This window comes from Panicum virgatum, chromosome 8N (genome assembly GCF_016808335.1).
Source record: "Panicum virgatum strain AP13 chromosome 8N, P.virgatum_v5, whole genome shotgun sequence".
In the NCBI taxonomy this organism is placed as follows: domain Eukaryota; kingdom Viridiplantae; phylum Streptophyta; class Magnoliopsida; order Poales; family Poaceae; genus Panicum; species Panicum virgatum.
In genome coordinates, this window is record NC_053152.1 from 46,137,952 (window position 1) to 46,204,378 (window position 66,427).

General features: G+C 45.5%; 2 protein-coding genes, 1 long non-coding RNA gene, 1 other non-coding gene and 2 pseudogenes across 4 annotated transcripts; 3 read left to right on the forward strand and 3 right to left on the reverse strand.

Moving 5' to 3' along the window:
* Positions 1–16,630: 16,630 nt before the first annotated feature.
* Positions 16,631–21,748, forward strand: LOC120686390. Its single transcript, XR_005680157.1, has 4 exons — positions 16,631–16,960; positions 18,301–18,351; positions 19,471–19,506; positions 21,437–21,748. It is a non-coding gene; the product is annotated as an uncharacterized LOC120686390 (long non-coding RNA).
* Positions 21,749–24,588: 2,840 nt separating this feature from the next.
* Positions 24,589–26,099, reverse strand: LOC120686903 (annotated as a pseudogene).
* A 942-nt stretch (positions 26,100–27,041) lies between these two features.
* On the reverse strand, positions 27,042–27,923 carry LOC120685143 (uncharacterized mitochondrial protein AtMg00810-like). The gene has a single exon (XM_039966975.1). It carries the CDS (start codon positions 27,921–27,923, stop codon positions 27,042–27,044), a length of 882 nt encoding a protein of 293 aa, XP_039822909.1.
* A 10,243-nt stretch (positions 27,924–38,166) lies between these two features.
* On the forward strand, positions 38,167–40,656 carry LOC120686671 (polyol transporter 5-like). Its single transcript, XM_039968887.1, has 2 exons — positions 38,167–38,873; positions 38,949–40,656. The coding sequence occupies exons 1-2, from the start codon at positions 38,711–38,713 to the stop codon at positions 40,244–40,246; spliced, it is 1,461 nt and encodes a 486-aa protein (XP_039824821.1). The 5' UTR covers positions 38,167–38,710; the 3' UTR covers positions 40,247–40,656.
* An 8,907-nt stretch (positions 40,657–49,563) lies between these two features.
* Positions 49,564–60,262, reverse strand: LOC120686493 (annotated as a pseudogene).
* On the forward strand, positions 51,665–51,803 carry LOC120687106. Its single transcript, XR_005680602.1, has one exon. It is a non-coding gene; the product is annotated as a small nucleolar RNA Z247 (small nucleolar RNA).
* Positions 60,263–66,427: the final 6,165 nt, after the last annotated feature.

Below are 66,427 nucleotides of genomic sequence, written 5' to 3' on the forward strand. Positions count from 1 at the left end.
AGATGTCAAAAGGTTCTTCGAACAAAATGTAGAAATAAATGCAAAAATGAAGCTTCCATTGCAGAGGCATACATTCTTTAGGAGGTGTCAAACTTCACAACACAATACTATGCTGAGAATCTTCCGAGCGTGCATAATCCACCCCCTCGTTACAAAGCTGGTGAAGATCAATCGAACCTTAACATTTTTCGAGGGCAACTCGGAAGTGCAAGTGATGCGACCATCAAGACCTTAAAGCACCAAGAGTGGCACAGTATAATGCTATATGTGCGGACTAACCTTTCCGAAGTGGATCCGTACGTGTGGTAAGTTCTTACCAAACTTGTTCTCGATTACTCACTCTTCGACATCCAACCTGCTTGTTCCTCGTTGGTACAGGTAATTTCTTCTTCACTTTTGGACTCCAGCAAGGGAACCTACCCCGCTGGAAGCTGATACCCTTCATAGGCAGAGTGCGGGAAATGGAATGCTCGATTTCATTTCTTGTTTCAAACAAAAGGTACTATCCAATTTTACTCGTATTGAGTATGACATTCGACAAGTTGCTCATACGTGCCAATAATATAACGAGCTATCCTTCTTGAAATTGCAGGGGCAATCCGATGCGTCTATGAGTGCCGAGTTGAGACAGGTTGCTAATGGCTTTGCCTATAGGGTCAGGTCATTTGGAGCTTATGATGTGAATGAATATCACTTTCACACAACAAGACACGAGTAGAGTCGGCCCAATCGAAGAATCACAAATAGTAGAGTTTTTACACAAGGCCTTGATGGACTCGAATATTATGGAAGAATTGAAGAAATATACGAACTCAACTTTTATGGTTTGAATCCTGTCATACTCAAATGCCATTGGTTTGATCCTCAAGTAGTGAGACGGACCCCTGATCTTGGGCTAGTCGAAATTCAACAAGCCACACAAGTTTATTATCTCTCGTACCCGTGCCAAACCAACGACAATCTAAAGGGTTGGGATGTTATGTACAAGCTATCACCACATGGTAAAGTACCTATCCCAAGCAATGAAGATTACAACATAGAGCCAAACACATATGATGGAGAGTTTTTCAAGAAGATGGGCTAGAAGGGAGTTTTGAGATAGACTTAACCAGAGCGATCGAAATTGAATAAGACAATGAAAGGGTTGCTCAAGAGGACGCCGGAGATGAGGTTCATAATGCAAAGGACTTAGAATTACTTGAGTGATTACATTTAGACAATGACAGTGATGACAACATTCCTCCATCAGAGCATGAGCATGATTATATGGACACGCGTGATAGTGATGATGAGACTTAGGACCCAGCTAATCCCTATTTCTAATACATGTATGATCCGTACTGATTGTTTTCCTAGTTGTACTATTTGATTTCTTATACAATTATGATTCATACTATTTTTTACTAGTTGTACTATTTAATTTCTAATACATTGACTCATTGGTTTACTCTTTTTAATTGTAGGTGATTGAGTGAATATGGCGGGCCATGGTGTGATGAGGTCCGTGTCGGCGCTTTACGGCACAGGGGTCGGCGGAAGGCTGTTGCGAGGTCACGTTCACCTGCAGTTGAGGGCTCCTATAGGACTCGAGGGAAAGGTAGAGGTCGAGGGAAGGGTACTGCAAGGTTACCGTCGCCTGTAGCTTCATCGTCCTCTGAGGAGGAGGACATACCTTCCGCTCACGACTGTGGTGAGGAGGAGACGGCACAGGCCGAGCGAGACCAGGAGGAGGTGGGGGAGGAGGAGGCGGAGGAGGAGGGGGAGTAGAAGGAGGAGGAGGCAGGGGGTTCTGCTTCCTCCGGCTCGAGGACTGCCTAGTTACGAGGCCCCTCGACTCTCCCTCAGCGACTGATACCTTTGGAGAGACGCCCGATGATTTGGCCCATAGGGAAAAGGTAAGTAACTTTACATGTAATCACTACTTTTTCATTAACAAAGTTGAAACTAATAATTGATTACTAACTTTACATGGAAATGGGTTGCTCCAGGTACTCACAAACGCCTTCCCAATGGCATCCTGGGTCTTTTGTGCAGGCAACTCTTCCCAGGTATGGTGTCGTTTGGCGGATCCATTGAGCCGGCGTACACATGGGAGCACTATGTTGCCTGTCCCGATCAACTAGATCGGGATGGTAGGATATTCGACAACAAGGCATAGCGGGTTGTGGGTGAATTTTGGGTAAGTAATCTTCACACTACAATGCTATGTACATCGCTTTCAAAAGGTATTCATGCATTAATGACAAGATATGTCGTGTTATATATATGCAGGATTTCTACAGATGCAAGTCGGGATATGAGAGCAAGGCGGCCACTTTGGCTCACACAGCCTGTGCTAAACTCGTGAAGGATATGCATTACGAGGAGCACGTCCAGTCCATCATTGTCTACAATGCTGACGTCCATAGTGTGAAAGTGTCAAAACTTGACGCAAGAAACATAAGGCTGAGCCGGGAAGAATACATGCAGGTTCATATCGAACATTAGTACTGATTTTTTTTTCTAATACTAAGTACACTTAATTTGATCTTATATGTAATTTACATTATGTCGTGTAGGTGCCTGAATGGTGGGTCGCTGGAAATCTCTAGTGCTGGGCCCACATGGTGGACAAATGGTGTGCGGAGAGTTGGGTGGAGATGCACAATGATTGCCGGGAGCGACGTTTGATGATGTCAGGCCTAGCACATCATCAAGGGAATCTTACCCTCGACGCCTACAGGTCTAGATGTGTACGAGAATTCATTTCTTTGTTCTAATGCTCAATTCTGCATAATTTGTAATCATCTTGTTGTTTCTTTCCTAGTCGTCGTCACATGGTGGCCAGCCTTGCTCCCAGTTCAAGGCATTTGTTTTGGCCCACAAGGGCAAGGAGACGTCCGAGGTCAACTACAACCCAAAGAACCCGGCCTCGGCATATAGCAATGTGAGTGTCCACAGCCACATCTCCCAGTACACAGAGGTGGCAAGGGAGGTCCACGGGCCAGACTATGATCCAAGCACCTAGCCCATTGATGGAGAAGTGGTCATGAGGGCGGGAGGGGGCAAGAAGCATGGAGGTACATGATTGGCGATGACACGCTTGACACGGCAACTACTCCAACTCTTTCACATATTTGAGCGAGGAGCACGAGGTCAAGCCCAGCCATACGCCCATGGCTAAACACTACACAGTCTCAGAAGGAGGCTCTACAGGTTATTTCAGCTTTATTCGTCGTTCATTGATTTTTACATATGTTTTCCTTGCATTGTAACATTTGGGTGACATATTGTAGGCCCAGCTGGTAGAAGAAAGGAGGCTACGGAAGGAGATGGAATAGAGGATGGTGGCTGAGCGACTGAGGATAGAAGCCAAGATAGAAGCCGAGCGGCAGAGGATGGAGCAGATGTTTCAGTGGATGCAAGGTCTTGGCGAGAGGGTGGGTGCACCTCCTCTATCTATTTTTAGTGATCCGTCGAAGTACATTGTCTAGTGTTCTGTTTTGTTTGAGGGGGCAGGGATTTGGTTTTCCCTCCCCTCAGCCATGAAATCGACTAGTGCTTGCGTCTTGATGGCTGTTTTTTGCTTGAAGTCGAGGTGGAGAGCTCCAATTCCGTTGCCCATTTAGTGATTATTCCGGTAGCCTCTGGAATATGAAGTATATCCGCCAGAGGGTACTCGGTGATCACTATCACATGATATGCCTCAAAATAGTGGCATAGCTTTCGAGAAGTCATTAGAATTGCATATAGTAATTTCGGGACAGCCGGGTACCTAGCCTTAGAGTCAGAGAATACTTCGCTGACATAGTCTACTGGCCTCTGCATGGGATATGCATGGCGTTCCTGAGGGGCGCTCGATGACTATTGATGTGCTGACCACGTGCGTTGTGGCAGCGACGTAGAGTAGCAGGTTTTCTCCTTCTGTTGTGGCTGTGAGGATTGGTGGAGCTTGCCAATGTTGCTTGAGGGCTTCAAGGGCAGTGTTAGCTTCTTCTGCCCACTTGAACTTCGCTTGCCCCTTGAGGAGTTTAAAAAATGGCAGGCCACATTCGCCAAGCCTTGATATGAATCTGTTCAGTGCTTCTATACAGCCTGTGGGTTTCTGAACGTCCTTTACGCTGACTGGAGCCCCCATCTGGGTGATGGCGCTCTCTTTTTTAGGGTTAGCTTCGATACCTCAATTGCTAATGATGAATCCAAGTAGTTTTCCTGAAGGTACGTCAAAAACGCATTTCGTTGGGTTTAGCTTGCACCGAAATTTTCTTAGGCTATTGAAGGTCTCTTCTAAATCTTTGATGAAGTCTTTGGGATTGCGTGTCTTGATGACTATGTCATCCACGTATGCTTCGACATTTCAATGGAGCTAGTTAGTGAAGCATAGCTGTATGGCCCTTTGATAGTTTGCTCATGCATTCTTCAGTCCAAAGGACATTGTCTTGTAGCAGTAGGCACCATAGGGCGTAATGAACGCCATCTTTATCTGATCTTATTCTTTGAGGGCTATCTAGTGGTAGCCTGAGTAGAAGTCGAGGAAGGATAGCAAGGTGCATCTACCTGTGGAATCGATAACTTGATCTATTTCGGGAGGCCGAATGGATCTTTGGGGCAATGTTTTGTTGAGATCTGTGTAGTCGACACATTCTCCAGTCGTCGTTGCTGTTCTTCTTTTTGACTAGCACTAGATTAGCTAGCCATTCAAGATGATAGACTTCTTTAATGAAGCCTGCCGCATGTAGTTTCGCTAGTTCCTTCTTGATTGCTTCTGTCTTATCCTGGGAGAATCGCCTCAGGCGTTGCCTTTTGGGAGTAGCTTTGGAATTGACTTTAGGGCATGTCTGCTGGTTTCCAAGCAAGAATGTCCCAGTTTTCCCTAAGGAAGCTAACGAGCACGCTTTCCTATTGGGGATCTAGCCCTGTTCCTATGAGGGCGGTTTTGGAGGAGTCTCCCTCTTGTAGTTGGATGGGTTTTTTGCCGACTTCGGCATGCGGTTTAATATGGCCGAATTTCTTTGTTGGGCAGCGGCGAGTACTTCTCCTGCCGTGTCAGGCACTCGGCTGTTGTTGCGCATTGTATGGCTTTCTGATCACAGTCGAAAGATTTTCTTAGGTCACCGCGCAGGGAGAGAACGCCTGCTGGTCCTGGCATTTTTAGTACTTGGTACACGTAATGTGGTACTGCAATGAATTTGGCCATTGCTGGATGGCCTAGTATGGCATGGTAAGATGTGTCAAAGTCTGCGACCTCGAAATTGATGTACTCTGTACGATAATTTTGTGGAGTTCCAAAGGTAACCGACAGAGAGATGGTTCCGAGTGGAATTGCCACATTTCCTAGAACGATTTCGTAGAATGGTGCCTTTGTCGGCTTTATTTTACCAAATTCTAGTCCCATTTGGGGTAGGGTACTTGCAAATAAGATATTGGACCACTTCCGCCATCTATGAGGACTTTTGTAAGTCTCACGCCTGCCACAACCGGATCCAGAACTAGGGGTAATTTCCGTGGCTCGGAGAAGCTGGTCCATTGATCTTAAAGGAGGTTGGGACCTTGCTCATTTTCAAATACCCAGGGGTGGCGAGTTGTACTGATAATATTTCTCAAAGGGTTAGTTTTGCCATTCGTTTCGAGAGGCAGTCATCGTCCCCGAAAATGACATTTCCTTTCCTGCTTGGATCTTGATAACCCATAGCTTTGTCTTGGCCTTCTTTTTCATCGTCTTCTTCTTTGCCCTTTTTCTTTTTGTTATCATTTTCTGGGACAAAGCTACTGACAGCTTGTTGTAGATTGCGGCAATCTTTTGCTGAGTGCTTCCCCTTAGGATGAAATGGGCACCTTTTGTTTAGGAGTTTCTCGAACTTTTCCTGGGTGGATGGTTTGTTTCCACCCTAAGGGCGATCGACTGCCGCGACATGGTCGTCTGGCCTGCGTTTCCTATTTTGATCAGGCTAATCTCTTGGACCCTTGCCTCGGTTGTCGTTGGATCTTTTGTTGTTGGTGTCCTCTGCGTGCTTTGGGAAGCGGTTGTTTTTTTGTTCTTCGTTTTTGGCCCATTTGGCCATCATGTGTCACGGAGTTCCGTGATAGACCTGGGTTGTTGGCGACCGAAGTCTCTGAAGATGTAACGGTCGGAGAGGCCTTGATGGTAGCAGTCGATGATGTCTGCTTTGGTGATGCTGGCGAAAGTTGCGTGTTTCTCGAAGAACCGCGTCATGTAGTCTCTTAAGGACTCATTTTTATTTTGTTTGCACTGGGATAGGTCATGCTGTGTGCGAGCAAGAGTCATGACTCCTTGGAAGTTGGCGATTAAGAGCCGGCGTAGAGTGGGCCACGAGTCGGCAATGTTGTCTGGAAGGGAGTCCAGCCAGAGCAGTTGTGTGGGCTATAAAGCGAGCGGGAAGTAGGCGGCCTTTGTAGTGTTGATTGCTTGAGAGTAGATCTGGAGCCACTGATGTGGTGGAGTTTTGCCGTCGTACTTGTTGAAGCTGACTGGTTTGAAACCGTTCGGGTAGACGTAGAGGCTGAGTTCTTGCCTGAACGCCGGGAAGCGGTCCGCGTCGGATGGAGCATTCAGTCCTTCCTGGAGAGTGCGCGCCTCGTACCGGGCGTTGATGATCTGCCTCAAATCGTACCCTGCAGCTGCAAAATTGCAAAGTTCTGTGGTGGGAGCATCTTGTAGGCGTAAATAGTTGCCTCTTGGTGGTGGATGTGGTCGATTGTTCCTTCCTCCTCCAGTTGTAGAGTGGGCCGGAGGTGGTGGTGGTGCGTCTTGATTAGGAGCGGCGGGTTGCTGCTCCTGGTTGTTCTGGGCTCCTCCTTCTTGCCTCCATCGTCTTCCTCCTGGAGTTCTGCTGGACCCTGCGCAGCCATGGCTTAGGGATGGCGTTTTCTCACTGTCGTTTAGTTGTAGCGCTGCATGCTGTAGTAGATTGATGCTTTGGAGGACAGCTGGATCATTTACATGATCCAGGAGTCTTGCAGCGTGCATGATATTAGCAATTGGGGAATGAAATCATTATTCAGCGGCACGCTCGGACTCCTCTTGCAAATTGTGTTGAGGTTGGCGATGCTGGCGTTGGCTCGCATCTTCTCTTCTTTGCTCATGTGCATGGTTCCTTTTGCGTCTTGCATCACACTCGGTATCATTTTCATTACCCACGTTTGCTGCGAGTTCGTCAGCTGAGACGTTTTCTGGAGCAGTATCGGCCATGTAAATGTGGCGGACTGTGTAGGATTCATCTGAGTAGCCTGTGACTAGTGGATCCAGATTCCCCCACACGAATGGGGGAGAGTTGATGTCCCTCCTGGTATGGATGGTGGATGGTCTGGGATGTATGCGACAAGGCGTGCATCTGATCCGAGTAGTTCTAGGGGTTCTAGACCCTTCCAGTAGACAAACCGACCCTGAGGGGTTGATGCGATCGTAAGGCATAGGTGATTGCCTAGGGGGATATCAATTCGTCATCAGAGATCTCATCGTCTAACGGGGCCTTTCCTTTAGTGGAGATGAAGTCTTGAGAATTTTTTGGATCTTGTTTTAGATTGAAAAATCTTCAGACTGGATTTTCTCCTGATCGAGGGATAAATTCGTTATATGATCAGAAATTTCCTTAATGTTGCCTGTGACGCTGGGTTGTTTGATCTCTGGATGATCAGAGTCACTAAGGTGGCTATCAAAGCCTCCTTGGGTGTTAGCTACACGGATCATGAGCCGAAGACAAAAGTTGTACCTTCTTCGGGCATGGTGATGTGGAACTTGAAGATGGCCATCGAGTTCGCCAAAGGATCATCGGAGACCTGCCCCACGGTGGGCGCCAGCTGCCGGTGTTTCACCATCGGGTCTACCTAGGGATACCCTCAGGTAGGGAGATGATTGCAGGGATTCACCGAGATCACGAACACGATGGTAAAAGCAACACAAGAGTTTAGATAGGTTTGGGTTGCAGACGTTGCGTAATACCCTACATCTTGTGTGGTTTGTGTTGCTTGAGACGCGTAGAGAGGAAGTCTCTATGCGTTGAAGGTTTCAGCTAATACCTAGATCTCTATATGAATGGGAGGGGTCCCTACCCGCCCTAATGTTGGCTTGGGGAGCAGGGTTACACGGAAGGCCTAGGTCGTTGAAGACCTACGAGTCTATCTAGATACTACTCGGTGCTTCTTATGTACCCCGACTAGTTCTAAAGCTACCACTACTAGTTACAAGTCATATGAAGACAAGTCATGATACATCTTATACATGGTCTTGATCTGTGCCACGCTAGGTACCCTGTGGCCCCGGATCGACGACAACGATGCGGTGGATGGAGGCGACGGCGGCGGTGGGAGGGTCGCTGATGCGGGTGGGTCACCGTAGCCCGCTTGCGCCTGTCGGGTGGAGCCGGAGATATGCTCGGACGAAGAAAGGGTGAGGGAGAAGGGAGTAACTGCTTGTGGTTCCTTCGTGAAGCGGTACCGAGCCGCACCCGAGAGATAACGGGTGCGGCAGGATCTACTAGTCCATCTCCAGACTTCACGGATTTTCATTCATTGCAGGTCGAATACCTTTGCAACTTCAGTCTTGATCCTATTTGATGGTTACATATATATCTGAAATAGAAAAATACAAAATACTATTGAGTGGAAATGTATCGCCACTGAATTAAGAGGGGCAAAGTTCCCCTGCCGGCCTGTTCGCTTTTTTCTAAAGGCAATTGCATCCAAAGTCCCAAACGAATATAAAAGGCTGAAGGTTTAAGACTTAGAGAGTACCATACCTGCAAACATTCAAATCGAATGGTTGAACATTTCAAAAAAAAATCTAGTGGTTAAGAGAGTATTTCTATCGAAGTGAAACTGTTCTTGTTCCTGAAACAACGGATCATGGATCTGACGATGCTGGATACTTTATCAACTAGGTCGTGTGGTAAAAATATGAGGAAAGGTGGGGGCGACAATTAAAAACAACTAGTCTAAGCACGGGCTAATTAGAATTAGTATAAAAATAATGTCAATAATTATAACTATTTATTTCATGCCTTTTTTTCATCTATTAAATATTCTATCACATACTCTAATATATATATTTATTATTATCTAGTTATAATAGTTATCATTTTGCATCACACCTCCATATGTAATTGATATATATTTAGTTGAACTATTTGTTTGTCAATTGGTACTCTTATCTCTTCCATCATACATGAATACATGGTGACATATATCGTGAAGGATACTGCACAGTGACCTTCTAGAAGCAACTTATTAATCTAGGTACATTATATTGGCCGCATTTCTCTTGGGCACGAAGTACCCATCATCGTCCATATGCATGGGATCAAGAGCTAGCTAGGTCAAAGGCTTGGAGGCTGTGACGAGTAAAAAAATGTGAGATGACGTGTCTACGGCACTTTTAAATTTTCTTTGGATAGTATTTTTTATTTGGGACTACGACTCTATAGTTTTCAGCAAGGTGCCCGTTTTTTAATCCCAATAGTTGAAGATTACTAATTCGCAGCAAGATTCCCAAATAAACTAAGTTTTTCTCCTGCCGACCCGCAACCCCACCCAAGGGCCTGATTTCCCAGCACTTCACCTCACGATCCCTCGTGCCCACCTCTCCTTCCTCGTCACATTGCGACACCTCTCTCTCTTTCCCCCTCCCCAAGAGCTTGAAACAGTAGGAGCGTGCGGCGTGGCGGCGAGTCGGCGAGGAATGGCGATGGACCCAGTCTCGCTGGCCGAGGCCTTTGTGAAGGACTACTACCAAACGTTCGACAACGACCGCGCCGCGGTGGGGAGGCTGTACGATGAGAAAGCCATTCTCACCTCTTCGAGGGCCTGAAGGTGGAGGGCCGGGCCAACATCGTCGACAAGCTCGTATCCTTTCCCTCCCAGGAGTGCAAGCACGACATCAACACCATTGACGGTCAGCCGTTGGTACCTGAAAGTGATTGGGTGCTCTAGCCTAAGAGGGGAAGGGGGTGAATTAGGCACTAATAAAAACTTAGACCTATGGCTCCAACTAGTTTGCACAAAACTTAAACTAAAACATGCTATCTAGATGTGCAACTAGGTTGTTCTAGTGTGAAACCCCTATCCCAAAAGAGTTTGGCAACTTATAGCTTTTCCTATCAAGAAACTACTCTATGAAAGTAAAGGCATACAAATTGCTAGTATGAAATACGGAAGCTTAAAGAGCGGGATAGGAGATAGCAAACTCTTGACGCGGGTGTTTATCCCGTGGTTCGGTTAGCCACAAAGGCACACCTACATCCACGTTGTTGTAGCACTCACTAAGAGTATTGCTACTCGGCCACCAAGTCTCTTCCGCGAACACAGTCACGGTCACCTTGGCCCCGGGTTCCACTAAGGAGCTTCTCCACAAAGGATGGGGGTCTCCACGTCCCCCGCACAAAGATGTCGTCGCCGCTCCACACCAAATCGGAGGGTCGATGACGTTGCCGGCGAGCTTCACGCTCCAAGGTGCCGGCGCACCAAGCTCTTGTTTTGGTTCACTAGAGAACCACAGCACAAAGGCTTAGCCTTGCAATCTCACTCACTAAGAGCTAATCCTATACACAACACTCTCAAAGTGTGCTAAAGGCTAAGGATATGATCTTGATGCTTTTGTATGGCTTGGAGATGTTCTTGGGTGTGTGTGGGATGTCCAGCAACTCCAGCAAACTTCAAATGGCCGGGGTGAGGCGTATATATAGACCACCAAGTCTTGTAGCCGTTGCTCCAACGGTTAGTTGAAAATCTGCGTACCACCGGTTGAACCGATGCCTCTGACAGGGGTAGCGTCGGTTCATCCGGTCACTCACAATCCGAAGTAGTCGTTGAACTTCTGACAGCTGACAAAGTGACCACCGGTTGAACCGATGCTATGCACCGATGCTTCATCGGTTCAACCGGTGCTGAAGGATCTTCTCCTGGGCACTTGACATCGTCTCTGGAACAAAGGACGTCCAATGCACCGATGCCCTTTCTTGGACCGTCGGTTCAACCGGTGCCTATAGGCTGACTTGGCTTCGTTTCCCTTCTGCACCAAAGTACCATGGCGTCGGTTCTTCCGACTACCATCGGATGCTCCGATGCCCATGGCGTCGGTTCTTCCGGTGCTCCTGATCCGTAGGGGCGGCCCTTTGGGCCTTGCTATGCCTATCTTCTCTCTCTTTTTGTCATCACTTGAACCTAAAAGACTGAGAATGATCATCTTAACAATCATATTAGTCCAAGTGTTGTGTTGTCATTCGATCACCAAAATCACTTGAAATGGCATAAATGGTGCCATATTCGTTACAGTACCCCAGGGAGGCATGTTCGTCTTTGGGGCTGTTTAGTTCCTAAAATGAAAATTTTTGGATGTCAAATCGACTGTTTGACCAGATGTCGGGAGGGTTTTTCAGATACTAATTAAAAAACTAATTTCAGAACTCACCTGGAAACCATGAGACGAATCTTTTGAGGCCTTTGACCGCATCATTAGCACATGTGGGTTACTGTAGCACTTATGGCTAATTATGCACTAATTAGTTTCAAAAGATTCGTCTCGTCGTGTACATTCAAACTGTGCAATTAGTTTTATTTTTTAACTATATTTAATACTACATACATGTGTTCAAATGGGAAGCAGGTAAAAATTTTTGGGTGAAATTTTTTTTTAACTAAACGGGCTCTTTGTCAAGTGCAGCCTTCTCCTCAATGGCGAGCAGGACCCCCTCAAGGTCTCCCAGGTCTGCACACCTACGCCATCTCGATCCGGTTCCTCCCCACCTCTATACCTCGCACTTGCTCGCTTGGGAGTAAGGCTTATCTTGATTCCGTGTAGTCCACGTTCACCTTTTTACCGTTGGTCCCTTGCATTGAAGCTGAGCCTGTTTGGTTTGCGTCATGGTCTGACTCTGATGCGGAATCATCCGATCCAGAGGCTGAGCATAACTGGCATGCTTGGATAGCGTCACGGAATGATTCGGTCCGGCAACATCGTCCTTGTGTATCACCAGCGTAGATTCAGTGATTCACCTGCTCAGGTCATCCGGCAGGAAAGTGGCGGACGGCATCATCCCGGACAAAGTGATTCTCCAAACCAAACAGGCTGTTAGGAGATTAGTCGCTGAGTGCTGGTCCTGTAGCATAACAATGCATATGGTGTTTATTTAGATCTACATGTATCTTTTTGTCCTAGTTTGATCGTTTCAGTTGTGCTTTCATTTGATCTTGAGCTATGCTGGTGTCCAGATTTCTACATGATCTGTTCAACCTTTAGAGAGATGCATGTTTTACTTGGTTCCAATAATCGAACATATACTAGCGTAGAATGCAGTTTTGGGTTGGTTATGCTCCTCTTTATTGTGCAGTAGCCTTATGTTGTTTTTATATGGTCAGGTCTTTTCACTTTCATTATTTTTTTAATATCGTAGCCTTTAGTGTGCTTTAAGGTAGTGTTTTAAAGGCAGTAAGGCGAGGCAAGACGAGTGACTCCCTTCTGGACCCCTAGGCGGGTAAGCCGTGGCAAATCCCTAGCCTTTTTTTAGATAAAAGAACATTTCAATATTCCGACCTCTACATCACATATATGGAGAAAAAATAATGAATTTAGTAAACAACTTATTATAAACAAAGCTCATTACTAAATCGCCACCCATTTTTTGCGAAGATCTCCATAGCAATAGACTCTGACAGTGGACAAGTCTCTGATATAGTATTCCTGTCCTCCTCTTTCCTGTAAAAAAGCTAACCTTGTCAATGGTATTAGTATACCGGCATGCAGCTTTAGTATATTTTGATCTTAAATATTGATTTATAGGTGTTTGTTTGAAACTGCAGTGTGGTGATTCCGTTGAGACTTGAGCTCTGCTCATTGGGTTAAATGATATTTGGTGGTCCTGTTCATACATCCTTACAAAAGAATTAAAGAATGAAGCATTAAAAATTTGATTGAATAATTCTATAGCGCCCCCTCTTAACCAATTAACAGTATGCAAAAATATAAGATGTGCATAGTGCATCTAATTTGCTTGATGGCTTTTATCAGTTTATGTCCCCTTTTTCAGTAGGTAAAGTTGACATTGCCATGTATTGATTCTTTCTGTAGGCGTTCTATTTGCAGCAGGCTGGAGGAACCTTCTACGTCCAGAATGACATCTTCCGCCTGAACTATTCTTAAGACAGCTGAAAATTGCATTGGGAAGCGAAGTGGTCAAAGATTTTCATGTTGAATTGATGAATATGAATAATGCTGCTAGTCCTATCTGTCTGTAGTCTGCTGCTGTTTATTGCAAGAAAATTGCTAGACTTTGATACGCTTGTTGGATCGTTTCTCTTATTTCGGATCATGTACTCTGGTTGCGTGGGCACCATTTCTTTGTGGAATGTGAATGAAAACTGTCCAAATTTATTCATGTGAGGGGTCTATATGCATTATGTAACACCCAGGAAAACCACGGACAGTCCGCTAGGGATCGGCGAATGGTCCGCCAGAGTAACGTCCAGATATTTATCCTGGTTGTGGGACCCGCCTGTCATATCTTCTCTTCTCCTCCTCACGACGACCAGAGGCGAGCTCCGCTCGAGCGCTCACGCCGTCGTCGCCCCCTTCCGTCGATCTCTCTCCTCCGGCCACCATACTTCGATTCCTCGCGGGAGAACTTCCCCGGCACCTCCTCTACCTTCCCCAACCCCCAGCCCGGCTTCTCCCCGGCCGGAATCGCCCAACCACCGCCGGTCACCATTGGAGGCGCTTGAACCTTTGCTCCACCGTCGATCCGCTTCTCCGGTCGTCCTCCGCCCGAACTGACCACGGGAATGGATTCGTGGTGAGTCACTTGTGCCCCCTGGCCTCTTTCCCCCTCCCGTTGTGCGCCGCCAGCGCCGGTGAACCACCATCGCCGCCGCCGCCGCCGTGCTTACTGCCGCCTATCGGGTGGTCTGCAAAAGTGAATCGCGGACGGTCCGCCTAGGCGGGCCTGACAATCCGCAGGTCAAGTTATAAGTTGTCCAGCTATGATGTTGTCTCTGGTGTTTTCGTAGGATTGAACTGCGGACGGTCCGCTATTGGAGAGCGGACAGTCCGCCGTAGAGATCAAAATTTGTCCAGAGACGATATTGTCTCTGGTGGGGTTTGCAGGGTTGAACGACGGTCCGCTATTGGAGAGTGGACAGTCCGCCGTATAGTCTAGAATTTTGTACAAAGACTTTATCGTCTCTGGTGGAATTGGCAGAGTGAACTGCGGACGGTCCGCCAAGGAGGGCCGGACGGTCCGCAGTAGAGATTAAAATTTTGTCCAGAGGCGTCGTTGCCTCTGGTAGTATTGCAGAGTTAAACTGCAGACAGTCCGCTATGTTGGAGCGGACGGTCCGCCGTATAGATTGAAATTTGTCCAGAGAGGTAGTTGGTTCTGGTGGGTCGGCAGAGTTGTACTGCGGACGGTCCGCCACTTGGGCGCGGACAGTCCGCAGGGCATTCCAGTTGAAGTCTAATAGTTGCATCCTTGAGCTGCACTCAATTATTTCATATGCATTCTTGTAGCATCCGCCGTTGAGGACGTCGTGTTCGAAGTGATTGCGGCACCGCAGGAGCAGCCGGAGCAAGCCCAGGAGGAGAGGCATGAGAACCTGGCCCAAGGCCCGTCTAACCCTAGCTCTGAGCAGCAGCCCGAAGGCAAGCTCCGGTGCACGTCCTATTAATTTAAATTATGGCACCTATATATGTATTTATTACTTGTGCACTACGTTTAGGAGTTGTTTGAAACCCTAGTTGCATGAACCCTAGGTTTCCTTGAGTTATACTAGTATGTATAGAACGATAGAGATGTTATGCTAGATAGGGCTCGGTAGAAGTCGAGTAACTTTTGGTTACTCGCGAGATATAGGATAGTTTTATGTTTCCAGATATGAGTTACACATCTTGGGATGAAAGTTTTGGAAAGAAAGAAAGAATAGAATCTGAGACCGGGCGTGAGAGGTGTAGTTCCGCCTGTGTTGGTTAAGGACCGTACCATTGTCGGCCCTGCTGATCATGTTTGAACTATACTAACCGCATGCCGGGAGTAGGAGGTAGTCGAAACCGGTAAGCCTAGTACTGCCTTGTTTCTAAAGTACAGGACTCCATCTCACCTCCTGGGGTAGTCGAGTAGTCGCAGAGAAATGGGGATGCATGTATTACTTTTGGTGGTCTCATGTTGAGCTCGGCTAACCATATGATGGTGGGGCGGTCCTGTAGTTTGAGGCGGGGAGGGGAAGGGTTGGTGCGTGTGGTCCGACGGGGCTTTTGCGTGCCGTGTTGGTTAGGTCCACCTTGCAAGGTTAAATCGAATCGATTCGCTATCAGTCGCTCTCGGACATGGGCACCTTGATCACCGAGTCACATCGTAGCAATATGAGTTGGAACATGGAGTCTATTATATATGTTGGTTCTATTTTGAATTGTAATTAATATTCTACCATGTTTGTTCTAGATGGCCATGCAAAAATTAGATTATGAATAATTTATATAGAATCTGGAGCTAAAATATGGAAATGAAGGATTTACTTTAATTGCTGTTTTTCTGCAAATTAACCACCAGCCAAAGGCCTTGCATGTCTAGATATGTGGGCTAGGTTATACCCACTGGTCGGGTAAGTCTTGCTGAGTATTAGTTGCTCAGGGCTTTTGTTGAAATATTATTTTAGGGCACTCAGACGTAGACTTCTGTCCCTGCTGCTTTAAGTTCATCCGCCGGGACGCAGAGGGATGGAAGGTTGTGGACCCAGATACTTAGTTAGGGACCTCCCTAGGGTACAATTGTGGTAGTTGTAGGCAAAGTTTGTAAATTATGTATTTATTCAAACTTGGTTTGAAAATTTTATAGTAGAATCTTGTGTATATTGTTGTATTTTCAAACATGTGTCGTGCTTGTACCATCTGTTCTCACCTTCGAGTGAGACTATCGGTGTTGTTTCGATCGGGACGTGTGCTAAGAAAGGGCTGTCAAATTAAATAATTAAGCTAATGCGCCCGATGTGTTCAGATGACGGCCATTACGCTTAATTGAGAGTTTTAATTTGGCGGTTCCGTCACACATTACACCAAAATGGAATTGCCTTGGTGGCCAAAACCCGCTAAGGAATATACCAAAACTATCAAGGAAAAGATCCTTGGCGGCAGGCCACCAAGCAAAATCTGCCAAGTTATGATTCAGATCTTGGCAGTTTGGCCGTCAAGTAAAATAGATCTGCGTCAAAATTGCAAATACGCTAAGAAAATGTTACAACTGCCAAAGATATAATTTTTCCAGGTGGCCATCGGTAGCTAAGGATGTAACTTTCCTTGGCGACCGTCGACAGCCAAGGAAAGCTATTTACTTGGGCATCAACCGCCAAGTAAATGCATACTGCCAACAAAAAAAATATAATTGACATTAATGCTCACTCCGGCACATAATCCATGAAGATATATGATCCAAATATTAATATAATCAGATTTACTCCTTCTAAGGTGACTTAAATGTTGTATTTGTGTAAGTCGACGCCGTGAGCCGTCTGATCGGCAAGCGGCAACCAACGCACGTAATTCTTTTTTTCATTTGAGTCGGTTTTTCTGTTATGTGCCCCAGCCCTATTTATTAACGGTTCAAGTCAGCGAGTAAAATCCGTTATTGTTATCAGACCTGGTGCCTTCGGCCCTTCGTTTTCAACCCCCAGTCCCTTTTCCACCATTGGCTCCTCTCGTGGCCTTGTGTGTGTCGCTCCCCATCTTTGTGTGGCGCAGGCCGGAGTGAGCCAGGGAGACGGAGGGATCCCGGCCAGCTCCTCATCAGCGGCCATCAGAGATTCGCCGCTCCCTATCAGCCCCAGCTCTGGGCGCCGTACTTGCAGGCAGCAGCGGAGGACAAGGATCTCAGGGGCCTCCTCTTTGGCGCGCCCTCTGTTGGGCCGAGAGGGGAGGAGAAGGAGGGATTCGAGGGGGCTGCTCGTCGGCGGTCGGCGCTTCACCGGCAACATCGAGGAAGGTATCCAGGTTGGTCTCCGGTGTTCCCTTCCTTCTCTATTGCTCTTTTGGGTTGGGACTTGGATGTTTGGTCTTCGGAATTAGAGACCTACGACTGTTTAGGGTTCTAAATTGAAGCATATGTGGTTTGGATTTTGGGATCAGTGATTAGTTAGGACCTACTGATGCATGGAGTCTCGAATTTTATCAATTTCTTGTTGGGTTCCTTTGAGCATGCACCGCTACACTGACGTTTGGGTAGGGAGGTGTTGTCCTGTAATCTACTTGAATTAGTAGGCTATAGTCTAGCATGCTGCAATACTGCACTTTCAGGTGACGTCCTGGATTCCAAAGGATCACTTGCTGATCATAAGTTATCAGAGGAAATCACTTAGTTTCTGCTGCAACTATACTAGATTTTGCAAATACTGAATCTCAGCAGCAGCAATTTCACATAGAAAGTTTATGGTGGAGTTCATTTTAGTGTTTTGTAAGATGCCCAAAGATATCTATAATTAGTGAATTGTGTTTGTTTGTGATTCGAGAAAAAACCAGTGCTCTATGTGATTCCTGAGCAGTATATGTGCCATTTTAAACAATTGATTATAAAAGTTTCCTGTGTCAGTGAATCTGTCTGTCCAGTTGCAAGTTACTAATATTTTACTGAAAAGATCCAATGCATAGTTATTGACTGACAATTTTATTTTTTGTTTTTTTTTGTGCCTGTGAAACCCTCTTTGTGTGCACATCCCATTGATCTGTATGTAAGTGTTGTCTTAGTATATTATGGTATAGTTTCTTGTGGTACATCTACTATGTATGACTTCCTACTAGCATTCAAGTTAATGTAAAATTGGCTTTAATCTCATGTTTCCTAACACTGTGAATATGTAAATATGCATGAATTGACCATGTCTTTCCGAATTTACTATGATTTATTAAATTTTACTAAAAAACATAAGTAACTTATATTTGAATTTTTTTCCTTTTGTCATGTAGTCCTATCTCAAATCTCAATCCATTCTCAGTCTTGAGTCGCTAGACTTGATGTATCCCCTCATCTTTCCTTTTTTCATTAGTGTTTTGTTAAGTCATTATCATCCAATGGTGTACTGTGTTGAATCTGTTTGGCTCTATTGGCAAGGCATCATTGTTCTTCTTAGAAATAAATCATCATTTCAGTAGCTATTATTCATGGTGCAAGTAAAGGAGCTAGTGTATACACATGAATGGTCTTTGATATTGTTGGTTATTGGTCTGGTTGTGTGTGATTTTGTGGATTTTGTCATTTGTGTATGACATGTACATGACATTGATCATTGATGCTTGGATCCAGTCTGGCCTCATGTCCTTGCTCTAATTTTCTGCAGATCTGCGAGGCAGCGCAAGTGAAGTCTCTGCTCACCATCCGGAGTGGTCAGGTAACCACACCATAGCACCATTTTATGGTTCTTATGTATCATATTACTAAAAGTTCAGAACATAATTACTACTCTTAGTTCAGATTAGTAAAAATCTAGAACATGATGACTACTCTTAGTTCATATTAGAGGGAAGTTCAAATTAGTTCACGTCTAGATTGTTCACTAACCATGAATTATACCCCTTTTTTATGTGTATCATGGACAATCATATTGCACTAAAAATATACATTACGGCTGGGCAATCTGTATTTTTATTTGTGCTGTTATGACTTGCATTTTCTTGTTGTGGCCTGATGTAAAAATAAAGTAGTTCAATTTTTATGCCTTTTATGAAGTGTTTTGTTCTTGTTGACGCCTGACATCAATTAATCTTGTGGCTTCATTTTTCCTCATAACGCAAATATAGGATGTATTGAGTATCATCATGACATCTTGATGAAGTTATAACTTTAAAATTTGAAGTCATATTGTACTTATGCTGTGTAACTTTAGTCTTGTAGCTCTGTAATTTTTGAAGTTAGTGTACAACTATAAATTTTGTGAAGCTATCAAATAACCATGAACTGTCTAGTTTCATTTTCTTTTTATTAAAACTTTAATATGCAGTCCTGATATGCTTCATCTAGCAATCGAGTAAATATAAAAATTTGGCCTGAAATTTTAGAATTCTTATGCTAGAATTACACCCTCATTTAGTATTGTAAATTCTAGTTTGTTAGTGTAAAACAAAAAATGGAACACTATTTCACTAGAATTTTCTATGTCAATTTTACCCAAGTATTTCAGCTACCTGCTAGTTGTGGTTGCCATAGAAGCAATGTGATGCTAGCAGACTTAACTAGTTCTAATGGTCACTTTTATTTCTTCATTAGCGGTGTGGTGTAGTTTGTGAAGCTATTGAGTAATCATGCAACTGCCCAGTTTCATTTTCTTTTTATTGAAACTTTAATCTGAAGAGAATTTGTATACTATAATTACACCCTTATTTAATATTATAAATTTCTGGTTTGTTACTGTAAAACAAAAGGTGGAATAGTACTTCACTAGGATTTTCTATGCCAATTTTACCAGAGTATTTCAGTTTCTCCCTGACTTGTTACTTTTCTAGTATTGTAGGAGCGGAGTTGAGGAGTTGAGGGATGGAGAACTGAGGTAGAAGAACTTCTCTCCTGCTGTAAAGATTAGAATTAGCATTTTAGTGTGTGTTTAAAGTCCCCTGAACATACTTTGGTTTTTAGAGTTTTTCATGGTCTACATAGAGTATTTTGTTATTTCTGTGGCTGCTTATTGGTACTTGGCAGAAGTCTACATAACGCCCCCAACTATCGGTAGTGGACTACTTAACCACCCAACCTATAAAACCGGACAAATAACCCCCCAACCTTTCCAAAACCGGACAAATAACCCCCCAAGCGGTTTCGGAGAGTGGTTTTGTATTTTTCTTTTTTATTTATTTTGGTTGAATCTTTGAAAAATCATAATAATTCATAGAAAAATCATAAAATAGAAAGTCTAATTTTGTGGACTCCACGTGAGCAGAACTATACAGTGAACATATAATATGGTATGCTTTAGTACAAATTTGTTTCTATAGATTTTGATCTATTCTTTTCTATAATTAATTGGAATAATTTGTAACTGTAGTTTCCATGGTCCGATTGCGGTGAAATTTTTATGGTGGCCTAAATATTGTATGCTTAAATTTTAGTAAAAACTTCATACTCATTGGATCATGCATTACACAGTTATAAATTTATTTAGTGTTTATGCTTGTTAAATCTATAACTAAGTTATATCTGATCCAATGAGTATGAAATTTTTATTACTGTTCAATCAAACAATAGTTAGGCCACCATAAAAATTTCACCGCAATCGGACCATTAAAACTGCAGTTACGAATTATTCCAATTAATTATAGAAAAGAATAGATCAAAATCTACAAAAAAAATTGTACAAAAGTATATCATATTATATGTTCACTGTGTAGTTCTGCTCATGTAGAGTCCAACAAAATTAGACTTTCTATTTTATGATTTTTTTTCTATGAATTACTATATTCAAAGATTTAGCTAACATAAATAAAAAAAGAAAAATACAAAACCACCCTCCAAAACCACTTGGGGTGGTTATTTGTCCAGTTTTGGAAAGGTTGGGGGGTTATTTGTCCGGTTTTATAGGTTGGGGGGTTAAGTAGTTCACTGCCGATAGGTGGGGGGTTATGTAGACTTTTGCCTTGTTTCTTTGTTAATTATCACTTTCTGGATCAATGGCAACAAAACTATAAGCGACTTATACTAGAATTACATCTTCGTTTAGTATTGTAATTTCCTAGTTTTTTACTATAAAATAGTACATAATGTATGCTAGACAAGTGAGGAGGCATAATGTTAAGCTTTTCTAGAAGGATTTACATATTACTCCTCTAATTTTTCTCTGTATAGTAGATTACTTTGAATTATTTGGTTCGTTTAATTTGTATTGGTTCTATTAGCACTTCTAGATTACTTTGTTCATTTCAGTTGTTAGGGAGGGAGGTGTTGTTAAGTAAACTAATTGAATTGATGGGTTACAGCCTAGAAGGATGCACTTGCAACGTTCTGTTTAGCAATCCAATATCTGGTTATGAGTATGGTATAGTTTTGTATGATTGTTAGTTGTTAGCTAATGTGATTCTATAACTAGGACTGTCTACAAGTTGTGATTGCTAAAAAAATAGCACTTCTCTAAGCTGGGCTGAATGTAGGTGGTGACTGAATGTAAGCGTTGACTGAATGTAGGTGTTGATTGTTCCTAGTGTCAGTACTTTATTATGTGAATTTGGCTACTAGAAGTAGGTGCATAGCGGTAGTGGTTGTTGGTCGGTGTTTTTTTTTTGGTTAATTAGCATTTGTGATTGGTGTCTATCAAATTACAAATAATTTATATTAGAATTACACCATAATTCGGTATTGTAATTTTCTATTTTTATCACTGTAAAATGTTTAGAGCAGCTTGTACTTTGGTTACTGTAAGCTTGTATTCTTATTCATATTAAACAACATGTCACTGATATCTGAATGCACTTCTTTCATTATGTTTGTAGCAAGCAACTTGTCACTCCTATCTGAATTGACTTGTCACATCCTGTTGTCTACAGCAAACACCTGCTCAATGCCATTTGAATTCACTTGGTGCCTTAGGCAATGTGCACCAGCCAACAACTCACTGGTATCTGACCCGCTTCCGCTGCCATTCATGTGAATTTCAGTTGATTGTGTCATTTCGATGACATCTTGATATTCGGATGTATAAGTTGTATGTCCTTCAAGGCAGCTTGTTATTACATGCACAGAATGCTATATTTCACAAGGTTATATCAATAAGTTAGTATTTCACAGCTACATTTATACATTCATTCATTTCTGTCAATTTTGGTAGATAGCAGGGTAAACGATTTCTACCTCAAATGTGCTCTCATCGTAATCATACAGTTCTTCTGGAGCATTTAACATGGTGAAATAATTCATTAGTGCCTTCATGGAAAAAAAGAACTTCACAAGACTACTATATTTCTGTCATTGGAGTATGCCTTTATTCATCGATTGATATGTGAATATTATTCTAATTAAGTATACCTCGTATGCTCCTCTGGCATCTGTTATTTTGCTATTGATTTCGCCTTGTGAAACCACCAGCATATCATAAAAAGCGCAACATACACAGGCCCAATTGCAGACAGTCGAAACAATAAGAAGCCCAACATACACATGTCCAATTGCAGCTAACAGATCCACAGACCCACTCAATAGATCCAAACATCACAACATCAGCGGACCTGTTAGGAATAACGGGAATATTTACTGTAAAATGGACCCGGCGACTGACAAATTATATTTGAGCGCTTTAATTGATATATCCAAGGGTCAGTTTGGGTGACTTGCGTGTTTATAAAAACTCAGTCACTTAACAAGGAGATAAGTTACTGAAAAAATACAGTGATTTATGCCTAACAAAAAATCAGTTACTTTACACCGAGACAGACCCTATAATTGACATTAATGCTTGAGGGAATCTGACATTAGCTACTGGAGATACAGATTCTAAATTTGCACCTATAGTTAGTGTCAACGACACTGGCACGGGGGTGTCCCTAAGCCTAGACAAAATGAGTCTAGCAGGCCCAAAAGGAACGGTCCGACCGAACAAGAACGGGCGGACTAACAATGCGAACCCTGGCTGAGGGTCAGGCATGCCGTAGGGAAGGAACTCCCTTCGGGGCGAAGGAACTCAGGCCTTCCGCCTCATAAACCATATAAACGCAAAAAAAACCGTAACATCGACTTTCGACACATGTATGGAGTACTAAATGAAATCTATTTACAAAATTTTTTGTATAGATGGGCTGTAAATTACGAGACGAATCTAATGAGCCTATTTAATCCATGTTTGGAATAGTGATGCTACAGTAACCATCCGCTAATTATTAATTAATTATGGATTAATTAACATCATTAGTTTCGTCTCGCGATTTACAACACATCTGTAAAAAAAATTATAAATAGATTTCTTTTAGTACTTCAAATAAATAAGATTCCAACATAAAAAAATTTTGCGTTCCATCTAAACAAACCCAGCTGATAAGGCTTTTTACTGTGCCGCCAGCGCAACAGGGGCGGCCATTTACCGCACTGCACCTCTGCTATGGCAGGCCCAAGGCCGGTTCACCCTCGCTTGTAAGAGTAAGGCCAATAATAGCGCCAAGCTCTTGTCTATAAGCCAAGACATCTCAGCATCAAGTAAGATTACAGACAAGCCATATAACAAGTAGTCTTTTAATTTGTCTCTTCAAAACTTTCATCAATATATTTTATTAACTTGAACCCACCCATCAATGTTATATAAATTCTACCACCGCACGCTGTTAAATGCTGTTGTTCTTGGCTTCCATGTTCAGCTGGTCGCTAGATCTAGCGCCAAGCTGAGCTACTTTTCATTTCCTCTCTCCTCCACGCCAGCGTGCTGGATGAGCTGGCGGTCAATTCGCCCATTGCTGTACCTGCTCTAAGGACATCGTCATTACTAGAGAGACATGCTTACAGGCAAAGTACTAGAGGACTCGAGGGGCTCCCTTCCCAGGGCTTGTGCATCATCTGGACCCTGTTTGGTTTTGGGTATTTCAAATAGCACATGATTCTCGAGAAAAAAAATTTGTATGTATAGAGTACTAAACGAAATTTATTTGCAAAATCTTTTCACGGATGTGTGTAATTTTTCGAGACGAATCTAATGACGGTAATTAATTGATTATTGGCTACAGTGATACTACAATAACCAACCTCTAATCGTACGGTCAAAGACCTCATTAGATTCGTCTCGCGAAGTAGCGCAGGGTTGTGGAGTTAGTTTTGTAAATTGCCTTCATTTAATACCTCTAATTATTGGTCAAAATTTTTGTGCTACTTGTCCTACCCAAAACCAAACAGAACCCGGGCTACGGCGGTGGCACTGGGACCCACAGTTTTTACCGTGCAGTTACTCGAGTAACATCCCGGGATGACACCGCAGCCCCCGGGATGAGCTGTGGAGGAGGCCCCAACATCCTAGGATGACGTCAGAAGGCCCCCGGATGACATCGTAGGATCATCCCAGGGAAGGACAGGGCCTAGCCCGCGGGTCTGGCTTCCGCTCAGTCGTGGGGCCCACCAACTTGGTCAGTGCACCCCATCTCGCACCGCATTCACATGGGCGATGGTGAAAACCTCCTCAAGGGAAAGTAGAAATCCCCTTCTTGGGAAACGTATATATAGGAGAAGATCCCAACATGTAAGGGGATCGAGTCCGATCACCACAAATGAGGCACTAGGAGCTGAGTAATAGGATGAGACCAGCAATAATCCATCTCACATAGGACATAAGGTGTTACACCCCAGTCAGCGAAAACCTGTCTAAACCTCTGTATCATTCATCCTTCACACAAGCGTAATCCTATTGCATGTTACACCCCTGGCCGAATCTCTAAATTGGGGTTTTCATGAATCCCTGCCAGCGGTACTCACCCACCGTCAGTTACTCTTATATGCAAGTCCATAGATCATAAAAATCCTACAAGTTGTGCCCAAAAGGTTAGCATCAACTATGTTACTACCGCCACCGGTCCACAGATGTACCCAAAAGAGTCTACATGTGATGGACCAGTAACCTGCAAAAGGAGAACACATACATGAACACATAGAGATTGTCTCATTAGCCAGAATCGAAGTAATCTGATTTAGCTTCTCTCGTTTCCCCACTCTTTTAGCTGTTGCTCAAATGAGTAAAGATATGGAATTATAACAAATGCTGAGTACGGCCAGCACCGACGCCAGGCACGCCGCCGCCGGCGGCTAGGCGGAGCGTCAGGGCGAGGGAGGCTGTGGTCACCGCGACGCCGGCGGTGCTGGCGAGGAGGAGCAGGCGCCGGCCAACGCGGTCGGTGAGGAACATGCCCACCAGGATGAAGCACGTCTTGACCGCCCCGATGGCCACAGTGGCGCCGATGGCGGCGCTGTCCGACGCCACGCCGACCGCCTTGAACACCAGCGGGTTGTAGAGGAGGATGGCGTCGACGCCGGACGCCTGCACGAAGAACTGCAGCCCGATGGCGCACGTGAGGATCCGCCGCACGCTCGGCGACGGCCGGAGGAGCTCCGTCCAGACGCCGCCGCCGCCGCCGCCGCCGTGGCTGGCAGCCTGCTGCTGCTGAGCCGCGGCAGCGTCGGCGACGGCTTGCTTGATCTCCGCGAGCCGGAGGTCCGCCTCGGCCGGGGTGTCCGAGGTGCGCACGAGCACCGCGCGCGCGTCGCCGTGGCGCCCCCGCATCGCCAGCCACCGCGGCGACTCCGGCATGAAGAACACGCCGGCGGCGATGAACACCGGCGGGATCACGCCCATCGCGAACATGACGCGCCACCCGAGGTGCGCCGGCAGGCCGGCGAAGGCGTAGTTCGACACGTAGCTGAGCAGCATGCCGACGTTGATAAAAATCTGCACCGACGAAGATCATCCACCGAGAAGCTAGAGGCGAAGACAAGCACATACGTCGACTAGCGACGACAGGACGCCGCGCGAGGACGCCGGCGAGATCTCGGCGTTGTAGAACGGCGCGACGACGCGGGCGAAGCCGGCGCCGAGGCTGGTGACGAAGCGCGCCGCCATGAGCGCGGGGTAGGTGCTGCCCAGCGACATGGCGAGCGCGCCGGCCATGAGGAAGGCGTTGGCGAGCACGAGGGTGCGCCGGCGGCCCAGCCGGTCGGCGACCCACCCGGCGGCGAGGATGGACGTGAGCATGAACACGTTCATGGACCCCGCCAGCACCTCAACCTCGCCGTCGCTGAGGCCCACGTCCTCCCGCATGAACAGCTGCGCGCCGCTCATCAGCGTCTGATCTGCATCCATGGCCGCCTCAAGGTTTAAATAAACCTCCACGTCGGATGGCATGGCGCATGGCGGCCGGAGCACGGGACGCGAGAACTAGCTAGGATAACGTACTGTAGCCATGGAGCATGGTGGTCATGGAGGCCAGCGTGGCGCAGAGGAAGGCGAACCTGTTCCGGCGCGGCACAGCGCCACCTGCTGATGGCGCCTTCGTCTCCGCCGCCGGCGAGGTAAGCCATGACGACGGTCGACAGCCTCGGCTCTTTTGGTTTATTCTTGCTGCCGGCAAGAACGACATGTGTAGCGTTGGATTGTTGGATGCTTATCGCTCCATGATCGGCGATCTGAAGTCGCTGTCTGCCATTATTACGGTTCGAAAGCGGTTCGAAAGCGACCTTGAGAAAATATCCGTGACGTTTAGATCTGAAGTCGACGAGGTCGAGACAAGCAGGTACAGCTCGGTGTCGAGCATCAAGCGCATACGGACGATCTGCAACAGTCCAGATGTCAGGTTTCTGGAGATGAAATAGCTCCACACACAGTGTCTTGTCGACTTTTTCCTCTACTAACATCTCTTTGGATGCAGCATCCACGCCAAGTGGATCTATAGCCACTCTCCATACCGTAAGAGTTGCCACGTCACTATATCATATTGATGCTGAGATGGAGCCATGGAGGAGAGTGGAGAGATAAGAGAAATTTGCTGCAAAGTTACAACCAAATGAGACACAAGCTCTAAAATATTTTATGAGTATGAAGTACACGATCAGTCCCAAAAAACAAGTTACTTTAGGATTCAAAGTTTGTCCAAAAACAAATTTTCTTACTATATAGAGAGTGCATCTCCATGCAAAAATCAATTAAGTACCAAATATGGATCATAAATAAGGTCAAACATGACCATTATATTTTACCTTCTTGGTAATTTATCCTAGAATTTCTAGGATAATTTGTTTTTTTATAAAAGGAGTAAACCGTATGTTAATAATGTAAGTAGGTATATATCGTCAGCAAACTATTATATGAATAAGTTGTTAGGTGGGCTATAAATGATATTGCACTAACATTAATTAATTAGGCCTGCAACAGGCTAATTATTAGTGAAAGAGTATGTGAGATGCAACGCACTTTGTATTGATCATCTCTGGTGTTTAAATACAGGAGATGGCTCAACGCATGCCGCCTTAGGCGGGCATCGCGGCCACGACGCGCGCATGGCGCACTGGCAAGCGCGGCGGACTCGGTCCCCTAACAACCTAGGCAACGGCCTCTAGAGGATAAGTAATCAGCCACTTTTACACCCCCCCAGTTCGTGCGTCGTCGACGATGCACAAACTGGAGCGAAAATCTTCAAACAACGTAGTTGGCAGCCCCTTCGTCATGATGTTTGCGAGCTGATGACGAGCCGGAACGTGTGCGACACGAATGTCCCCAACAGCAACTTTCTCGCGAACAAAATGAATGTCCAACTCAACGTGCTTGGTTCTTCCGTGATGCACAGGATTCTGGGTCATGTAGATGGCCGAGACGTTGTCGCAGTACACGATTGACGCCTTGGACAACGGTTGCAGAAGCTCGCCAAGAAGATGGCGAAGCCAACAGCATTCTGCCGCGCCGTTGGCCACACCTCTGTACTCAGCCTCCGCGCTCGACCTGGAGACGACGGGCTGGCGTTTGGACGACCATGACACCAACGAGTCGCCCAGGAACACGCAGAACCCGGACGTTGAACGTCGCGTGTCAGGGCAGCCCGCCCAGTTGGCGTCGGAATAGCCCGTGAGTGCTAGCGTAGAGGAGCGATGAAGTTGGAGACCCTTGCCCGCTGTGCCGCGCACATAGCGCAAGATCCTCTTGACGAACATCCAATGCACGTCTTTGGGATCATGCATGTGCAGGCACGCTTGCTGGACCGCATAGGTGAGGTCGGGCCGCGTCAAGGTCTGGTACTGGAGTGCGCCAACAATGCTGCGGTAGAAGGTTGGGTCGGCGACAGGTTCTCCTGCGTCGCTTGGAAGCTTCGCCTTCGTGTCCACCGGCGTGATCGCAGGCTTGCAGTCACTCATGCCCGCGCGATCAAGGATGTCGTCGGCGTGCTGTTCTTGCGAGAGGAAGAAGCCGGCCGTCGAGCGCTTAACTTGGATGTCGAGGAAGAAGTGGACGGGGCCAAGATCCTTCATCGCGAACTCGTTGCGTAGCCGAGTGACGATGTGTTGCAGAACAGCCGGTGATGATGCCGTAAGCACGATATCGTCGACGTATAGAAGAAGATACGCGACATCGTTGCCTCGACGGATGACAAAGAGCGACGAGTCTGCTTTGTTGGGGACGAAGCCGAGGTGGACGAGGTGCGTGGCGAAGCGCTGGAACCAAGCGCACGGTGCCTACTTGAGGCCGTAGAGTGATTTCCGGAGCAGGACGCAGATATGCTGTTACAGGAAAAGACGGGACAATAAGATCACTACAGGTGAGGTAGATATGGAAATAAATTTTGTCTCTCGTGAATTTATTGTGGGAAACGGGAATGGACCTGTATGGAAAGGACCAAATACGCAAACGTAGGACGGAGCTATTGAAGAATTAACAGAGTAGGGCGCGGCACTTCATAGCATATTTATGAGAGTCAAGGAAATATGATGAAAATTTAGAGGTGGTTAGTGTTTATAGATTTTGAGTAAAATGCATGAATATCCATTATATTTGTTAGTGTGTTTCAATTTGACCGTCATATTTTGAAAAGTGCGAACCGCTGCCACTAAAGTCATTTGACTCTATCAATACTGTCAGTTACGTGGAGTTCTTTTTTGCAAATTGCTTCCTCTCAATTGAGTTATTTGAGGCACATAAGCTGAACTATAAAGCGTTAAAATGTCAACTTAAGAATAGACCTTGCTATCTAAATTAAGTACAGGTTTGACTTGTGCTACCGTCATTACCGCCGCAATGCACAAACTCGATTCGAGAGCACTTTAATAATTTGTGCATGCACAAACTTGATTTGTGCAGGTACGAGCTTATTATTTTCTAAAGCTTGGAAGCTTATTATTTCCATAAATCTCAATTCAAATTGTAGCTCAAAGATGAATTGCTTCACTCTTCGTTGTGTGAATTTGATGTTTCTTAGCTTGTGACGTGCAGGCACAGAATGTGACTAGACGGTCAATGGATGCGGTGAAGGCCAATCGAATGGTTCGTGCCCATGGACCAAGGGTGGTAAAGAATGAACGCGACTAGCCTTGGACTGAGAGACCCGAGAAGTTCGAGCGGAGTCAGGAGCGATCCACGTGGTGCGCTGAAGAGGTAGAGTATATGGACGGATGAAGACGGCATTGGTCGAGCCAAGCGGGATGGAGGTGTCAGAGGCTTGGCGGAGACAGGATACGCATCGACATCGAGAAGGTCACGCTGTGGCCAAGCGGAGACAGACGGTTTGGGTGGTTTGGGCCTCAAAAACACCATGCAGGCATATTTCCTAGTTTGGGCATCAAAACCGGCCGCGCGTTTGGTGCGGACAAATTGCGGAGACGTAGGGCACGTGGCGCCATCGCGAAGCTTGTGTCGAGGCGAAAGAAAGTCGTGAAGACAGCATGTCAATCAGATGCTTCTAGAAAAAGTTGGATCATTTTGCCCCTACATGAGCATGTATCGTAGCTTTTAGCATAGTAGTATTTTCGTCTTTCATCGAGAACCTTATATAGATGTAGATAGGGCATGACAAGTTGGATTGTATCTCTCTAACCCTAGCTTCATTTCCTCCCCTTTTATTTTCCTAATTTTCGGATTAGATTTTGTATAGATTTTTTTGAAAATGGAGGCACTAGCCTTCTCGTGTTCTCCGGGCTTTAAGATTCATGTTCTTGCTATGTGATTTATCATTTCGGAGTGTTTTTCTTTTTTTCTATTATCAGACGAATTTCGAGGGACTTTTCGTTATTCGTGTCTGAGGTGTTTTCCGCGGAAATTTCTTGGAGGTCTCAAATCTCGCCTTGATCCGTTGCGTGAAGAGGGAGATCAATTCGATCCAAGTTTGAACTTTATGTTCTTGTCTTCGAGCGGCGAGCCGCGTTCGGGCGGCGGTTTTTTCTTTTTTATATTTAAAAAAATAGAATTTCAAAAATATATGTTCGTTTTGGAAAATTTTAAAAATATACCCCGGTCGCCCTCCCATAGGGCGACAGGCCCAAAGTGTAATTTTTTTTCTTCAAATTTGCAACGAAGTCCCTGGAGAAAAAAAAGGGGGGCATGTCGCCCCCCCAATGGGCGACAGGGGCCTGTCGCCCACCCCTGGGGCGACAGGGGCCTGTCGCCCGTTGGGGGGGCGACAGGGGCCCCTCCCCCACCGTATGCCACCATTCCCTTTGTGATTTGAGCCTAAAAATTTAGAAAAAAAACCTGCCCTAGCCGCCATTATGAAAAAAAACTAGAGTGGTTGACGTGTTTTCACATCTTTTTGAAATGGTGGAAGTGCACTGCTATTGGGTCACATATGTCTGGGCAAAGAATGCGATATTTGGGAATTCCGTGATCGCCGTGCTGAGCAGTGGCAACTTGTGATCTCGTACTCGCAGCTAGATACACTATAGTTCCTATTTTGAGCTATTCGAACGTGTAGTCGTCCTCATCGTCGGCGGGATCTCGGCCGCTAACTCCTACCGCACCTAACTTGTCCTTCATTAAATCACGGAAAAAAATCGTAAGAACTTCCCTTTTTTAACGAGCATTATGGAACCCCCAAACATAACAAGTTCACATCAATAGTATCTATAGAAACAAATGACAAGTAAACTAGCACAATCATAAACATCGGATACAAATAAGAGGTCCACAACTATCTCATTACAAATAAATATCAGATATATCTAACCACCCCTAAGGCGTCGGACCCTCTTAGCCCTCTGCTGGGCACGGACATGGCCCTCGGAGTAGGTGAGAACATCCGGAGACCTCACCTGTCGCTCAGGACGCGCAAGGGGCTGCGGTGTCTGCTGCTGAGAGATCCCAAGTGGTGCTCCTCCTAGCTGTGAATACCCCAAGACATCGGGGTCACCTTGCTCGGCAAGCTCTTCTGGAGACAAGCTGTCGAAGTCGTCTAAGGTGAAGGTCTCGTTATCTGGTCGAAAGGAGGAAGAAGAAGGTCCGGCGCCCGCATCGGGGTAGAATCCTACGCAAAAAATGTGGATGTTAGCGTACGCTCGTATATTTTGTCATGACATGTAGAAACCGAAATACGAAACATAAACTAACCTGTGTAGGCCGGTATCTGTGGCCCCGGTACCATCCCTGGATACGGTCCGCCAACTGGTGCTGTCCCTCTAAACATTCCAGTATGGCCGAACGTAGTAGCTGGATCGTATCCTGTATGTGATATTAGTAAATATGTAGGAACACTTGATGTAATTTTAAAGAGATATGTACGTTACCTGCACTTGGGAAGAACTACGACGTCGGCCCGTGCACGGTCGACGGACACGGGAACGACGACGAAGCCTGAGACGACCCGTGGCTGTCTTCGTACTGCACACGGGTTCCGAAGTTGTGCGCTACCAGACGCAACTGATCACGCTGCCTCGACCATGCCTCTGTCTGCTCAAACTGGGTCATTGGGGATCCGGCACATACCCTCGTCAAGTAAGTCGAGCAGTCCGTCTCCACCATGTTGCAAAGGCGAAGCTGCATCAATTCAGTAAAGGTACAGTTAGAAACACATGAATTATCTTATGAATATGATTATATATATATATGCAAATATGATCAAGAGACTCACCGCGCCAGTTAGTGCCTCCACGTGGTGCCGGGCATAGTCATCCTGAGGCCTCGCCTGGTGTGGCTGCGGGTGAGAGTCAACAAAAACCAGACGAGCCCGAGTCCGGGGTAAGTACCAGGTGAGGTAAGCCCTAAAGGAGCTATCTGTGTGTGGTCCTGTTGGATGGACCAAGTGCTCGTCTGCCTGTTCCCATTGGTCCACCCACAGCTGGATCTTGGTGAGCCAATCATCAGAGCACGGCAAGCCACTCCTTGACAACCTACAAAGTGGACCACGAAGAATCGTTAGATTCGACACGAATGTATGAGCCAAGTTCATTCATAATTACCTGTGGTCCTGGCGACTAACACGCTCCAACGCGGTGGGCACCGAAAACTCCTGGCGCTGCCCAAACTGTCTCCTGACTCTCCAGGGGCAATATGCCTCAACCGCGATGTCATAAACCAGGACGGCGGAAGTAAGCCACAGGCTCGCATTCGCGGAGCAGTGCGAAGACAGTCCTGCTGGTGCACGGGTAGCCACAGCCTCTGGGCTGTAAGGCTCCCAGACAACGTCCTCGGGCGTCAGCATGTCGAGCTCCGAAACAAACTCAGGATATGCGCGTCTAACCCGCGCATGTGCCCAGGACCTCTGCATTCCGAATAAGTAAAATTAAAAGTGCGCTAATACATCATGTAACAATGAATAACAAAATTAGGTTTGTTGCGAACATACCTGACGCCAGATCCAGATAGTTCCCATAGTGGGACTCTCGTCCTCCTCGTCGCCGTACATGCCCCCCTGGTAAGGCTCGTGGCTGACCAAGGGGCGACCAACGGCTAGCCTCTCGTACGACCAAATCTGTAGCAGTAGTGGGCACCCTGATAGGATAGCGTTCCCATGTGTCTTCATGCACCCATCGCAGAGTCCACGGTAAGTGGCTGCAAGTACCGCCTCACCCCAGCTGTAGGGCGGTACGTCCTCGTCCCCATCCGCAATCTCCCGTGCATACGGAAGGAGAATCCTATCGACCGAGTTGCCATGAGTGTTGTTGAACATGATGTAACCAAACAACCAAAGTAGGTACGCCTCCAGCGATCTGGTCACACTGTACTCGTCGGCATCCGCAGCCAACAAGGCAGGCTGCATAAACAATTAAGATTAATGGTTTCAATTGGCAATGGAACATGTGAATTGTAATAATTAAATTTATATATGCAATGAATACGTACTGTAAACTGTAGGAACCAAGTCTTCGAAGGACCTGATGCTCGCGGGTGCGGGTTGATCGGACCTGCTTCGTCCACGCGGTCAACCAGGCCAAAACGGGCCTCCAGCTCATCCTTCCACGAGGCCGCCACCACACACGGACCTACAGCCTCCCCGACGATAGGGAGGCCGAGGAGGTAGGCCACGTCCTGCAGCGTAGGAGTCATCTCCCCACACGGGAGGTGGAACGTGTGTGTCTCCGGCCTCCATCTGTCAACGAGCGCCGTCAGAAGGGATCGGTCGAGCTGAATAGGCCCAACCTCGACAAGACGGCTCAGAGTCAGTAGGCCGGCCTCACGTAACCTGCAAAAAAACAAAAAATGTCGAAACAAAGGAATACCGACGAATACAAAAGTGATAAACAATAATATTTCATTACATACCGGTCACACCAATCGTGGTGTATAGAGATCGCCTCGCCGGGTGGACGAGGACGTAGCACCTCTAGGGCTCGATGCTCAACAGCTGCCAAGTAAGACCTGTGGCTCGAGTCGATCACTGGGTCTAGCAAGGAGTCCATCTCCATACCTGCATTTAAAAATATATGAGAACACATAGGTAAATATATATTTCATACAAACTGGACACATAAATACAATAATACTTCATTACATACCTGCCATATTTCATTACTACATATTACAAATAATGAAATACAATTGTGGATCATGACACCGAATGCCTTCCACGAGCAATTCTCGCCGATGCTCGTCTGAACGTAGGAGGTGCTCCATCTCTGGGATTTCCGGAAGGACCGACGTCAGCAGTATCGTGAAGTGCATTCTGAGGACACTTCTTGTAGTTGTGACTCAATGCTCCACATTGGCTGCAACGCTTTTGTGCCTTGCTTGCTTCCGACTCGTCCATACCATTCCGAATACGACGTGTCTGACGGCGGCCTTTGCCTTTCTTAGTGGCTGGATCAGGAATAAACATCTTATTCTCATTATCCTGAGTGAAAGGCCCACAATTCCAATCCCGTATACCTCATGTCCCCATGTGGATACAGCTACTTCCTTGCTAAAGTACGGTGAAACAAATAGTCCTGGCTGTAACGCAGACTCTGCACATGCCGCAATGAGATGGGAGCATGGCATATGCAATAACTTAGGCTTCATGCAGGAGCAGAAGGCTTTGCCATCAACTGTAATCAAACTCTCCTGTACCACCCTATCTCTACGGATACCACGACCACTTCTATCCTTGCATAGAACCTCAAATCTATGCTCCATTGTACCTGTGGATATGACGCGGTGCAGTTTGGCCTTTTCAATCTTCTCTTGCATATATCGTGTCACTCTTTTGCAAAACTGAATTTGGGGGTTGTTGATGTTTATGCTTGCAGCCGTGTAACGCTCTCTGAAATACTTCATGCACCCATACATGATGAACTCAACAATTCCCACAAGTGGAAAGGCACGACAAGAACGCATAACCATATTGAAACACTTTGCAAGGTTCGTTATCTGAATACCATACCGTATTCCGTTGGTATCATAAAGGAATGACCATTTCTCCTTAGGTGCACCTCGAATCCAGTGTGAAAATGGCTTCTCAATTGAATCCCTAGCCTCTGCAGCCTGACTCGTGCCTGCTCCTGATGCTCTTACCTTCACTAGCTCTGCAGTCAACTGATCAAGCATCTGCCATAATGCATTAAATTTTCTCTGTTGATTTTGGGTGCACAACCTCTTAAACAGGTTCTTAAGATCCTTGTTCTTGAAGTGTTCATAGAAGTTTGCACCCATATGCCTAATGCACCACCTGTTTTGGACATCAGGCCATAATGGAGGCGTTGTCGCAGTTCCACGTTGCAATTTCAGTATTGATTGCAGGATACCTGCATGCCTATCACTAATAAGGCACACATCTGGACGTGCAGCAACAACATGAATCTTCACTCGTTCAAGGAACCAATACCAACTGTCTATGTTCTCATTCTCAACAAATGCAAATGCGAACGGAACAATTTGGTTGTTGCAATCTACACCGATTGCGGTGAGTATCTGACCTTTATACCTTCCAGTCAAAAATGTGCCATCAATGCAGATCACCGGAAGACAAAACTGAAATGCTCTAACACAAGCACCTATGCAAAAGAAGGCTCGTTGCATAATTCTTTGTCCCCTAGTCACGGCTGGTACAAGGTATGTGTCATAAAAGCTTCCAGGATTTCTAGCAGCAACCTGGGATAACATACGAGGTAGGTTATCATATGATGCCTCGTATGTGCCGAACCGCATCTCGAACACCCTTTGTTTAGCCCGCCATGCCTTCAAATAACTGATGGTGTACTGGTAAGTCTGCTCAATGTGTCGAACAATCATTTTTGGCTCATAATTTAGGTTGTCCATAATAAACCCATACATTTGCTTTGCAACAAAGTCGCATGATATATTGCGATGCGAGGGAAGAACTTCTGACAGCAAACAAGTGTGCTCTGTGACAATGGAACATTTCCAGTTTGACTTCCATTTTCCCTTGAATGCATGTACTCGTCATGGACATCCAGCATTCACACACTTCACCTCATATTCTTTACTGCCAGACTTTACGACTCTGAATTCTCATTTCAATGAGATTGCCCATAGTCTCACAGCATCTTTTACGGCTTCAATGTTTGGATATGTTGCACCTTGCACTACCTCGTTCCCTCTGTACTCCCACTCCTGATTTCGTACATCTTCTGCGACATGACTGCCAAAACCATGCTCTTTCCACTCTTTTGGCAATGAGTACTGCTCGTCATCAGATGAGTCCTCATATTCTTCCATCTCTATTGCGGTTTGGTCTTCTGCCTCCATCTCGTCCACAATGCTATGTATCCTCTCTCCCACATCAGCAAGGGCCTGTGGTCCCATGTTTTGGTTCTCTGTCTCTTCTGACTCATCTTGCTCAACATAATTGGTCTCTCTTTGAATACTCGGAGTTCCTTGATCTGCACAGTGTTGGATTTCATTTTGTGTCTTCTCCTGAATGTGAACAAGAATGGCCAGAGGCCACCCACGCTCTAGAGCTGCTTGCATGTACTTCTGCTAGTTATCAGTGCTGTGTATCATCATTAATTCTCATAATTCACTTTCTACCTCCCAATTAACAAGAGACTGGACAGTGATCACATGTGTCAACGGATCAACATGGAACCCACGCTGCAGCCACTTACATATGGAACCAAAACTCCTTTCCAGAGGTTTATCTATGCCGCTAGATGTGCGCTTAAAGGCAGAAAGATCTACTCCATTTGGCCCATACATAACATTGTATTCACCATAAAATACTTGAAACTGCATCTTGCTCGACATATCTGTATATCACATAATACTTATCGAGTTATACTCTTTACTTCACTACCTTATTCAATAATCCGTAAAAACTAAGTATGAAATTCAACTACAACATATAAGTATTCATAACTACGTGATGACACTCAAATTCTATACTGCATATGCCAAATTCTATTCTAAATCATAATTAATTTATAAACACGTCTCTAATAGTACTGCAATTGTAATAATAAATGCGTAGAACTAATTTACTACTACGTAACTACAAACTAAAGTATCATTGAACTCCTACTTAAATGGTTCTACTATAGCACTAATTAAATTAAATTACTTACCCCTACTTAAATTACTCATATTTAAATACGTAGTACTTAAATGAAAAAATATATAAACTAAATGTACTAACCTGCAGATCACAAGTGCTGAATCCGACAGGGCTTCGCCGCTTTCCTTCTCCTCACTCCTCTCTTTTTTTCTGGATTTTTGGTGGAATTTTCGGGCTCAAATGAGGAGGGAAGGGGAGGGCTAGAGGGGGGATACCCCGGTCGCCCGCGGGGGGGGGGGGGGGGGGGGGGGGGGGGCGACAGGCCCCCCTGCCGCGCCCGTGGGCTAGGCCCAGCGGCGGTCGCCCGTGGGCTGGGCGACAGGCTCCTGTCGCCCGTTGGGGGGCGACAGGGCCTTTTTTTTCCAGAGACCTCATTGCGAATTTGAAAAAAAAATTACACTTAAGGCCTGTCGCCCTATGGGGGGCGACTGGGGGGTATTTTTAAAATATTTCAAAACTGACATATATTTTTGAAATTTTTATTTTTAAAAAATATATAAAAAAAAACGGCGTTCGGGCGCCTGCAGGCGAGGCAAAGCGGCCCACGAGAGCGCTGCCAGGGGTGGTGCTAGGCCCATCGGGGGCAAAGCTGCGGCCCAAGGCGAGCGCCAGAGACCGGCCCAGATCGGACCAAGGAGGGCGCTTCAGTTTATTGAAATGAATGCTCTCTAAGTTAATCTAGTTAATTAGTATTTTATATTATTAATTGCTTTTTCCCTTGGTTGCTAGGCTAGAATATTTTAATTAGTTTTTCAATCATTCAGATTGAGAGCTCGCTGAATGTTCGGTTCTGTCATGCTCCCTCTGTTTTGTAATCGTTTGGTTACATTCAATTCAATCCAGCAATCTTCAGCCTGTAAACCAGCAGCATGCCATTGGTAGTTACCGGATTCGCACTCCAAGGTTCAATACTTGGGCATCTCAAAGTCTGTACGGTAGTTATTCTGAAGGCGTGATGGCCAGGTGAAAAATTCAGACAGTGAACTTGCAGAGTGTTCAGAATTGAGTGCGTCTGAGTGAATGTTCAGGCCCCTTGCTGACAGCATCTCTCGATGCTTTCTGTAGGGATTCAGTCATTCTGATTGACAGCTTGCTGAATGTTCCGTTCTCATCTTATCTCGTATAAATCGTCTGGCTATGGTCAATCCAACAATGTTTAACCAGTAAGCCAAACCTATAGTACAATCTAAAACGCTTTTGCCGGTTTTTCAAAAAAAAAAAACTAAAATGCTTTTGGCCACGGAAGAACCATTGACTTTCCACGGCTGATTAACGCAGCGGCGGCTGAGGACGTGGCTCGTGGAAGGGTCGGTTGCAGGCGACTGCGAAGCACTGCCTCACGAGCTCGACGGAGCTGCCGAGGGTGTGTTCTGGGGAGCTTGCGAGCTTCAGGTATTTGATCAGAGAAAACTGTCTTACTCCGTCCATCACTATAACTTTTCTTAGTCACTTTTTAAATAACTTTTCCTGAAAAAATATGTACATACATTTCTTAGTCACTTTTCTCATAGTCTTTAAAAATTATTTTCCCTAACATTTGAGTTAGCCTTTTAGTAATTTTTATGTTCTTTTGCTTTTTCATTTTAGTCTTTTCAAAAGTTATTAAAAAAATTTCAAATATGCCAACAATATTTCACAGAAGTTATTTGAGTAAACTTTTCTATATATCATTTAAATAACTTTTATGAGATGCGATTTAACTAACATTTTCAGGTCTGTTTTTTTTAAAAAAATTCATATATATAAATGTGTCCACTGGAAGTGTTCGGACATGTGCCCCCAGATTAGCAGCCCAGCCCCTTGTCATTGCACGTTGCCTTGCTACCACTACTATCGCCTTCCCCTGATCAAGTGATCATTGATCAACATCCACTTCAATCTTTCAACCTCAACTTGCCGGAGCGCCGCCGGCCGCCGTCACTCTGCACCCTCTCCTTCGTCTCGGATACCTCCATGACGGCACCTTCGAACTCAGCTTCCATAACACGCAGCAGAGCCATGCTAGTGGCATCCGTGTCAGCATTTCAGCAAGGGCCCCTCCCATGTCGTGTTAGGTGATAATCACTGTCATTCTCATCAGCTAATGAACAAACCAAAAGGCAGCCATGCACTAACCGGCACCCAACATCAGTCCACCACTAACCCCCCTGGATTTGCTTGCTTGTCCTCGTCCTCTTTCATCGGATCATGCTCGGATTCTTCCTTGCAAAACGCAAAGTGGAAACGCTTTGATCTATCCCCTTTTCAGATGCTTTTATAGAACAATTACCTGCAGTTCAGTGAGACAGTGGACCAGGCCACTATCCGTGGAGTTGCCCTTCTTCGTCACCGGCGACAAGCCAAGCCATGGGTACCACCGAGCCGCACCACGGCGCCGCCGATGTCGGCGTCGCGGCGCCCCTGCTCCCGTCGACCGCCGTGGAGCCAGCTCCAGCTCCGCCGCGCCGGAACATGTTCGCCTTCGTCTGCGCCACGCTCGCCTCCATGACCACCATCCTCATGGGCTACAGTACGTGACACGATTCCTACTCTTAGTTTCTTATACGAGCATAGCTCACGGTCCATGACATGTTACCGTGTGCAGATCTTGCGCTGATGAGCGGGGCGGAGCTGTTCATGCGTGAGGACCTGGGGCTCACCGACGAGCAGGTCGAGGTGCTGTCGGGGTCCATGAACCTCTTCATGCTGGCCTCCATCCTCGCCGCCGGCTGGGCCGCGGACGCCATCGGCCGCCGCGGCACCATCGTGCTCGCCAACGCCTTCCTCATGGTCGGCGCGCTCGCCATGTCGCTGGGCGGCAGCTACGCCTCGCTCCTGGTCGCGCGGTTCGTCACCAGCGTCGGCGTCGGGTTCGCCGTCGTCGTCGCGCCCGTGTACGCCGCCGAGATCGCGCCGGCGTCGTCGCGGGGGCTGCTCTCGTCCCTGGTGGACATCTTCATCACGGGCGGGATCCTCCTCAGCTACATCTCCAACTACGCCCTCGCCGGCCTGCCGCTGCGCCTCGGCTGGCGCGTCATGTTCGCCCTGGGCGTCCCGCCGCCGCTGCTCCTGGCCGCCGGCGTGCTCGCCATGCCGGAGTCGCCCCGGTGGCTCGCCATGCGCGGCCGCGACGACGAGGCGCGCGCGGTGCTGGAGCGCACCTCCGACACGCCCGACGAGGCCCACGCCCGGCTCGAGGAGATCAGGCGGGCCGTCGCGGAGCAGGTCGGCGGCGCCGGGGTCTGGAGGGAGCTGTTCGTGGCCCCGTCGCCGATGGTGCGGCGGATCCTCACCAACGTCCTCGTGCTCTACTCCTTCCAGCAGGCCTCCGGCATCGACGCCATCGTGCTCTACAGCCCGCTGGTGTTCAAGCAGGCGGGCATCTCGTCCAACAGCACCGGGCTGGCCGCCACCGTCGCCGTCGGGGTGGTCAAGACGCTTTCCATCTTCGTGGCCACGTTCCTGTCGGACCGCCTCGGCCGCCGGCCGCTCCTGCTCGCCAGCGCGGCCGGCATCGCCGCCTCGCTCACCGCGCTGGGGATCACGCTGCTGTGCGCCGGCGAGGCGACGACGGCCGCCGGGGCGGCGGCGTGCGTGGCGTCGGTGGTGGCGTTCGTGACGGCGTTCTCGATCGGCCTCGGCCCGCTGGCGCCGACGTACGGCGCCGAGATCCTGCCGCTGCGGCTGCGCGCGCAGGGCATGAGCCTCGGCATCGCGGTGAACCGGCTCACCTGCGGCGTCCTGAGCATGACGTTCATCTCGCTCGCCAACACCATCACCATGGCCGGCTGCTTCTTCCTGTACGCCAGCACGGCTGTGGCGGCGTGGGTGTTCATCTACGTAAGGCTGCCGGAGACCAAAGGCCGGAACTTGGAGGACATAGGCGTTCTCTTTGCCAAGTGATCATGGTCGTCTCACGCAGTGGTGGAACTGCAATGAAAATTTAAGGGGCCGTCAAATATATGAAATACTTAATTTTGACCAAAAATTTTCATCCGAAACTCAACTTGGTCCTCAAATTTTCAAAACGATCATTTCAGTCCTCAAACTTCTTTATCTAGTTCAATTTAATCCTTTGTCCTATGTGGCATGCTATGTTGGCACGCGTTATCACTGTTACAAAAGAAATTAGGAATTAGTGATCAATTCTATAATTAAGTAATTAATTAGATTAATGACATCATTATGATGTCACTATGAAGTTACTATTCATGAAGGGGTCATCCCAAAGGGAAATGTCCCTTGGGCCCTTGTCTCTTGGTTTTGTATATAAACACAATCAATCAATAGAGAGGACAACCTTTTCACTTTCATTTACAACACGTTATCATGCACTTTGTTCTACACTGAGCGAAGGCACTCACCGGAATCAACGAGAACTCGACGAGAACAACAGAGAGGCCTGGGCCCTCGGCGCTCGTACAACGGCCATCGACGGCGGCGGCAGCGGAGGCACCCGCGGTGTCCTCGGTGCCCATCCCTCCTCCACAGGGGCGGTGCAGTGCCAAGAACGGCAACACACGCCGGTGGCCGGCCCTTGGCCGGCGCACGGGGGCATGGCGCGCACACCGCAGAGGTAGGCGGATGGCGCTCCGCCACGACGGCCCTCCGCAACGGCGAACGACGTTCGTGCGCGGACCTAGAGACGACGACGCTTTGGGCCAGCGTCGGTGACGCCCGCCGGCGACGGCCGCAGTCGATGCAGAGCCACAACAGCAACACATGCCGACGGTGGCCGGCACCCGAAGGCAGCGCGCAGGCGGCGGCGGCATCCAACAGGGAGCGGCGGGCGCTAGGCCAAAGGGTGCAGAGGCGCTAGGCGCGGCCAGTGGTGGCGCCCTCCCTCGCGCAGGAGGCGGCAGCCCAGAGGCAGTAGGCGGCGCCCCCAGTGGCACGCGGCGGCGGTCGAGGCAAGAGGTAGGCGGCGCAAAGGCCAAGCGGCGGCGGCGCAAGGGGCTGGAGCGGCGGCTCCTAACCGCCCTCTGCCCTTTTGTGCGGGCCTTGGCTGGGCTGGTTTGGGCCATCAGTAGGCCGACCCGAGATAGGCCGCTGGAGGCCGGCCGTTGGAGGCCAACAGGCAGTCTCGGGCCACAAGCCGATCCCCTTCCTCCTCTCTTCAGATTTCTTCTATGCTTTATTACATGGTAACAATCCAAATAATCAGATTACTAAGACCATGCATTTAAATGACTTATGATGCAAATTATTTACCTAGAGTAAATAAATAGTTTTTGAGACCTATGAGTTTTTTGAAATTGCATCATAATAAATTATATTGCGGAGATTTTCACTGTTTATATATGTTTTCTGTGTCTATGTTTTTCTGTTTTAGTCATGGTCTCTAACAGAATTTGTACGGTAGAATCTTTACTCCTATACATTGTTTGCTTTTGAGACCAGAAAATTATATATCTAAACATAAATAGTTTATCGATTTTGTTGATTGGCAATTATTTTTAATTGCAACAAAATCGAAGCCTCTTAATTAATTGATAGTTGATTAAGGTTCGATAAATTTAGGCTCATGTGAGCCTAAATCCGAAAAGGGCAAAATGACAATCGAACCATTGTTGCTAGGAGGGCTAACACAGGAAGTGGTTTTTGCTTTGATCCTGCGTGATTTTGCATAATTATGCCACTACCCAACTATAGCACTTCGTGCTTTGTTGTTGCCTGGATATTGTCATTGTAATATATTTTATAATTTAATTGCATTATATTACAATGTCATCTTGATTCTATTATATTTTTGGAATATGTGGTGCACCCAATTCCCCTTTGCACCACATACATATTACATTTGTGACTCCAAAAACTATTTTTGGTTATGTTGGCGCATCCAAACCCCCTATTTTGCACCAACATATATGTTACATTTGTAGTTTTATAATAGAATCGGAGTATTTTGGTGCACCTAAAACATATTTTTGCACCATACACAAGTTAAACTGCTAGTAACATAGTTGTAATTTAACTAAGACATAAATATCATTAAAGATTATTCATCTTTAATGGATTAAAAATTTGCAATATACATATCTTGATTATTTTGATTAATTAACACAAGATAATGGAGACTATGGCATAGACTGCGTTTAATTTCTTGTGAATTATTCTGCCTTGAGACCATGCCATAGCAGTGATCTAATCACCTGTTACTGAGAGGTCTACATCTTGTTTGTCTGAAACTTGATGATTACCTACGATGCGTTTTTAATCAAAATAAAGGTTTTGGATTGTTCTTTGTCATCATATTGTTTTATTTTACACAAGATAGTAGAGTCCTAAGCAAAGACTGTGTTTAATTCCTTGTGAATTATTCTGCCCAGAGATCATGCTTAGGCAGCAATTTACATTGCCTACTATAAAGATCTACTCTATGTTTCTGACATAGAGATTATTTGTCTTGTGTATCAACAAAATTTATGATGATTCGTTGTATGGTATACACATTTATATGGCTACCTACAACGATCCAAAATTATGATAAGATATACAAATATAAAATATTGCATTTGATATTGCAACATCATCATAGTGATTTGAGTTTACCTTAGGTGTAAATTCATTACATCAATGGTTTGTCACATGTTGTGGATATTGAATTCAGAGGAGTCCGTTGAACTCGCTCTCGATGGCATAATATCCCACATAAACAATGGACATAAATATTGGTTTTATCCCATAAACTAATAAAAGAGTTTAATAACCTTTGATTGGGGTTATTCATTATAGATCAAAAAAAATTATGTCTTACTGTTGTTAAGAAGCAATATCCATAAAGATTATCGATAAGAATATCTTATGGAAGGAAAATTGATCAATATCAAACATCAATAAGGGATAAAACAGGAGCTACGACATAAGATTTGAAGGGTTTTTCAATCCTGCATTTGAAGCTCTCTAGGAAATTGATTGTTTTTGTTGGATCTTATAAGATCGCATATCAAACATTCATATTTTTCTCGTAAGAGAACCTAAAATTCATAGACAACAAAATCATCGATTATAATTCGAATGACTTGATATGAGATTTGAATAATCTCATGGTCCATTGATATTGACTGGTCCATCGAAATATGTTGTAACACTTGTTGTCAATGAAGGAATATGGGGTAGCAAAAACAAAAATTTTCTACCGCATAAACCAGGATTACTGCAGTTATAGATCACGGGATTACCACTAGATGCGCGGATGCGGAACTTCTGTCGCGCGTCGATGTAGTCGAACAGATGGAAGCCGGCAGTGCAGTTGCGAGAACCTCCTCACGTGCGGCTCGTCCTTGTGCACCAGATGCAGCACCTCCAAGGTATCCACACATACGGGAAGAAGTGTCGCGATCCGGACTGCTAGGTCCGCGAAGGCGACCTAGGGCTTGGGCGCACAGGAGGGGCGGTTACGGCTCACGCGCGGTACTGTTCATGTGTGGATACTGTAGCGTCGGCTACTATTCACGTGAACAGTAAACAGCTAGGGTTATTAGGCGCCCCCTTCATTTGTTTATATAGCCCTTTAGGTGGGCTGCCTTGGACCCCACTTTGGGCGCCTCTTTTTGGGCCGAATGGCCCATTAGTGCAACTAAGTCCAGTCTAATTCGGATCTCATCCTTATCAGACTTCTTTCCCTTAAGTGTGTGACCCTATGGGCTCAAATGCGAATAGACATGGCCCGAGTACTCTTACTCGGCCCAATAGTAAACAGCGGCCTCTAGCAAGACATGTCAACTCCTATACGCACACAAAGATCATATCAGACGAGCCGCCACAATATCATATACATGTTGTTCCTTTTGCCTCACGATATTTGGTCTAGCTCCAAGCCAACCGCTCTTTTTCGATCCTGTGATTCGGAATCCTTGGTTAACTTCTAACCCCAGCATGGACATGCATTTCCTGATCCGAATCACTTGAGGGGCCCAGAGATATCTCTCTCTTGTAGAGAGGGGCAAATCTCATCTTGACCGACTATGTCTTACAGCATGCTTCTTGACAGACCCGAAAGCCACCTTTATGACTACCCTGTTACGGTGCAGCGTTTGATGGATCCTAAGTAAGTCGATTCACATCTTGAGTACATACGACGATCTCAGGTCTTAGGACACAGCGTACATATTGTGTAATGAGAAGTCATCATCTCGTGTTGGGTTAGTTCAGACTCATATCCCACATGAGCCCACATTATTAGTTTGACATCTACATGTCCATGACTTGTGAAACATAGTCATCAACTAATATATGTGCTAGTCTAATATCCATGTGTGTCCTCACAAGAACTCCGACTAGGAACAGATTTAGAATAACCATACAAGTAAAGAGTCTCACAGACAATTCACATAATTGTCAATCAATACAAGTTGTCTTTCATGGATATTCAAGGAACACTTCATTAATCATGAATACAAGGAAATATGATCATCTCTATGATTGTCTCTAGGGCATATTTCCAACAGTCTCCCACTTGCACTAGAGTCAATCTAGAATGTATCTTATACCCATTGCTCTTGTGTGCGCCTCATGCTTGGACTGCGGGAGTAGCTTTGTCAACGGATCTGAGACATTCAAATCTGTATGTATTTTGCATATCTTAATTTCACCACGTTCGATAAACTATCGAATGAGATGAAATCGCCACATAACGTGTTTGCTCTTCAGGTGATTCCGAGGCTCCTTTGCTTGCGCAATAGCCCCACTGTTGTCACAGTAAAGGTCCAGCGGACTGGACGCATTTGGAAACACACCAAGCTCAATAAGGAACTTCCTTATCCAAACACCTTCCTTCGCAGCTTCCGAAGCTGTGATGTACTTGGCTTCCGTTGTAGAATCGGCCACGGTCTCCTGCTTGGAACTCTTCCAGCTTACAGCACCACCATTCATTGTGAACACATAACCTGATTGGGACTTTGAATCGTCTTTGTCGGTTTGGAAACTAGCATCGGTGTAACCCGTTACAACGAGCTCCTCCTCACCTCTATAGACAAGAAACACATCCTTAGTTCTTCTCAAGTACTTAAGAATGTTTTTCACAGCTGTCCAGTGACCTTCACCTGGATCAGACTGGTATCTGCTCGTAACACTTAGAGCATAAGAAACATCTAGGCGTGTACTTATCATTGCATATATAATAGATCAAATTGTTGAGGCATATGGAACTTTGCTCATGCGCCCTCGCTCATCAGTCGTCGTAGGACACTGAGTCTTGCTAAGATGTATGCCATGTGACATAGGCAAGAACCCTTTCTTTGCCTCTTCCATGTTGAACCGCTTCAACACTTTGTCAATGTAAGTATCTTGGCTTAATTCTATAAGCCTCTTTGATCTATCTCTATAGATCTTGATGCCCAGTATGTATGCTGCTTTTCCTAAATCCTTCATCGAAAAACTATTTTTCAGTGAAGTCTTTACAGACTCAAGCATAGGAATATTATTTCCAATCAGCAGTATGTCATCTACATACAAGATTAGAAATGCAACAGAGCTCCCACTTTCCTTCTTGTAAACACAAGCTTCTTCTTCGTTTTTAATGAAGACAAACCCTTGGACTACTTCATCAAAATGAATATTCCAACTCCGAGATGCTTGTTTTAATCCATAAATGGATTTTTGAAGCTTGCATATCTTTCAGCATTGGTCGGATCGATAAAACCCTCGGGCTGCATCATATACACGTCCTCGGTCAGATTTCCATTGAGGAAAGCTGTTTTGACATCCATCTGCCATATTTCATAATCGAAATATGCAGCAATAGCTAGAATAATCCGAACAGATTTAAGCATCGCTACGGGCGAGGAAGTCTCGTCGTAGTCAACTCCTTGAACTTGTCGAAAACCTTTTGCAACAAGTCGAGCTTTATAGATGTGAATATTTCCATCCTTATCTTTCTTCTTCTTATAGATCCATTTGCACTCTATGGTTCTCACACCATCAGGCGGGTCTATCAAGTTCCAAACTTGATTTTCCTTCATGGATTCAATTTCGGATTTCATGGCATCTTGCCATCTATCGGAGTCAGGGTCTGCCATCGCCTCTGCATATATTGCAGGCTCATCATTGTCTAACAATAATAATTCTAGTGCTGCGCGGAGCCTTGCTGACCTTCGTGGTTGCGGAGGTGCTTCTGTTTCCATAGGCATCTCAACTTGTTCAGCTACATTAGCGTCACTTGTAGAGTCTTGTCCTATTGGCTCATCTCGAACTTCTTCGAGTTGCACCGTTCTTCCACTTTTCTCTCCTTTGAGAAACTCTTTCTCTAGGAAAACTCCGTTCCGTGCGACAAACACTTTACCCTCAGATCAATTGTAGAAGTAATACCCTAAGGTCTCCTTTGGGTATCCCACGAAAATGCACTTATCCGATTTGGGTGCAAGCTTGTCAGACTGGAGTCGTTTGACAAATGCTTCACAACCCCAATTTTTTTTAGAAAAGACAAACTGGGAGACTTGCCAGTCCATATTTCATATGGTGTCTTGTCTACGGATTTTGACGACACCCTGTTCAGTGTGGAAACTGTTGTTTCTAGAGCGTAACCCCAAAACAATAACGGTAGGTCCGACTGGCTCATCTTTGATCGAACCATGTCCAACAGAGTTCGATTACGTCGCTCAGACACACCGTTTCTCTGAGGTGTTCCAGGCGGCGTAAGTTGTGGAACAATTCCGCAACTCTTTAGGTGATTGCTAAACTCGTGGCTCAGATATTCGCCTCCACGATCAGATCGTAAAACTTTAATTTTCTTGCCACACTGATTTTCAACTTCACTCTGAAATCCTTTGAACTTTTCAAAAGTTTCAGACTTATGCTTCATCAAGTAGACATAGCCATATCTACTCAAGTCATCAGTGAAAGTTATGAAGTATTGTAATCTACCTCTAGCAATTGAGCTCATTGGTCCACATACAACAGTATGTATGAGTTCCAGCAAGTCCGATGCTTTCTCTGAAAACCTGTGAATGGCGTCTTGGTCATCTTTCCCAGCAAACGAGCTTCGCATGTCTCGTATGATTCAAAATCAAATGAAGTTAGAAGTCCATCCGCATGGAGCTTCTTCATGCGTTTCTCGCTTATATGACTGAGACGACAATGCCACATGTAGGTAGGATTCAAATCAGTAAGCCGATGCCTTTTAGCAAATATATTACAGACAGGTGAATCATCAAGATTTAGAATAAATAGCCCATTCTTAATGGACGCTAGAGCCACAAACATGTTATTCTTAGAGATCACACAACCATTGTTTTCACTTGCAAAAGAATAACCATCCTTCATCAGACATGAAGGAGACATAATGTTTCGACTCAAACTAGGAACAAAATAACAATTACTAAGCTCCAAGACAAATCCTGATGGTATGTGAAGTTGCATCGTCCCGACGGCCACAGCAGCAACCCTTGCATTATTGCCGGAAGTCAACTTTTCCTCTTTCAACGCTTCTACTCTTTGTCATTCCCTGCATCGAATTGCATACATGAGTAACCGATCCAGTATCAAATACCCAGGAATTAACTTAAGAGTCAGCGAGAAATATTTCTGTAATATGAACAACAAGCGTACCCGAGGTGGAAGAACGGATCTTCAATGAGGTGAGGTACAGCTTGCAATTCCTCTTCCAGTGTCCCTTCTCGTGACAATGAAATCACTCATTATCTGCAGCTGGTCCAGGTTTAGCCTTGAGTGCAGGGTTTGGCTTAGGGTTCGCAACCTTAGCCTTGCCCTTCTTCTTCCAAGAAGAACCTTTCTTCTTGAAGGTAGGCTTATTCTGGACATGGGGTATCTAGAACATCTTCCTTTTTCTCTGCCCTGAGAACAATTCTCAGGTTGCGGATCCAATCCACATAGTTAGTCACATTCAATTTGTCCTTCTCAAGGACCGAACGCAATGAAAAGGATTGGGTGTTATTGCGGACCATGATCTACAACAAAATAATAATGCAAAATACTAAGACAAACGTATTCATGATGGAGTAAACGATATTAAGCAATTAACAGAATTTACTCCCACTAAAATCAATATCCCTCCATTGATTCTTAGTGATTCAAGACCCACAACTATCAAGTCGACTAGTGAGATTTAGCATCACCGCTAGAGGACAAGGTAGATCGGTAAGCATCTCTTTGCTAATCATATCTCATATGACACTTGTTGGGTGACATCTCATGTCTCGGCGCCCAACCTTTATGCCCCAAGGTCCTTAACCGTTAAGCTATGGGGAGAGTTTGGGTGGGATTGGAGGCACTGCCGCCGGGATGTGAGCGCAGGGGAGCCCTCGGCAGGAACGATTCTCCCGCTGATGCCGATTTGTTCCTTTTCCCCATGCACTCGCTAGCTGTCTAATAATTGTTAAATACTCTCTCCATTCTAAATTATAAGTCATTCTAAAAATTTTAGAGAGTCAAATTATTTTAAAGTTTGACCAAAATTATGGAGAAAAATACAAAGATTTATAACATCAAATAGGTATACTATAAAAATATAACTAAGAAAGAATCCAATGATATTTAATTGGTATCGTAAATATTATTACCTTGTTGTATAAATTTGGTCAAATTTAGAAAATTTTGACTCTCCAAAATTCTTGTAATGACTTATAATTTGTAACGGAGGGAGTAAGTATCAGCGCCGGCTAACACACAAATAATCATGTAGTCTAGTGGTATGCCCGTTTATCTCCACCGTGCGGGTCGTGGGTTCGATTCTCCCATAATCTCAATTTTATTCTTTTTGCCCATGCGCTCGCCTGCTTGCCTCTTTAGGCAATTGATTCCTTATGTTTTTGCGTAAAACATTTAATGGCAATAACTAACAGCAATATTAATTACGGAGAATTGCCATAATTGAATACAAATGACCATGTGGCCTGGTGTTAAAGAATACAAACAACAATATTAATTAAGGAGAATTGCCACAATTGAATACAAATGACCATGTGGCCTGGACGCCTGGTGTTAAAGAATGGAAGTGTCATTTTACATCCTTGGTTCAAGTCTTGCATACGCCTTCTTTTTGTGTTTTTTAATTTTCGCTTTTAAATTTTTGCACCATTTTTCTATTTTTGATTCTTATTTTTCTATATTCAGTATCAATCTGATGGTGGGTCTACTTAACCAGCACTTACAAATGCAATTTGCTGTAAAAAGCTTATGGCCAAATAGTCAGTAGGTCGTGAGCAACTTTTTATTTAAAAAAACTCTTGAAAAAACTTATGACGATCGAACATTGTTACAAATATGTGATGCATGGTAGTTGTCATAAAAATGAAAGAGTATTCGTCACAATCTGATATTGAATAGTTTATGACGATTTCTGAGTGTACTTAGTGACGAACACCAAACTTTCATCACAAAAGTGTATCGCTCCCCATAAAACGTCGTAAAAGTGAATGAATTATGATATTTTGGTTTGTTGTCATGAGATATTCATCGTAGAAGACCCTATATGTTGTACTGTAATAGTGGAGCTGTGGTCTTCTGCATTCCCTTTTTCTCCTCCATCCACTGTTGATTCTTTTGCTTCTTCCGTTTGTTTCCTGGACACGAAGAAGAAGGCGAACACAACCAAGATCACGGCAGGGAAGATCATGATGACTTTCCATGATCTGCGCGATTCCCGGACACTTCCTGCTGCGTAGGCTACCAGGAGGAAGAGCATGTCCAGCACCACGACAGCGTGGATCGGCCCGAGAAGCATTCCGAACAGCTTCTTCTTCGCCGCAGGATCCTCACGGTTCGTCTCCTCAGCAGCAGGCGACAGCATCATCCGGAGAAGCAGCAAGGCAATGACGACGACGGAGGCGACGAAGGAGATGGAGTTGCTGTAGAAGAAGACATTGTACCGCGACTTGTTGGTGTCGTAGAGGACCGGGTTGCCGGCGGAGTGCCCGTCGCCGTCGCTCCTCCACATGCCGCCAGGCGGTTTCAGGCCCGTCAGGTAGGTCACGCTCGCCGCCAGTATCCCCACCAGCATCAGGTACATTGCGGTTTCCTCGGCGCCGCCATTGTTGGGTGGGGATGATGATGGCGGTGCATGGCCGGAGCCGGAGTTGATGGGTCCTTCTTGATGATGAGCTCCAGTGGCGGCGGTGGTGGTGGTGGTGGACGCACAATAATGGCGGTGGATTGTTAGGCCGACGACGATCGCAATACCTACGACGGCCAGCACCAGGAAGACGATGGAGGTGCGCAGGTGCAGGGAGCTCCCGGCGGCGTAGGCGCCGAGGAGCCCGAGCACGCCGGCGACCATGCAGACGAAGAGCGCGTAGCACCGGATGCCCGGCCGGTACAGGTTCGGGTTGAGGAGGACGATGAGAGCCACGGACGCCATGAAGCTCGCCGCGTTGCAGTAGAAGAAGGCCTCGTAGCGGCGAGGGTACTTGTCCTGGAGCACCGGAAACCCCGCGCGGTGCCCGAGCTCGCCGTCGTCCTCCTCCCAGAAGCCGCCCGGCGGGGTCAGGCCGGCCTGGTAGGTGAGCGTCGCCGCCAGGATCGCGAGGAGGAGCAGCACCTCGCGGTGGCTCTTGTACTTGTCTTTCCTCTCACTGGTGTCCTCGCTGCGGTCGTCCAGCGTTAAGAAGACGATGTGGATGACCACGTAGATGAGGACGCCGCCGGCCAGGGCGACGGTGTATGTTAAATATATTGTAACATGTCAACAATCTCAACAACCTTGTGCTGTAGATAAATCTTGTATAGGTCTAGCCGGTTGTTGGGATATGCCTTGTACTACAAGGCAATAGTTGTTACCTTGCCTATATTAACAAAGGTACGCGGCCCCTAGGGTTTCAACACTTCCATAATTTCTACATGGTACCAAGAGCCAACCTCAAACACATCTAGATGGCGTCCTCCTTAAGCACGCCGGCGGCGATCCTCTCCTCGCCGCTAGGGCTTCCTATCTCTGAGAAGCTCTCCAAAAACAATCTCCAGCTATGGAAGCTCCAAGTCCTCCTGGCCATCCGAGGTGCCCAATTGTTAGGGTATCTTGATGGATCGGAGGTTGCTCCGGACAAGGAGATTACAGTCATTGATGAGAACAAGAAGGAAGGCAAAGCCCCCAATCCTGAGTACGCCAGATGGGTGGCGACAGATCAGCAAGTTCTGAGCTACCTGTTGAGCTCGATGATGAAAGAAGTCATGCTCCAAGTTGGAGCAGCAGCAACAACGTCGGCCGGCCTATGGGCCGCGGTCGACGAGATCTTCTCCTCACAGACCCGTGCTAGGGCTGTCAATACTCGCATCGCGATGGCAAATCTCAAGAAGAACAATCTGTCCGCAGATGAATATGTGGGCAAGATGAAGGCGCTAGCAGATGAGCTAGCCGCGGCTGGGAAACCTCTAGGTGAAGATGAACTTGTGTCCTATGTTCTCACCAGCCTTGATGCAGACTACACGCCCATCGTCGCCTCCCTCACTTCTCGACGTGAGCCGGTAACCTACGATGAACTCTTGTCTCAGATTCAGAGTTTTGAGAGTCGTCTTGATCTGGTGCATGGCATCAATGGAGGAAGTGGATCTCAGTCCTCCGTAAATTCGGCTACCCGTAGTAGTGGGGGCGTGGCAATTCTGGCCCCTCTGATGGTGGCCAGCGTGGACGTGGCCGCAACTCACAGGGAGGTCGTGGCCGTAATCAGGGAGGACGTGGTCGTGGCAATGGTGGAGGTCAGAGACCTCGCTTCAATGGAAGGTGTCAAGTCTGCTTCAAGGAAGGGCACAGCGCACAGCAATGCTGGCATTGCTTCGATCCTGATTATGTTCCAGATGAAAGAAACGTCAATGCAGCCATGTACTCTTATGGTGTTGACACAAACTGGTACACGGATACTGGTGCTACAGATCACGTGACCAGCGAGCTCGACCGGTTGACTGTCCAAGAGAAGTACACCGGCAATGACAAGATATGCACAGCAAATGGTGCAGGTATGAACATTAATCATATTGGTAATGCTATTGTTCGTACCCCTCATCGAGATTTGCATCTTAATAATGTTCTTCATGTCCCTCAAGCTAAGAAAAACCATGTCTCTGTTCATCGCCTTACAAAAGATAATAAGGCTTTCCTTGAGTTTCACCCAAATTTTTTCTTGATTAAGGATCAGGTCACGAGGAAAACTCTCTTGGAAGGCAGATGTAGAGATGGTCTTTATCCTCTTCCCCAACCGAGTCGAAGTATCCTGAGTGCTACAAGGCCGAGCCCCACCATATGGCATAGTAGACTCGGCCATGCTTCTTTTCCAATTGTGGATCGTGTCATTCGCGATAATAATTTAGCTTGTGATAGGAAAGATAGTATCAATTTTGTGTGTGACGCCTGTCAGCAGGGTAAAAGTCACCAACTTCCCTATCCCAAGTCGTCTAGTGTTTCAAAGTTCCCTTTAGATTTGGTGTTCTCTGATGTATGGGGTCCTGCAATCGACTCGGTTGGGCGTAATAAATACTATGTTAGCTTCATCGATGATTATAGCAAATTTGTCTGGATTTATCTCATTCGGTATAAATCTGATGTTTTTAAGTGCTTTCATGAATTTCAACAACTCGTTGAGCGCTTATTCAACTGTAAAATTGTTGCCATGCAAACCGATTGGGGGGGCGAGTACAAGAAGCTCAACTCCTTTTCTAATCAGGTTGGGATCTCTCATCTAGTGTCATGTCCTCATGCGCATCAGCAAAATGGAGCTGCTGAGCGTAAACACAGGCACATTGTTGAAGTTGGTTTGTCTCTCCTAGCTCATGCCTCTATACCCTTAAAATTTTGGGATGAGGCTTTCCTTGCCGCAACTTACTTGATCAATCGTACTCCCACCAAAGTTCTTAATTTTTCTACACATTTTGAAACTCTGCTTCATGAGGAACCTGACTATTCCATGCTTCGAGTGTTTGGTTGTGCGTGCTGGCCGAACCTTCGACCTTATAACTCACACAAACTCTCTTTTCGTTCCAAAAGGTGTGTGTTTTTGGGGTACAGTAATATGCACAAAGGCTTCAAATGTCTTGATATATCCACTGGCCGTATCTACATCTCACGAGATGTCATATTTGATGAGCATGTTTTTCCTTTTTCTGAACTCCATGCTAATGCTGGTGCCAAACTTCGTGAAGATATCAATCTTATCCCGACACATTTGATGCATCCATCCTACTTTCCTTTGGGTACAACAATGCATACTGATGTGATTAATAGTTCTAATAATTTACCTGTTGCTACTGATGAAAATTTCACTGAGAACAATGGCCAGGTAGATGTGTTTACTGCAGAGGGGTCAGGCACTGAACACGAGGTGGATCCGGCACCTGCTGTCTCTCTACCGACCGGTGCATCAGAAACTGCACTTTCGCCGTCGTCGCCAGTGGATGACGTGGTCCTAGTGCTCGGATCCTCATCGGATCACGGGCCTGTCCTGTCGGGGGGAGCAGGATCTTCTGCGGATGCTGCACTTGCTACGGCTCCGGTGGCTGAGTCTGCTCCAACTCGGCCACATACTCACTCGCAAAGTGGGATTCACAAGCCAAAAGTGTACACAGATGGTACTATACGGTATGGTCTCTCTGCTATTGCTGAGTCTGAACCACAGTCCCTTGAGGATGCTTTACGAGATTCTAAGGCGTTCTCCAACGGCACCCCGTATCCCTCCCCCCACCCTACGTAGGGGGGGCTTTGGGGGGAGCGAGCCCTCCAACGGCTCCCCCCACAGCTCCCCCTATATACAGGGGGAGTTGAAACTCCCCCCATATATAGGGTGAGTTTCAACTCCCCCTATATCTCTAATCACACCGTTTCTTCGCGATATTAATCTCGTTTGAGCCCCGTAACACGATGATAATGCGTATTATGACAGTACAAATATTGTATGATTTTTTTAAAATTCAAAAACGTTAAATAAATAGTTAGTTAATGAGTGATAGTATATAGGGGGAATAGATATGAGGGGAATGGTTGGAGAGAAGGAGTTATAGGGGGAGGAATCTTTTGGAGGGAGGTAGTAAAATATAGTAAATAGTACGTTTGGGGGGAGTTGGATGGGGGGAATGGTTGGAGAAAGCCTAATTGGCAACAAGCAATGCATGATGAGTATATGGCCCTACTGCGTAACAAGACATGGCACCTTATTCCCCCTAGTGCAGGGAGGAATATTATTGATTGCAAGTGGGTTTACAAGATTAAAAGAAAATCAGATGGATCCATTGATAGGTATAAAGCACGTCTTGTTGCTAAAGGTTTCAAGCAGAGATATGGTATTGATTATGAGGATACATTTAGTCCAGTTGTGAAGGCAGCAACCATTCGCTTGGTATTGTCTCTTGCAGTTTCAAACAATTGGTCACTTCGCCAACTAGATGTTAAGAATGCGTTTCTTCGTGGTTTACTTGAAGAAGAAGTGTTCATGAGGCAGCCACCTGGGTATGAAAGCAAGGATAAACCAGATTACATCTGCAAGTTAGACAAAGCGTTATATGGGTTGAAACAGGCGCCTAGAGCTTGGTATTCTCGACTCAGTGCAAAGCTGCAACAGCATGGCTTCAAGCCGTCCAAAGCAGATGTGTCTTTATTCTATCTTAATAAAGGAGGAGTTACAATGTTTCTTCTAATATATGTAGATGATATAATAGTGGCAAGTTCTTCTTCTGAAGCTACTGCAGCATTGCTTACAGATCTTCAGGGGGAGTTTGCACTAACAGATCTTGGCAATCTGCATTATTTTCTTGGTATTGAGGTGAAAAAGCTGCGTGATGGCATACTTTTAACACAAGAAAAATATACAAAGGATTTGTTGCATCGTGTCAATATGAGCAATTGCAAACCCATGAATACTCCTATGGCGGTTTCAGAGAAATTGTCAATATTTGAAGGAGATCCACTTGGACCGCAAGATACATCTCGTTACAGGAGTATTGTTGGTGCACTTCAATATTTGACATTGACTCGACCGGATATATCTTTTGCAGTTAATAAAGTGTGTCAATTCTTGCATAAACCGACCACTGTTCACTGGAGTGCAGTTAAGAGAATTCTTCGGTATCTGAAGTTCACATCTGGGATAGGAGTTCGTATCCATAGATCTTTGTCTACACTCGTGAGTGCCTTTTCAGATGCTGATTGGGCAGGCTGTTCTGATGACAGGAGGTCTACAGGAGGTTTTGGAGTATTCTTGGGGTCTAATCTCATATCTTGGAGTGCTAGAAAACAGGCTACTGTGTCAAGATCAAGCACTGAAGCTGAGTACAAGTCCATGGCCAATGCTACTGCAGAATTAATGTGGGTTCAGACTTTGTTAAGTGAACTCGGTGTTCAGGCGCCAAAGCATGCTCGCTTATGGTGTGATAATATAGGAGCAACTTATCTCTCGGCTAATCCTGTGTTTCACGCAAGGACCAAACATATTGAGGTGGATTTTCACTTTGTTAGAGAAAGAGTAAGTCAAGGACTTCTACAGATTCGATTGGTGTCTACTGGAGATCAAATTGCAGATGGTTTCACCAAACCTCTTCCTATTCGCCAACTTGAAAGTTTTAGGCGCAATCTCAACTTAGATAAGGTGTGATTGAGGGGGAGTGTTAAATATATTGTAACATGTCAACAATCCCAACAACCTTGTGCTGTAGATAAATCTTGTATAGGTCTAGCCGGTTGTTGGGATATGCCTTGTACTACAAGGCAATAGTTGTTACCTTGCCTATATTAACAAAGGTACGCGGCCCCTAGGGGTTCAACGCTTCCATAATTTCTACAGTGTAGATGGAGGTGGTCGTGTCCCGGCAGCTCCCGGCGGCGTAGGCGCCGATGAGGCCGAAGAAGTCGAGTATCATGGCCACCTCCAGCGCGTGGCCTCGGACGAGATGCTCGTTCTGCAGCATCATCACGATGACGATGGAGGCGACGAAGGCCGCCGAGTTGAAGTAGAAGAAGACCTTGAACCGCCCAGGGTGCGTGGTCAGGAGTATGGGGTCTCCCACACGGTGGCCGTCGCCGTCGCCGGCCCAGACGCCACCGGGTGGATCTAGTCCGGCTTGGTAGGCGATGGTCGCTGCAAGAGTGGCGAGCAACTGAATGTATTATCTTGTCCTTTTCAGGTCTTCGCTCATGCCACCGATCCTAACTGCACAAATGTAACTATACAAGAAAGCGGAGCATTATTGGCAGCGGAACAAAAAAAAACTTGCCAGGGTATGTCGTTATTAGCATTTTTGCCACTGTTGTTCCCTATGTTAATTATGACAGAGCTGCCTTTACTTTTCCTCGCTATTATACAGTTCAACAGTGATAAAATAAAGCCAAGTGTGTCAAAGTATTAATGGGTCACCGTTCACCCAACCAAACTATTTCTAGCCTATGAAATTGTCTACTGTGAGTAAAGCATTTTTTTTGAGCACCTGTGAGTAAAGCATTTTGTTAACACACCATAATACATCATTACTAATGCAATCCACCTCGGAAATTCTTGCTAAATAATTCCTTACTATTGTAAATTTGCTCCTTAGTAAAATCTATTTTTGGTCATCGAACTATCGACTGCGTCCGAATTTGGCAATAAAACTCTAAAACTAGATATCCACAGTCACCCAACTCTCAAAACCATTCGCGTTTGGCTATCGAGTTGTTTTGCTGAGTGATTTTGGTGACATGGGACATACGTGGTGATGGGGCTCACCTATCAGCCCTCCTCTCTCTGTCTCTCTCTCTTCTCTCCTATTCCTCTCCTCTCACACTGCATCCCGCTCCGCCAACAACTGATTTGGCTCCCATTGCTAGTCGCTTGCGCAGTTGCGCCCTCCTCCCGCTCATAGCGCCACCGGTACCTATGCCCCCTCCTCCCGCTCCACCTCAGCGCGGCCGGCACCTACGCCCCCCTCTAGCTCGCAGTCTTGCTCTTACCGCAGCGCAGTCGTCACCTCCGCCCCCTCCTCTCGGTCCATTGCGGTGGCGGTGCCACCTCCACCCCACGCCCCCTCTCGTTCCTACCACGCCTCCGCCACCCTCCTCACGCTCCTTCCACAGCCTCTTTCCCAGTGCTGGCCCACGGCGGAGCTCTCGCCCAGCCGGCTTGCACTGGCCAGTGGCGAAGCTTGAGGGAGAAGGTCGCTGTACTGGAGCGCCAAGTCGAGGAGCTCCATCGGAGGATGCCAAGGCCAACAAGGAGTTGGTGGGCATCTTCGCGTCCCCCGAGCAGCGATGGCTTCCCGAGCACAAGTCCCTGCGGTGGTAGGTACACGCCGTTGTCGCCGCGGCGCGCCCGCAAGGAGGAGGAGGCCACGGAGCTCCAACGGCAGGTTGAGGAGCAACAGGACGTGGTGGCGCTCAAGGATAGGGCCCTGGAGCATTAGATTCAGAGGCATGAAGGCGCGGAGGAGCAGATTCGTGCCGCGGAGCAGGTGGTAAAGGAGCTGCAAAAGCGCACCGGGAAGGAGGCGACGGAGCATTGCCGCAGAGTTGCGGGAGTGCAAGGCAGTGTTCGTGGAGCTCGCGTCGGCGCAGCGGCAGCTGGAGGCGGACTTGGCGCACACCACGTGCTTTGCGGACTCGGCGGAGGCCAAGCTCAGGGAGGCCTTGGAGCACCACGACGCGCCAGCCTTCACGGCCGAGCTCAGGGAGGCCAACAGAGTGTGGAGGTCTACAGCTAGCAGGGGTGCGTGGCGGGCCGACCAGCTCTCGGAAGGCTGGGGCGGGCAGTTTGTGGTGGCAGAGAGCAAGGCGGCCGACGGCTGTCAGTGGAGAGATGAGAGAAGAAAGAGAGAGGAGAGGGAGAGGATAGAAGAAAGATAGGAAAATGAGAGAGAGGTGATGATAGGTGGGCCCCACCATCACGTGGTGTCGAGCTCAGCAAAACCACCCAGCAAAATAGTTCGATGGCCAAATGTGAATGGTTTTGAGAGTTAGGTAGCTGCGGATGTCTGGTTTTAGAGTTGCATTGCTAAATCCAGACGTAATTGATAGTTCGATGGCCAAAAATAGATTTTACTTAAAAAATATTATATTGCCAAAAAACCAAACTAGTGTCATGAAAAGTTATTACTCTATCAAATTTACCATATTAACTGTGACTAAACTATTTTCCCCCACTATTGTAACCCACTACACTATTTGTCATCGCCATTATTTAGTAAAATTGTGCATGCAAAAAATAAAATCAATTAAAAGACTTCTAAATGAACTTCTGATGCTGTACATTCACGTAAAATATACGATCAGACCTTCAACTTAATTTTGGTGCCATCCAAGTCCCCAAGTTTTTAAAATACACATTTGAGTCCTTAAACATCCCCAGATGGGCTTGGCGGGCCTCAGATGGGCTTTGCGGGCCCCAGATGGGCTTGCCGGGATCTTTCTATTTTTTTTATTTTTCCTATTCTATTAACTGAGCATCAAAACCGCCTCAGTTAATGCCTATTTTCTGTGACGTTAGGTCGGAGACAGTTGGTGCTAACCACCTCTATTAATAGTTTTTAACCGCCTCAGAAAAGATTTTCATATGAGATCCATATTACAGTTGCTTAAGCTAAACCGATAGTTGTATAATATGTTCAAATATAAAGTTATATACAAAATATATACACATAAAAAACCATAATAAATTTAATGTACAAATATGTTCAAATACAAAAGATAAAAATTGTAGGAAATGAAACTCATATAGCAAAAATTGTAAAAAAATTAGAAAATAAAACGGATCAATTTTGGAGGAAACATTGGAAAAACTGTTCGGATATAAAGCTTTGAAATAAAATTTTTGGAGAAAATATATGAGTTGTGCGTAAAATTTAGAAATAAAATTTGGACCCACGTGTAAGCTATCAGAAAATACAATTAGCAAGTTTGAGGATTTGAATGTGTACTTTTTAAGTTTGTGACCTAGATGATATTACATATTACGAGACAAATTCGAGGACCGTTGGTGTATTTTACTTTTCTTTTAAGAAAAATATATGCACTCTTGGGTGCGATGATCGAATGTAAAAATTCAGACGCAAGGAGGTTAATTGGACTACTACATAGATGCATCATGTGATGAATATCAATACTGCACATATGTATACCTGGTGATGCGTGAATTCTTGAACGACTTGATGAGTGATCCGCAACAGCCCTCTCCCTCGTCGGTGCAAGGGAGGAGCTTCTTGGGGTTTATTCGGCGAAGAACTTGCACAAGAACCTGCTGGAGAGAAATCCAGGCAACGACTGGGAGAAGTAGAAGAAGAACTTGGGCGCTGTGCTTCCTGTCCCTGCAGCTCCCGGCGGCGTAGGCGCCGCCGAGGCCCAGGAGCTCCGTGACGATGAGCCCGTAGAGCGCAACGACCCGTGGTTGTTGCTCGATCTTCCCTTCGTCGAGGTCGAGCTTCTCGTAGTCCATGATGAGCGTGATGGCGAGCAGGGAGGCGGCGAAGGCGGTGGTGTTGAAGAAGAAGAAAGCCCTGTAGCGGCGGGGGTGGGCGCCCTGCAGCACTGGGTCGCCGGCGGCGCGGTGGCCCTCCAGGCGCCAGAAGCCGCCGGGCGGGTTCAGCCCGGCGACGTACGCGTTGGTGGCGGCGAAGATGGCGAGCACCAGCAGGATCTCGTGCTTCTTCCCGAGCTTGCCAGCAGGAGGAGGCCGCCGCTGCGGCACCTCCGCCGCCCCCCGCCGCCGGCAGCGCAGCCGCAGATCAGGAGGGTGGCGCGCAAAGTAAGTGAGGAAGGCCCCGACGCCGTAGAGCGCGACGCCCGACAGCAGCACGGCGGCGCACACGGTGGTGAACCTGTCGTGGCTGCCGCCGCCGGCGTAGGCCCCCACGAGGCCGAGCGCGTCGACGAGCATCACCGCCAGCAGCAGGTACTTCTTCAGCTGGTACTCCGTCGATCCCAGGCTCTGTTGTTTGTTGGTGTCCTCGGCCATTGGCGTTCTTATTAGCTGGTATTATTGGATGGTTTTTGCCTGTGTTCTCGTCGACGACAAACTCGATCGATCTGCGTGATGACATCCATGGGCTGAGGGCTCTAAGGATTTATATAGAGCTGCACTGGTCTGATGATTAGAGAGCTTGTATCTCAGCCATGGCATCACTTGAGCAAGTCTTCTTATTTTAGGATTTATTCCTGTGTCCTTTCCAGATCGGCTGTGCCCGTGCTTGTTCTTTTCTATCTATATATAGTCTCATTCAAGTGACCGCTGTCTGCACGCAAAGGTTCCAATACCTCGTCCCTTTGCCATGCATACTTGTTTTGAACGCAAATAGCACGGCTAGCTAGCTTTCAACCCCCCCCCCCCCCCCCCCCCCACTTTTGGATCATTCTACTCCAAAACAAAAGCGTGCAAATAGTTTTGTTTAGATTATATATATTAATTATCGCCAGTGGCGGATGCAAGGATGATTAAAGGAGGGGCTGATTTCTTCTTCCTCACACTCCCTTTCTTCTTCTTTCCCTTCTTCCTCCTCCTTTCTTCTAAAAAATGGAGGGGGGCTCAAGGGAGCTCCATTGTTTCTTGGCGTCTACGGGGATAGGAGCCCCTACACACAGTGCTAGATCCGCCCCTGATTATCGCAGTTGTTTTGTCCTAATAGTGTTCCGGACCAAAGTATAATCTATGTTTTCATCTTCATGTTCATATCTTGAATTCCGTGGCGTCGTATGTTTTGGAACACGAATTCATCACGAGAGAAGATAATATCTTATAAAAAACATATTTTTTTGCTGGTACTTAATTATACTAAAAGTAATATAGACATATATACAATTTAACATGAATATAACTTCTAAATTTTTGAATGGCGATTTTCATTTTTGTTTGCATCATAAATTATCCATACAATTGTAGAAGAAGGTCACCTAGGTGAGTTACCACCAGAGATAATATATAATCTCTTTGTTTTCTTTGTTTTCCAATCACCAGTTGCTACTATAGACAACCCATCAGGCCATCACCAATGCAATTATGCAAATCGCAAGTACCACACTACCACTAATAAAGGGCAGCTATATATGTCATTTACCCTTAGAAGTAATAAGAGCCTGATAATGATTAACAGTACAACAATATTTTTTTAAGAAAAAGTACCTGATTCTGTAATTATAGCTGTTTCGGTATTATTCAAGCCAGGTATTTATTTGACTTGAATAGGATTTTTATATAGAAAACACAAACAGGTACAATGCCTATGAATCTATAAAAAAAATGTTGAGACCGTGCATAAATTAGCACAGAATATTGGTGTCCTCAAGGTGTTTCCTACATGCACAGGAAAGAGAATAAAGAGATAACGCAGCTACCTCTCGTTAAGGAGTAGTCTATATATATATATATATATATATATATATATATATATATATATATATATATATATATATATATATATATATATATATATATATATATATATGACAATTATCACCATCTTCCCTAATCAATGTTAATTTGTCTATATTTTTTTTCGCAACCGTGCTTGAGTATGTATTTCATTATGAGGGTAGAAGTAAAGGTTTACATAAGTTGGTTAATTTCAGAGAAGCGAAACCAGCCTAAAGAATATTTTTGCGGTGAAGATGGATGCTAATACCTATGAATGAATATGTGTGTCTGAAGCCGCGAGCTTGCATCGTGGAATAAGCGCAAGATGTACTTGGATCGTCCTCTGAGTCTCATAAAAGTAGAAAGCTCCTTTAAAGAAATCCATGAAAATAGAATTGATACTTTTTGTCTCTTCTTGAGTATCTCTAAGAGACTAGCAAAATTAGCTCAACTAGCCAAATTTTGACTACTTAACACTAAAATAGCTCTCCAACAGACTAGCTATACCCAACTTGTCAAGCTATCCGGCTCTCCAAATTAGCTCACTCGCTAGCCAAACCTGGCAAATTGACTTGTCAAGTATGGGTCTCACGCGCAAAAAGGGAGAGTTGAATGTAGTTGTGGGGTTTGGAGTGTGGAAAATGGAGTCTCTGTTGGAATAAAATGTTTGATATGGAGTGAAATTTTTATGGAGAGGCAAATAAACACTACTAAAAAAACAATTTGTAGTCATTCTTCTTATTTTAGGATTTATTCCCGTGTCCTTTCCAGATCGGCTGTGCCCGTGCCTAGTCTTGTCTTTCTACTTTTCTAGTCTCATTCAAAGTGACCGCTGTCTGCACGCAAGGTTCCAATACCCTCCTTTGCCATGCATACTTGTTTTGAACGTAAATAGTACAGCTAGCTAGCTTTTTCCCCACAACTTTTGGATCAGTATTAGGGGTGCAAATGGGTGACCCTTAGGTGCACCCCCAACTATTTTTAGTTCAAAATTTTATACTAATTTTCCAAATTGAGATATGATTTTAGAAATTTAGTGCAAAATTTTGAATATGGAAGGGTTGGAGGGCCACCTAATGGATACCAATTGGCACCCCTAATCAGTATATTCCACTCCAAAACAAATGCATGCAAATAGTTTTGTTTAGCCCTATTATATTATCGATGTTGTGATGTCCTAATAATGAACCTGATCAAAGTATAGTCTATATATGTTTTCCTTCTTCATGGTCATATCCCGAATTCCGTGGCGTCGTATGTTTTGGAACACGGCTTCATCACGAGAAAAGAGAATATCTTATACAAAATCATATTTTTTGTATGTAATCACTAAAAGTAATATATATAGATATATACACAATTTAACATGAATATAACTTTTAATTTTTTGAATGGAGATGTACACTTTTGTTTCATAAATTATCCTTACAATTGTAGAAGAAGGCAACCTAGGTGAGTTACCACCAGAGATAACGTATAATCTCTTTGTTTTCTTTGTTCTTCAACCCCAGTTGATATCAGTGGCAGAGCCACTAGTATGGCGAGCCATAGCGGCTGCCATATCTGGTGGCCAACGAACACCCTGGCGCAAGTTCCTGTGAGATTCAGCCACCATGGAAATAGAGGTTTGTTCGGCTAGAAATTGGAGGAAAAAGAAGAAAAAATATTTAGAACATCTCCAACATTTTACTCATCCCTCTTCCCAGTATTGTTCTTTTGGTAATGTGAGGTGCTTCAATAGATTACTAATTCCATCGCCAATGCCTAACTTTTTTGGTGATCGTCAAAATACACCTCACTCTTGCTCAAATGTAGGGATTTCTCCCTCCACCCTATATTTTGAGTAATCTGCTAGAACACTAGCTACAAAAATATAAATAGTGTTATTGGTAATGGAGAGAGGAAATATATATAATATGAAAAATAAGTAATCTGCTAGATCGTAGACTTTTGGGCTGTTAGCCCATAACCAGCCCATTTCCCTGAAGCTCGACCGTCAAAAATTGACGTACCAAGGCGTCATAGCCCCATTGATTCATCGTCCTTGGCTGCCTCCGCGGTTCCTCGCCCTCCGCCGCTCCGCGCCTCCGCCATAGGAACATTTGAATTCGGCTCCGCCACTAGTTGCTATAGACCCATCACCACTGCAAATTGCAAGTACCACACTACCACTAAGGATGAGCGGCTATGTCATTTACCCTTAGAAGTAATATGCCTGATCACAATGGATACAACAGTACAACGATGCTCTTTTTTTAAAAAAAATGGTACCTGATTCCGTAATTATAATAACTGTTTTGGCATTATTCAGGCCAGGCCTTTATTTGAATAGGATTTTGTAAAGAGAAACAGGCCGGTACCTATGCCTATGAATCTAAAAAAACAATAGAGATCATGCATAAATTAGCACAGAATCTTGGTGTCCTCAAGATGCATGTCTCCAAGACTTGAACAGAGCGAGACAACTCTCTAGCTTAACCACAAGCCAGTACATATCACTGTACCCTTTGTCCTACATGCACAGGAAAGAGAATAAAGAGATAACGCAGCTACCTCTCCTTAAGAGTTTGTCGCCTAGTCTATATATAAAAAATGACAATTATCACATCTTCCTGATTAATGTTAATCTGTATATATATTTTTTCGCAACCGTACCTGACCACGTATTTCATTAAGAAGGTACAAAAAAAAGTTTACACAAGCTGGTTAATTTCAGAGATGCGAAACCAGCCTAAAGAATGTTTTTTTTGTGGTGCGATGCATGGATGCTATCTATGAATGAATATATGTGTGTCTTAAGCCGCGAGCTTGCATCTCGTGGATTAAGCGCACGATATACTTGGATCTTCTTGAGAGTCCCATAAAAGTAGAAAGCTCCTTTAAAGAAACCCAAGAAAATAGAATGGAATTGACACCTTTTGTCTCTCCCTTATTTTTGATACACTAGTCTATCAACCCGTGCTCCTGCACGGACTAATTAGAATTAATATAAAAATAAGATTAATACTTATAATTATCTATCTCACGCTGTTTTACATCTCTTAAATATTTTAACACATACTCTAAAATATATATTTATTATTCGCTGTGTTCGCTTGGCTTGTCAGCCAACCAGCCAGCAGTACTGTTCTCTCATACTAAATCAGCACCAGCCACCAGCTACCAGCCAGTCAGCAGTACTGTTCTCTCATAACAAATCAGCACCAGCCAAGCGAACACATCGATTATCTAGTTACAATAGATTTTATTTTGCATCACACCTTCATATATATTCGATATATATTTAGTTGAACTGTTTGTTTGTGAATTGGAATTCTTATCTCTTTCATCATATATGAATATATGGTGACATATATCGTGGGTAGTATTTTTGTATAAATAATAATATAAATAATGTATTAATAATCATAGAAATAATAATTTAAATTTTACATTGGTGTATTTTAATATTTTATTATAATTATATAATTTAGATTCAGATTTAGGAGTAATTTAACTTGTAATAATAATGACATAATTGGATAACTTATAGGCAAATTTTGGGGGTATTTGTATTATAAAAAAATGGCAAGTGTGGGTAATTTACACAAAAATTAGGGGGTTATTTTAGATTTGTTTATAATGGCAGAGATGAGAAATTTAGATACATGTTTAGGGGGTTATTTTGGTCTATTTTAATAATGGCAGAGGTGGGTAATTTATTAGGAAATATAACAGATCCGATGGTTATCATAATCAGAGTTGTTTCTAATTTTTGTGAGAATTTATAGGATTTTTCTATTTTTTAGAGTGTCCACTTAGGATCCTAGGTGGCTTCATGTGGAGGCTCCAAAGAAGGCTTCAATTAGTAATAGTAAGATGCATACTATATAGAAATAGATAGAAAATGCACATCCTCAAAATGACACTAGGAAAACTCACTCACTCTTACTTTTGGGACGACCTCTGCCGGTTACTATTTCAATTTTATCTATGCAGTTTCCTCAACTTGTTGGTTGCGTGCTCTGGCCTGGCCTCCTGCTTGCTTCATGTTTTTTCTTGTAGAAGGCGAAGAGGCACATGACGAAGGCGACGATGGGCCGGGGACGAGCAGCACGATGACCGTCCAGGATGTGCACGCGTCTCGAGCGCTGCCTGCCGCGTAGGACACCAGGAGGGCGGCCATGCCCAGGAACATGGCCGTGTGCATCGGCCAAAGAGGCAGGTGATGGTTGTCATTGTCACGCCGCCGCCGCTGCCAGATCATCCGCGAGACACTACCGGAAACTTTCAAATTGCCGTGAGCGGAAGACTTTGCCGTGAGTCTCCTCTTGGGCACATGGCAAAAGAGCCATTTGCCGAGTGCAGGAAAACAAACACTCGGCAAAATATGAGCACACGGCAAAGAAGGTATTTGCCGTGTGCCACAAGGGAAAGCACATGGCAAACAGTTGCACTCGACAAAACAAAAATTTTACCAAGTGTTTTTTTTGTTTGACATGTGTTTGAGCCCTAGCACACGGCAAAGTTTTTAAAAAAAAAGTGGTTTCACACTCCCAACTTTTTTAGACATACACATATTGTATATGGTACTTTATATTAATATCTTGTATTTTTAGTCTATTTGCTATATTTAGTCATTTAATTTCATTAAACAATTTGAACTGCAAATGATTTGAATAACGGAGTAAAATCCATCGAAAAATCATATTCATGTTATTGAGTCCAATCTGAAGTCGTATCCATGAAATGGGAGGCAATATCGAACATCTTTTTCCCGAACCATGACCGAGAACATGAGTCTGAATCATTTTAAAATTTTATAAATAACATGTGAAGTCTAAAAATCATTAAATTTGTCATG

Bases quoted from the DNA above. Each gene is read 5' to 3' on its own strand.
- LOC120685143 (XM_039966975.1), bottom strand. From the start codon at position 27,923: ATGAAGGATCTTGGCCCCGTCCACTTCTTCCTCGACATCCAAGTTAAG.
- LOC120686671 (XM_039968887.1), top strand. From the start codon at position 38,711: ATGGGTACCACCGAGCCGCACCACGGCGCCGCCGATGTCGGCGTCGCG. The intron at 38,874-38,948 runs GTACGTGACACG...TACCGTGTGCAG, and splicing joins CACCATCCTCATGGGCTACA to ATCTTGCGCTGATGAGCGGG.